This window comes from Pistacia vera, unplaced genomic scaffold, assembly GCF_008641045.1.
Source record: "Pistacia vera cultivar Batoury unplaced genomic scaffold, PisVer_v2 Contig188, whole genome shotgun sequence".
NCBI lineage: Eukaryota > Viridiplantae > Streptophyta > Magnoliopsida > Sapindales > Anacardiaceae > Pistacia > Pistacia vera.
This window is the reverse complement of record NW_022195981.1, coordinates 107,052-167,999: the sequence shown is the minus strand read 5'-3', so window position 1 is coordinate 167,999 and position 60,948 is coordinate 107,052. Positions and strand designations below refer to the sequence as shown.

At 38.4% G+C, this 60,948-nt stretch overlaps 7 protein-coding genes across 8 annotated transcripts; 2 read left to right on the top strand and 5 right to left on the bottom strand.

The window, feature by feature from the left end:
* Positions 1 to 11,453: 11,453 nt before the first annotated feature.
* On the top strand, positions 11,454 to 13,052 carry LOC116126954 (protein FAR1-RELATED SEQUENCE 5-like). The gene is made up of 2 exons (XM_031412625.1): positions 11,454 to 12,546; positions 12,634 to 13,052. Exons 1-2 carry the CDS (start codon positions 11,454 to 11,456, stop codon positions 13,050 to 13,052), a joined length of 1,512 nt encoding a protein of 503 aa, XP_031268485.1.
* Positions 13,053 to 14,522: 1,470 nt separating this feature from the next.
* LOC116127044 (zinc finger CCCH domain-containing protein 16-like) lies at positions 14,523 to 16,950 on the bottom strand. 2 transcript variants are annotated; one of them, XR_004127562.1, is made up of 5 exons: positions 16,639 to 16,950; positions 15,854 to 15,947; positions 15,287 to 15,507; positions 14,976 to 15,165; positions 14,523 to 14,878 (listed from the first exon to the last, which is right to left on the bottom strand). XR_004127562.1 is itself a non-coding variant. In XM_031412716.1 (4 exons), exons 1-4 carry the CDS (start codon positions 16,662 to 16,664, stop codon positions 14,818 to 14,820), a joined length of 402 nt encoding a protein of 133 aa, XP_031268576.1. In that variant the 5' UTR covers positions 16,665 to 16,950; the 3' UTR covers positions 14,523 to 14,817. The 2 variants fall into 2 exon arrangements, 1 of the variants encoding a protein (XP_031268576.1); XM_031412716.1 differs by lacking the exon at positions 14,976 to 15,165.
* A 586-nt stretch (positions 16,951 to 17,536) lies between these two features.
* On the bottom strand, positions 17,537 to 19,105 carry LOC116126953 (phenolic glucoside malonyltransferase 1-like). The gene has a single exon (XM_031412624.1). The coding sequence runs from the start codon at positions 19,103 to 19,105 to the stop codon at positions 17,711 to 17,713; it is 1,395 nt and encodes a 464-aa protein (XP_031268484.1). The 3' UTR covers positions 17,537 to 17,710.
* A 5,042-nt stretch (positions 19,106 to 24,147) lies between these two features.
* On the bottom strand, positions 24,148 to 25,589 carry LOC116127043 (phenolic glucoside malonyltransferase 1-like). Its single transcript, XM_031412715.1, has one exon. It carries the CDS (start codon positions 25,587 to 25,589, stop codon positions 24,171 to 24,173), a length of 1,419 nt encoding a protein of 472 aa, XP_031268575.1. The 3' UTR covers positions 24,148 to 24,170.
* Positions 25,590 to 29,749: 4,160 nt separating this feature from the next.
* Positions 29,750 to 31,120, bottom strand: LOC116126952 (malonyl-CoA:anthocyanidin 5-O-glucoside-6''-O-malonyltransferase-like). The gene has a single exon (XM_031412623.1). It carries the CDS (start codon positions 31,118 to 31,120, stop codon positions 29,750 to 29,752), a length of 1,371 nt encoding a protein of 456 aa, XP_031268483.1.
* An 8,582-nt stretch (positions 31,121 to 39,702) lies between these two features.
* LOC116126950 (DNA polymerase epsilon subunit 3-like) lies at positions 39,703 to 42,046 on the top strand. Its single transcript, XM_031412622.1, has 3 exons — positions 39,703 to 39,878; positions 40,199 to 40,317; positions 41,982 to 42,046. The coding sequence occupies exons 1-3, from the start codon at positions 39,703 to 39,705 to the stop codon at positions 42,044 to 42,046; spliced, it is 360 nt and encodes a 119-aa protein (XP_031268482.1).
* A 15,915-nt stretch (positions 42,047 to 57,961) lies between these two features.
* LOC116126949 (phenolic glucoside malonyltransferase 1-like) lies at positions 57,962 to 59,365 on the bottom strand. Its single transcript, XM_031412621.1, has 2 exons — positions 58,577 to 59,365; positions 57,962 to 58,540 (listed from the first exon to the last, which is right to left on the bottom strand). Exons 1-2 carry the CDS (start codon positions 59,363 to 59,365, stop codon positions 57,962 to 57,964), a joined length of 1,368 nt encoding a protein of 455 aa, XP_031268481.1.
* Positions 59,366 to 60,948: the final 1,583 nt, after the last annotated feature.

The window sequence follows — 60,948 nt, the reverse complement described above, 5'->3', positions numbered from 1 at the left end:
AGGTTTGAATAAATGGAAAATTTGTAACTGACCCAATCAGGTCGGATCCTAATCACCGCCCACAATACTCTCAAAAAGAAACCGTTGAATAGTTAAAGCTGAAGATAATTACTTATCACGACTCTTGGACATGATTTGTTTAATTTAATCTAATATATGCTCTGCCATTTATGAAATTGCTTGTTCTTTCTTGAATTAATTATTTATTGTATTTGTAATCGTTGAAACTTCCAAAGTCGATGCCCTACTGATTAAGATTGATCACCATTGTCTATATTTTAATATATGGCAGTTTGAATTGAGACTTCAGAATGTGATGGTAGTCCAATTAAAGGCAGCGTACAGATGCAGAAATATAAAATAAAGGAATTCCACCTTCACTTTGACTCATCTCCTTTATTAGTGACTATTGAATTGCAATTAATTGTAGAATGCCATCTAGAAATCAGCCCTATGATAAGCCAAATCTTTTTTTTAGTAATATGGAAAAACTTGTAGATTTTAGAAAAAAAGGTACTTTTTTTGTTTACCAACTATTTAAATAGGGTTTCTTGAACAATCTTATTTAATTTATTCTTAGCATCAATCTGGGTTCTTGCACTATACATTTGCTTACGGTACTTTGTTAATTATGCTCTTACCTGACTGTTTGCGTATATAAATTTATAAATGATCAGTCGAGGTTCAAATGAAAAGTGATTTAGGAGCTGGTAGCATCTTCTTAGTAATTGTAAGTCGAAAGATGATGATCTTGGAGATCATCTTTCTCCTGATACTTACTTTAAATTTAAATTCCGACTTGACTTTTGAGGAACAACAAGATTCTACTGTAGCTTTGCATGGAAAAAACGAATTTCACTGGTTTGAAATTCAAATGGCAAAGGGTATAAGTGCAATGTCTGTATGTAGGTAATTAGAGCAAAAGGTCCATGTACGTTAATAAGAGAAACTAAGGGGTATGATATATGTTATGACTGTTATCGTGTAATAACTAGGGGAGTTTCAATTCAGAATAATAGATTTTTAGTTCAGTTGAAGGCAGATGTAGTAATGTAATGTGACACAGTTGAATAAAATTTATTACCTTGTGAATTCACCATTGAATAAATTTATACTTTAGATGGAAGATTGTAGCTTGTTTTCTTTCTTTTTTTGTAACTAGAGTGTTAGAGTCAGTTTGCGCGTACATAAATTAATCTCCAAGATCTATTAAATATTCTACAAGTCCAAAGATTAGATAAATTATAATATTATTGTAGTAAGTGGACCCAATATTTGAATATAAAATCAAAGAAGGAAGCCTTGATCACTGGACCAATCCCTGGAGTGTGATTCTTTTATGATTTCATCGTGAGTTGAGTTTGTATCTCCTTGGGAAAACATATAAAATCATATACAACTTATATAAGGTATAATAGTATCTTGCATGTTTGGCTTAAATTTTTATCTCTATTCTGGATCCTATTCTCTAAATAATTGTTGGCACACTTTCAGAAATATTACTCTATTTTTTAATTACATTTTAACCCCATAAGGTATTAATTTCACTAAATACCCCCTGAAAAAAAGTTAAAAATTAACAAAAACACCCATCAACCCAACTTGTCAGATTCCGGCAACCACCGTCGGTGATAGCCGGAATCTGTACAAACGGCCTAACTTCTGACCAGAAATGGCCGGAAGTTCACTGCTGTGGCCTTTCGGCCAGATCCACCACGGATCTGGCCGTCAGCGATGGCCAAAGAAATGGCCATCGTTGACCGAAAACGGGGCCATCTGGCCGTCAGGAAAACGACGGCCACATCTTTGGCCATCATGGCCCTCGTTTGGCCTTTTCTGGCCGTCGACGGCCATAACAGACCGTAGATCTGGCCCTTCGGCCAGACCATGTGTGGTACGGCACAGATCCGACCGGTCTGTGCCGTAACGAAATTTTCAGGTCAGATTCCGGCGGTGGTGGCCGGAATCTGACACTGCAGGTGGTGGGGGTGTTTTTGTCATTTATATGTTAGGGTCTTTAGTTAAATTAGTAAACCTAAGGGCTTTTTCACAAATTTTTAAAATTTACCTCGTAATACTCCCCTATCCAATAACCCATACTATCCCTAAAATCTATCCAAAATACTAAACCAAACGCACCCATCATTTTTATGGGGATCACTGATCAGGAATATATTACTTATTTCCTATTGAAGACCTCTATAGGTCCCACGGCGGGACAAGAGACTATCCCTGAATTAAAAAAAAAAAAAAAAAAAACCCATAAGTTTCTATAAACGTACAACTACGCCCTAAATAGTTTAAAGGTTTTATAAATTACCCAATCCTATAATCATGTCCGAAAGCAAAATAAATAAATTGGCTAGATTATCAATAAATAAGGCTAATGTTACGGAAATTTAATTGAACTCATTACATGTAAAAAACTTGTAAAGTCAATATTTTTGCCTAAACTTAATAAATTGTTGTTTTGGTGTAGTGTAGGAGAAATCTCTTATTATCTTAGGATTTCTATTCTAAATGGTTTTTAATTTATTTTATATTTAGGAAATTCTGATTTTTTATATATATATTTTTTATGTTATAGTATTATTCATTTTATCTAATATGTATAGTAGTATTATCAGTTTAAAAATATTAAAACATGTCAAAGACAGTTGTAATTATATTGTATAAAAAATTGATCAATAATTCTTAAAGTTTTAATATTTATCATTATGTTAAAATTATAGATTATTATATAACTTTTTGAAAACTTTCCTTTCTCACTTTGAATTCAAAGCTCTGCCACTACGCTGCCCAAGCCTACTATAAGTATATGATGCTAAAAATAATGTTAGCTCATAGGAGATAGGAGAGAGAATTTGTGGAGGCGTCACAAATTTTGTTAAGATGTAAGGTGTTTTGGATAAACTTATTATGGGATAGCATTGGTTTTGGGGCTTTCATAGCTAGGGCTGTTTTCGAGCCGAGTTTTCGGCTAAACGAGCTTAGCTCGTTAAGGGAAGAGGCGAGTTCAAGTTCGAGCTGAGCCGGATGAGCAGTTGATTTCTTGGCTCGGCTCAAACTTGTTAAGGGAGAAGAGATTTCTGGTTTAACGAGCCAAGTTCAAGCCGGCTCGTGAGTCAGTACAAAAACAGGCAATTTTTTGAAGTTAACTCAAGTACATATACACAAGTGCAGTACATCCACTTCGCATTAGAAATATATAAAAAACTAAACAAAGTTATGTCTCGAAGCCATCAAAATTGACCCAGATTCATCAGTCACATGCTGCATCTTCCATCCTAATCATTTCATTCAGTGACTTTCATTTAGATAAAAAAAATTACTAAAAGTTGGAATCAAAAGGCGTCGGCAATGAGATTGATGACAAGAACAATGGGCAACACCAACACGAGCGTGACAGCGAGAATAAGGCGGTGACAACAATGACCAGACAATGATGACAACAATAAGAAGGTGACAACAGTGGGCAACAGTGATGACAACAGCATGGTGTTGGGCAACAACAACAACGTGGTGTTGGGCGATGGCGACAGCCTGGTGGTGGATTGGGTTTCAGTGTTTCATGGCGAGAGTTGAAGGGGTAGATGGAGTCTGCGATGCCAACAACTCTCCGACAAATCAGATGGTATTAATGGCGATGACGAAGCACACCGAAGACGGCTAGAAAATCAGTTGAAAATTGTATGGTTTTGGTTTTTCTCGACAAAGAGGTTATGTCAATGATTTTAGGGATTTTAAAATTGGGTGGTCTTTGTCATTTTTGAGAACTTTTTGTATTTGAAATTTTAGTTTAATCTCCTATACTTTAGAAAACCCTCAAAAAACCCCCACTTATTTGAGCCAGGCTCGGCTCGCGAGCCTAACGAGTCGAGCCGAGGCAAGCTCAAACTCAGCTCGTACTCTCACATGAACCGAGTCGAGTCGGCTCGAAACCATATGAACCGAGCAGTTAACGAGCCAGATTCGAGCCGAGTCAAGCCGGCTCGAGAGCGGCTCGGTTCGTTAACCAACCCTATTCATACCTATCATATTACGTAGCCTACTCTTAGGATAATTGGTATTTGGTACCAGGTTTTTTGTTTTTGTTTTTGTTTTTTTTGTGATTAGGAGTGTTTGGGTCAGCTTGCGTGCTCTTAACTAATTTCTTGAGACTTTGAAGTGAACGATCGAGTAAATTCTTTTAGTGACCACCCTTATTAGTGCCTGAGGAGGCTCGAACTTAGAAACCCAACCCATATTAAACATCTTTGCTCTTTTACCATTACGTCATCCCATAGTAGTTTTTTTTTTTTTTTTTGGTCTCTTTGATTATTAAATTATGTGTTTTGTACCAGTATATCTTGGTAATTGATACAAAAATTATTATGAATTAGTACTATTCAATTGCTAAAGAAACATTAAACTCAATGAAATTGAACATAATTAATAGCAATAATATCATATTATGTCTTCAAAATGACATTATATGTTATCAAAATATTGTTCTAAGAATGTAAAAGTTGCAGAAACTTTATTGATTTTTTAGTCCATCAACAAACAAAGAAGAAAAAACCTCTATTTCTTACTTCTCCAAAACCACACCAATCTCAACACCGCCACTTGCATCTCTATTCTTGGCCAAACCAATGGTTCCACTCCTATCAATCGACAAAATCTCCATTTTATTGCTATAGGGTTATGCCATTTGGCCTTAAGAATGCTGGGGCACCTACCAGTGCTTGGTGAACAAGATGTTCGCCGACCAAATCGGTAAGACCATAGAGGTGTACATTGATGACATGCTCGTCAAGTCAAAGGTCGCAGAAAGCCACGTTGAACATCTGGAGGAAATGTTTGACATCCTCAAAAAATACCAAATGAAGTTTAACCCCTTAAAGTATGCTTTCAGGGTAAACTCGGGGAAATTCCTAGGTTTCCTCGTGAACCAATGGGGTGTAGAAGCCAACCTAGAGAAGATTCAAGCTCTGCTCAATATGAAAAGTATGACCAGTGTAAAGCAAATACAAAGCTTGACAAGGCGTGTGGCCGCACTCAGCAGATTTGTTTCTCGAGCCATAAATAGATGTTTACCATTTTTTGAGACCTTGAAAGGAAAGAAAGACTTCAAGTGGACAGAGGAGTGTGAGAGAGCCTTCCAGGAGCTAAAGAAACATTTGGGACAATCACCTTTGTTGTCAAAGCCTATCCAGGGTAAGCCATTGTTATTATACTTATTGGTATCAAAGTCTACTGTCAGTGCGACATTGGTACGCGAGGAAGGAGGAGTGCAATGGCCGGTATACTATGTGAGCAAAAGATTGCTCGACACGGAGACGAGATACCCTGAGATGGAGAAGCTCGCCCTTGCCCTTGTCATCGCTGCCAGGAAGTTGCAGCCTTATTTTCAAGCACACTCTATTCACGTGCTGACCAATTTCCCCTTGAAAAAGATAATGTAAAAGCCCGAGGCATCAGGTAGGTTAATCCAGTGGACAATGGAGATGAGTCAGCACAACATCAAGTACATCCCGAGGACAGCGATCAAAGGTCAAGCCTTGGCAAATTTCATATCTGAATTCTCCTACCAGCCAGAAGGTGAGTCAAGCCTGCCAAGGGCAAGTACCTTGGGAGAAATAGAGCAACAGAAGTTGAAGCTCGATGACTTATGGCAATGGACTTTATATGTCGATGGCTCCTCGAATGAGAAAGGGGTAGGAATGGGGCTCTTGCTCGAAAGTCCAGAGGGAAACCTGATCAAAGCCACGATAAGATTTGGGTTCGCCGCTTCCAACAATGAGGCTGAGTACGAGGCATTGCTCGCAGGGGTCTACCTCGCCAAGGAAATAGGGGCAGAATCCATTAAGGTTTACAGCGACTCACAGCTCGTGGTCCACCAAATTACCGGGGAATACCAAGCGAAGGAAGATAGGATGTCATCCTACCTACAGCTAGTTGAAGCCGAGCTCAAACAATTTATGTCTTTCACAATTCACCAGATCCCAAGGGAGAAGAACACGCAAACAGACACATTAGCCCACTTAGCCTCTGCAATGAACCAAGAGAAGGTTGATTCTATCCCAGTTAAGTTCCTCCCAAAACTAAGCATCTCCACTCCACAAGGATCAGTTTTAACAACAAGTCAGAGATATAGTTGGATGGACGCAATCATTGCCTACCTGAGAGATGGTATAGTACCAAAGGAGAGAACTAAAGCTAGAACATTCCGCACAAAGACAGCTCGGTACACACTCATCAATGATAAATTGTACAAATGCGAGTTCAACGTACCGCTGCTACGATGTATTGATCATGAAGACACAGACTATGTTCTAAGGGAGATCCATGAGAGGATTTGTGGAAATCATGCAGGAGGTAAATCCTTAGCTTATGAAGTACTTCGCCAGGGGTATTATTGGCCAACGATTTTCGATGATGCGGCGGACTATGTGTACATATGTGATAGGTGCCAAAGGTTTGCAGATATTCCGTGAGCTCCACCTCAAGAATTGACTACTTTGACAAGCCCTTGGCTGTTTATGATTTGGGGCATTGACCTGATCGGCTCATTGCCTCAAGGAAAATAAGGCTTTAAGTTTGCAGTGATTGCTATTGATTACTTTACCAAGTGGGCAGAGGCTGAACCCTTGGCTACCGTCACGTCGAACAAGCTGAAGGATTTTGTCTACAAAAATATTATTTGTCGGTTTGGAATCCCCCACACTGTAATAATCGACAACATGAAATAGTTTGACAGTGAAGACTTCAGATCTTTCTACAGATAACTTATCATCAAGAAGAGCTTCATCGCAGTTTACCGGCCTTAAGCCAACGGTCAAGTGGAGGCTGTAAACAAGGTCATCAAACATACCATTAAAAAGAAGCTCGATGCCCTAAAGGAAAGATGGGCCAAAGAATTGCCCAAGGCCTTGTGGTCCTATAAAACGACAGCCAAGAGTTCGACAGGTGAAACCTCATTCTCTTTATCATACGGATGTGAAGCAATGGCCCCAATTGATGTGGGAATCAGTTCGTTCTGAAGGAAAGTTTTCAACGAGGAAGTAAATGAAGACCTTCTCCGCTTAAGGCTAGATTTAATTGAAGAGCACCAGGCCAAGTCTCAATTGAGGCTCACCTCATATCAGTAGCGAGCCAAACGATACTTCAACACTAAGCCAAATGATACTTCAACACCAAAGTCAAAAACAAAGACTTTGAAGTAGGCAACTTGGTTCTCAGAAAGGTCATCCAGGGGACCCAAAAACTGAACTTGGGGGCACTTGGACCTTGATGGGAAGGTCTTTTTCAAGATCTTAGAAAAGCTCACACCAGGGTCTTTTCACATAGAACACCTTAACGACGAACCAATATTGCGAGCCTGGAACGCCGAGCATTTGCGAAGGTATTATCAATAAGCAGCTCGGGTCCCACTTACGTTTCTCTTTTTTATTCGTTGTAAGGCCACTCACAGCCAAAGCACTTGATCAATAAAAGACGTATTATTCATGATTTCTCTTTGTTCACTGTTAATGTTTTTTTAGCATTTATTTATTGCCTCAAAGGTCGTGACCTACGCAATGGTATTCCAAAAAGAAAACTCAGAGTCAAGAGTCTGGAAAAGGTAACTTATCCCAAAAAGCCACGCCAAAATCCAACTCCTTGAGGATGAAACATCCTAAATCGACGAAGTTAAACATGAAAAAAAAAAATTCAAGAAAAAACATGTAGAAGGAAATCGGCCTTAAGCCAGCGACTAAAACTCGAAGCGAACAATTGATCCAGAATCGGAGTTGCTTGTCGCAAAAGATTTCCTTGCACACATCCAAAAAACTCTTCAAGAAGCGAGCTACACATAACTTAGAGTGAATTCGGATCTTCTATTACAAGTCCAACTAGGACGAATGAAATGACTTCGTAGAAATATAATAATCGTTGCTTGATAAGGGAATACTAAGAAATTTCTTTTTCATTAATAAAATTATGTTGCATTCTAAAAAAAAGAGAAGAAAAACAACAACCAAAGAAAAAAAAATGTATGATGCTTCAGACAGTTGGGGGAGCAAGGGGATCATCCTCAACTGATCCAGGGAGCTCGGTCCCAATGGGAAGAGATAGTTCTTCAATAGAAGGGACGACAATAGATTCTCCAAGGTTTGGAGCCTCGCTCGGGGCAAGTGTAGATAGGGGAGCCAGATCCTCGACTTCTAGCTTGAGCACGATCTCCTTTTCGCCCTCCTCACACTCTTCTTGGCCCTTACTATCATCCTTGGAGTCATCTAAGTACTGTAGGCCATTCCTTGGGCTTCAACCTTCATCCTCTCGACTTCATTCTGGTAAGCTCGCGGAAGGAAAGAGAAGTCGATCATGGGGTGAGCTTCCCATAGCTTGTACACGAGAAAAACCGACGTTTGCTATACTTGAGTAGTGATGGCCTCGTTCAGCTCCTTAATTTGAAGCCTGAGTTGCTCGGCCTCAGCTTCGACTTTCCGTCGACCTTCCACCTCCTGAGCAAGGTCAAGCAAGGATTGCTTAGATTTGGCCTCCCAGTCCGAGGTGGCCTTCTGAGTTGAGGAAAACTCAGAGTTTAGCTTGTTATTGGTACCTCGTTGCTGTACCAAATTCTTCCCGGCTTCCACTATCTTAGCTTCAGCCTTTGTTCGAATAGCCTTGCTCACGTTAAGCTTGTCAAAGAATTCCCTTTTCTTGACCCCAAAGGTTGCCATTTCCCCCCTAAGCCGTTCGAGCTCAGCTTCCTTGGTCGGCTTATCTTTCTTTGCAACCTCAACTCTAGCTAGAACATCCTCTTTCATCGTCTCCGCCAGTTTCCATCCCTTGTGATCGGATAACACTACTCTGCGACTCTTGGAGTCTTCGTAGGTATATGACTTTTTTGTTAATGTTATAAAATTTGTGTGAATGATCAAAGTGTCGGAATGAATTTATGCATATTTCAATTAATCTATTAGAACTCTGTAATTATCTAATCTTGAAACTGTTAACCAAATAAAAGTTCTAATGGTCACTTCTATTAAAAATGGTAGGAATTCGAACTCAAAAAACCATATTAGATCTTCTTCTTACTTTTTTACCCGAACTTGAATTTAAACTTGAAAATCCATATTAAATCTTTATTTACCCTCCTAATGTGAGACTACTCAACAGTAATTAAAGTTATAAAATTTTAATGTCTTAGTTTAGATGTGACAAACACTGAACATAGCACTTTAATTTATATTTTTATTCATTTCATTTCTCAAATTCATTTCAACTCTGTTTATTAGGTTGGACCGCAGCCGAATATGAAAAAGTAAAAGAAAAAGAAAAAAAACTTATTGAGTCGTTTACTTGTTTGGGGGGTGGGGTGTGGGGAAGCCAGTCAGTTTTCAAAGACAGCATATAGAATTATGAGAAACACTATGCATACTACTGGTTTTTACTAACCAGCCTACAACATGACGTGGCATCTGATGTGGAGATGCCAATTCATCTGCCACGTTAGATAGTTTTAAAAAAAAAAAATTTCCCCAAAAAATTTCGCGCAACTGGGTTTATAGAACAAAATTTTGCCTGCAAAAACTTTGCCTCTGTAATCTCAATCTTAATAACTTAAAATCTTCTCTCCCAAATCTCAATCTTAATAACCTAAATCTCCTCTCTCAAATCTCAATCTTAATAACCTAAATCTTCTCTCTCAAATCTCAATCTTACTCAAAACCCAAACTACCCATCCCGAATTTGACCATTTGAACTGTCAGCTGCGACATCCATTGTCGTTGTCGCATTTGTCTTTGTCGCTGACCAGTGAGAGTTCCTTTTGAGTGGTAAGAGCTTACTCACTCAATGGTCTCTCTTACTTACTTGCTGTTGTTGGGAGAAGTGGAACACAACACTTGCTTGGTGCTTTTGAGTTGAGAACCATGTATAAGTGTGTACAAATTTTATGATAAACAATATTATAGTAAAAAGGAGCTTTGTAAATCCAATAAATTGAAGAAATTTTGTGCAAATTAAAATGGTGAAAGGAACTGCACAATTTGGGGAAGAAAAGGTGAAAAAAATGGTTTGAAATGTTTTATATAAGGTGTCGTGGAGCTTGCAAAGCTTAATATTCATAGTGTTTCTCAAACCAGTAGTATCCCAATCTTTGCCTCCAAAAACTGCTGCTGCAAATGGCTATCATCAAAATGTCACATAATTCGTGAATCTTCAAAATTTGAACAATGCATTGTTGAAATCTTTTTTCCTTCTCTTATTAGTTGTGGCCATTTCATGTGCTGCGTTAGATGGGTATAAGAATGAAGTAAGAAATGAGTAGATACTTGTTCCTAAATCTTCAAAGTAGCTAATCGAATATACACCTTGAATTGAAAGACTTAGAGTTGTATATGGGTTTTACTTTGGTATTCCATAAGGACCAAGATAAATATACATATGTTGACTTGAGTCAATTTACAACTTAATTATGTGAACAATTTATTTTAACAAAATTCTGCATTTAGTATCAGAGCCAATTTGACTGACTTCAATGGCTGATTTCAAGTGCTTTTTGCTGTTGAAGGGCATGATCTCGATTGTAATGGAAGTGTGTCTAAATGGGACATCAATTCTTGTTATTTATGTTCCCCTTGCTTATCTTTTTGTTATATGTTCAGAAGCATGTATAACTAAATCATTCTCTAGTTAGGTACGTATATGGAGTTCTTGAATTCAGAAATCTTATCAGTTGTTATAACCATTTTTTGTTTCAGGGTTCTGGTTGGAAAAAGGTTGGCAATTTTTAAGGACTTTTCCAAACAGATTCAAGCAGCACCCTTCGGACAAACATTTCGAGATCAATACTGTCAAGAGGGTATGTTACTGCTGCTTATACCAATTCACTGCCTATGAATAAAGGTGTAATTCTTTCAGGATTTTCCGTTCTTTTTCAATCAAATTGTGTTAAGACATAGATGGTTATCTTCTTGATTTAACTGTAATTATTAATTGTTTTTTCTTAATTATTAATACACAAGTTTAGTTTAGTTCATTGCATCCAAAATGAATTTAAGTTGTTAAGGGTTTTGTAGAGGAGCAGAAACAAAGGTTGATAACATGCAAGAGCGGACAATGGAGGAGATAAATGAACAGTTAAAGGCTTCAGTTTCTAATATTGAAAGGGTAAGCATTGTAATGAAATGAAGTTATTATTATGTATCAATGAGTACCCATGTTTGTATGATAAATGATGAATTTTTGTATACGTACAAGTTAATGTAGTTTAAACAAAAATTTGGATGGTTTTGTTTCTATCATGTTTGTTATCTTATAATATTTTAATTCTGGGTATTATAATATAAATGAATCAGGATAATCAATTTGAAGAAGTTGAAGATAGAGGAAGTGTAGAGGAGGAATTGGAGCCGTAGCTTTGGATGGTTTTTGATTCACTTGATAATCTTCTCCAATACTACAGAAGCTATGGGAATAGAATGGGGTTTGAAGTTATTATAAGATCCTCAAGGAAAGGAGATGATGGAGAGGTGACAAATGCAACACTAGCTTGTTCTTGTACTAGGAAGTCGAGTAGTAACACCCGAAATGCTTTTAAATTGTACCCAGTGACAAAGACAGATTGTAAGGCTCGGGTTGGTGCAGCCGTACGTGGTAACGGAAAATGGAAAATATGTTCAGTGGGGTTGAATGATAACCATGAGCTCAGTAGCCCAACGAAAACTAGATATTTCAGGAGCAATCGTGGTATACAACCATATGTGAAAAGGAGACTTGAAGTAAATGATAGGGCCGGGATTAGGCCGAACAAAAATTTCAATTCCATGTTAGTTGAAGCAGGCGGTCCTGAGAATTTGACTTTCCTGCAAAAAGATTGTAGGAACTATATTGAAAAAGTTAGGAGGATGCGACTTGGTGTCGGGGATGCTTATGCAATCCAAAAATATTTTTTAAAGATGCAAAAAGATAATGCAAATTTCTTTTACATGATGGATTTAGATGATGAGGGTCGATTACATAATGTTATATGGGTGGATGCAAGAAGTAGGACTGCATTTAAGGAATTTGGCGACGTTGTCACATTTGACACTACATTCTTGACCAACAAGTATGATATGTCATTTGCGGCGTTTGTTGGTGTTGACCATCATGGGCATTCAACACTCTTAGGTTGTGGGTTAATCTCCCATGAGGACACGGAGACTTTTGTTTGGCTTTTTGAATCTTGGCTTGCATGTATGTGGAATTGTGCTCCAAATGCAATAATAACTTATCAAGACAAAGCGATGCAAAATGCAATCGAGATTGTGTTTTCGGGTACACGGCATAGATGGTGTTTGTGGCATATAATGAAGAAATTGCCGAAAAAGTTAAGGGGTTACAACGAATACGAACATATTAAGTTTGCTTTGCAAAATGTTGTATATGATTCTTTGACACGTGAGGAGTTCGAACAACGTTGGACTGGATTCATTGATAAATACAACCTTCACAACAATGAGTGGTTACTTGGACTGTATAATGAAAGACAACGTTGGGTGCCATCGTTTGTAAAAGACACCTTTTGGGCGGGTATGTCCACCACTCAACGGAGTGAAAGTATGCATGCATTCTTTGATGGGTATGTAAATTCTAAAACCACTTTGAAATAGTTTGTAGAACAATATGAGAATGCACTGTGTGATAAAGTAGAAAAAGAAAAGGAGGCTGATTTTAGATCATGGAAATCATCGATTCCTTGCATAACTGGTTATCCAATGGAGAAACAATTTCAAGAGGCATACACGACTGCAAAATTCAAAGAGTTTCAACAAGAGCTTACTGCTAAGTTGCATTGTGAGATATCTTCTTTCCGGGCCACTGAATCTGAAATAGAATATATTGTAAAGGAAGTTGTCGTGGTAGGGGAGACATGTCGTAGTGTGCCTTTTGTGGTTTGCTGTGATGACTGTGGTTGTGATGTTCGTTGCAATTGTCGATTGTTTGAATTTAGAGGGATTATTTGTCGACATGCAATAACGGTATTGCTTCATAAAGACATTTATCATATATCTGAAAAGTTCATTTTAAGAAGGTAGAGGAAAAATGTATATAGATGCCACACGAAGATTAGAGTCAGTTATAATAGCTGGAGCAAGACTGCTGAAGGAGAACGGTTTGATCAGTTGTCTAATTCATTCTCTGAGGTGGGCTGATTTAGCCTCAACCAATATTGATGATAGTAATATGGTGATGCATATGATTACTGGCATGAAGAAGAAATTATTGTCAAATGAACGTGCTGGCAGGATTGATAGCCATGATGACATGTCATGTCACAGTGGATCAAATTTTGATAGTGTTCACGCTAATTCCACAAAGGCAAGCAATAAAATTTTAACTCCCTGGGCTGTTCATTGCAAAGGTCGACCTCCATTCAAAAGGAAGCAATCAAAGCTCGAACAAAATGTACGTAAAGGTAAACAAAAGAAATTTCATGAAAAAGTGTGTGTTGCGACATCCCTAAATCGATTGTATGACGGGGGTTCCCAAGAAACCAAGCAAGCAAATGAACATTTTCAAGATGCGATTAACTTCCAAGGATGTGAAGAAGGAGTTCATATATTAAGCTAGGTATGATTCATTAATTTTCTGCCCTTTTCTTTTTGGTGTACAATTAATTTCTTAAGTCATTTTTTTTACATTTTCCAGAATTACAGTGAAAGGTCAGTCGCTTACAGGCCGTATCCAGCAGATTCAAACTTGTGAATAAAGAATAATAGGTGAAGACCATGGTGAAAAGAATAGACAATTTGAAGATGTTATATCGTAAATTTGTATTATATAATTTATTTTTGTTCGTTTATAATCCAAGTTAAAGATATCATGCTGTTCTTGGATAATATTTTGTTCTTGTACCATATATTGTGCATAGTTTCTTACCCTTGTATCATGAACAATATATTTTGTTCTTGTCTAATATTTTGTACATGCAAGGCATCAATTTAAAAGACGCAAGATTTACTATAAGCAAAAAAACACTTTATTAATACAATTGCTGGTATTAGCCATTTCTTGTACAATATTTTTACCAAACAATACATGACCCCACAACATAACATTGGGGAAAGAACATCTAAACCTTGAAGCATTTGAAAACCTAAATTAGAAGCAATAAATTACATCAATGAGTTGCAAAAATATGGTTCTCTTTAAAAAAGTTGAGTCCGATGAGCTGACTTCTTGATTCTGAACAATCAATTTATGTGATTTTGTTGATGGCTGCGAGTGGTTGCAGGGGTGCTGCGGGTGTTAGGTTGGTGAAATCTGGGTTGGGTAAGGCCAATAAAGGTGGTTGGGGCGCGGCAGCTGTGGTGGCGGGTGATGGCTGGGAAAAGACTGCAGTGAAGGGGGGCAATGTGTGGTGGTGGGTGATGGTTGGGAAGTGACTGCAGTGGACAAAAAAAGGGGTCAGTGTGCAGTGGGAATGGCTGCAATTGGTTGGAGGGGTGCTGGCGGTGTTAGGTTGGTGAAATGTAGGTTGGGCAAGGCCAAGAAAGGTGGTTTGGGGCGTTGGGAGGAGACGCACATGCACTGGGAGCTACTTGCGGCGCAACTGCTTGCTTGCTTATTCCTTGGTTTTGGTTTTGGCAAATGGTTGAGCAGGTGGTGAGCATAGAACATATTCAGGTGGATATGGTGACTGACTGGCTGGATGCATGGGGAAGGCTGGAAAACATTACAACTAATCAAACAACACAAACACTCCCAATATAATCAATCTCCCATCAAACAAACTCCAAAACAAATACGCCAATCAAGCTACTATTCCCACTATCCATTCCTCTCGTAAGCCAAACCACCTTACTGGGACCCTTTTTCAGACCATTCCAACACTATTTTCAAACAGGTCTCCACATTGAATCTGCAAAAGTATAAGCAAATAAAATAAGGATTCCAAAGTTTAAGCTCCTTTAAGATAAAATGGATATGCCATGAATATTTATAGTTAAAGAACCAACCTGGCATTCAGTCTCATCAGGCTGATTGTTGCAGGTCTAGAGGCAAGCAACATTAGCAGCACATGATGGGTTAGAAATGCACTTAGCAAGTTCCAGCATGGAAATGATATTCCATATGTTCAGATGACAGGAAGTGAGATGCTTAATTTTGTTAAAGATAAAAAGATCTTCCTATCAGCCATTAACTGTTCTGCAAATGCGTTGCCAAGAAATCCCATAAAGGCATGTAATTTGTTAAAGATAAAAAAATGTCATATACTATGGTTTCCATGAAGATGAGAACAAAGTCAGATTCTAGGAGTGATTCTTACCTCGTTCCAAACCCCATATTAACCAATGATACTAGTTGACTAAAACTGGAAACTGAAGGAGGGGCATTGTTTTGAGGGGTCGAAGAGTGTTCGCTTTGAGTGGCCACAAGAAATTGTCTTTGGCTGGCAAGACCAGGGTTGACGGGCCCTGTGTAGGGATTGCAAAGAAGATTGTCAAACTCAATTAACTTGGAATTGAGTAAATTCCTTTCTCTCTCAACCTGTAACAAGATTTGTTTAATCATGTTAGCAAAGAAAGAAATGTTTCTGCACATCTACATAACTAATTTCTAATAACAATACCAGAAGTTAGTCTTTAACAAATTATTTTCACTGAATGTTATTCTTTGGCAATGCCCACCAAGTATTTACTCAAATGCAATTCAAAATTACAGAACTATAAAGTAATATCTTAAGAAGGATGTACCAACATAAAATTTGAGAAAAAAATTCTATGCACTAATTGAATTTCAACAGCTGCACAAAATGAGATGTGAAAATGTATTATAAACAATTATGAACATGGAATTGTGTAAGCGAAAATTATGGTTTGCCAGATTTTCTTACTATAGACTGCAAGCCCAACCCACGCTTAGCATCATCATATGCTGTTGCCCGCAATTCTTCATAGCTAACATCACCAACAATGTCACATGGAGCACTGCAATCAAAAGACTAAAGTTTAGAATGCAAGGGGTCATCCCAATTTGTTTTCATGATTACCATAAAGAAGCAGAGCCTAGTATTCTTGGTGTACTCTGGATAGGGACAAAAGGATATTAGAGCAACAAATAATGCTCACTATATCATTTGTTTTCTTCAGAGGATGGGGTGGTGCTTGGATAGTTACTAACTATGCCAGACCATGATTTAGAGGATTTATTGGTATCACAAATTGACACATTCTGCTTCAAAGAATCACATATTATAAAGCCAGCATGTACAACAACCAGATTACTCAACAATATTGCAAATTATATATATCAATGAATATACTTCAGAACCCATATAAATTCATGAATAAATAGTAATCAAAACCGTGGCATATATGCAATTCACTATCACACAAAATACTGAAAAGCATCAATCTTTTACAAGTATCCATGAGCAGACAATCAATGCTCAAGTTCTGAAATGAACTTCTGGTTGCAGAAATTATTGCAGTCAAAAGCATTAATCAATAGTTCTACACAAATTGGTTTTACAAAGCATTGTTTTACAAAAGAAGTTCCAGCATTTGATGGAACCAAGGATCGATTTAATTGACGAACAGAACCGATCCATGGAGCTGTAAACCAAAAAGAAAAATGAAAAAAAAAAAAAAACTGCAGTTAATTGAAACAATCACAAACCCAGAAAACAAGTTCAAACATTGCATTAGAGGGTGATCTTCAGTGGGGATGATAGTGGTTTTTGTCAAGGGAGGCCGGTGAGGTGAAAGGTGGCGTCGGGATAGATTTGTGATGCCGAAATCGATCGAAAATTGGTTTGAAGAGTGCAAACCCTAGATGAGCGGCGACTGGCGATTGGTGGGTGATCTTCGGTAGGGATGATAGGGGTTTTGGTCAAGGGAGGCCGGTGAAGTGAAAGGTGGTGCCGAAGTTTATTTTCGATGCCGGAGTGGTGGCTGGAGATTTAGGGGAGAAGGAGATTCACAAATGGTTTTTGGGCAAAAAATTCGTAAGCGGGAATTTTTTGAGGAATTTTTTTTAAAAGTATCCGACATGACAGATGAATTGGCATCTCCACATCAAATGTCACGTCATATTGTAGACTGGTAAGTAAAGATCAGTAGTATGTATAGTGTTTCTCTAGAATTATTCACCTCTTTGTTGACATTTTTATTCGGTTCAACTTTTTCATCCAGTAGATTTTTTTGTTCAAATTCAACTGCGCAGACAAGAAAAATAATATTAAGCGTGATCAACTCGTAATGAGTTGACTAGTAAAAATTGGTCAAAAAGTAAGAAAGTAACCGAAAAATCTGGGAATTTTCTCGATAGAAATGTCATATTATAAGATGTAACAATAAGATCTTTAAAGAATAAAAAACCAATTAAATTTAAGATTTTTTATTAAAACATTAAATTATCACTTAAATAAATTTAGGATGATGTAATTGTAATTTTAAGATTTTAAGAGATTAGTTAGACAGTTTAATTAAAAAAAAAAAGATGATGTATTTGCTGACCTTAGTATAACGCTAAGTAAATATAATATAATTTATTTTTCTAATTAAAATACAGAAAACATGAGTACAACGGAGAGATGACAAATAGAAGAGGCCAATTACAATACAAACATCTTATTTTAGAAATATATAATTATTTTCTTGACGGGCAATTTATCGAGCAATCAAGAAAACAAATACAAATGCATATAGTAAAATTCAATAAAAAGATGCTGATTGTTTATTTGTCTTGGTCAATCTTTTAGCCCGTCAACAAACAGAGAAGCAAAATCTTCCATTTCTTGCTTCTTCAAAACGACACCGATCTCAACACCGCCGCTTTTGTCTCTACTCTTGGTCAAAGCAATAGCTCCACTCTTATCTATGGACACAATCTCTACCTTCTTCGGTCTCCCCCACCTGAAATCGGACCCGTAAACGTCAAACTGGGTCGACCCTGCTACCCCAAGGCCTTGCACTCCTTCAGACAGAGATTTTATCAATCTCAAGATTTCTGAAAGTGCATCTTTTTTCCCCTCAAATTCTCCCCTCTCTATTCCTTTTATCACATCACTTAACTTCTTTGCGACAAAGGCGACTCCGTTTTCTTCTGTGAAATCTCTTGCTTTTGCAGCGTAAAAATGTGACATAACGCAGTTGCCAACATAATTCAACGGAACTGGAGGCTCTAAACGGGTCCTTAAATCTGCTGTGAACCCGAAAACAACCCTTCCGTTATCGGCCCCTCTTCTAGCTTTTACCAAACAGACGAACACATATGCCAATGTAAGCACAAAAGTTGATGAATGAACTTGCCGTGGTTGTTTGTCTTCTTTTTCATTGTCCTTATTCAGTATAAGCAATACCCGATTCCTTATTTTCTGAATATCATCACGGGTCAACTCAAATGTGGCTCGAACCCAATCGGTGTTCTGCACTACGTTTGGCAAAACCTTCAAGCTTCGTGTGTTGGTATAAGCGAACCAGTTGTTCACATACTCCATGTCAATACCAGTGGGATCTTTGATGACAGTTCGGTCAAAATACGGGGTTAGTTCTGGTAACAAAGAAGGCTCTCCATCTTTACCTAATTGTTTGCATAAACAAGCCCAAGACTTGATAAACATGGTTGAGCTTTTCCCATCAAGTATGGCATGGTGACTTGTTATAGCGATGGAGAACCCTTGATTCGGAAACAAAGTTATTTGTATAGCGATCATCGCTGCTTTGTCATCAGATGTCACCAACTGAGGGATCAAAGGATGGAGCTCCACAGCCTCATGAACTCCGTTATCAGTAAGCGAATTGAAGTCGGCAGTAGATTCTGCAACAGTGAACGTAACGCCATCGTTTGGGGAGTAGTAGATGAAAGGCTTTGGGGCATCTAGGGGCCAGATAAGGTTACCGGCAAGAGGAAGATAATGGAGGAGAGTGAGAGAAAGAGAGTGCTTGAGGTCTGGGAGGATAAATGAGTAGAAGAAATGAGGGGTCAAGTCAGTGATCTGATAGAAGTAAAGGCGCTCAACAGGAGGAAAATTTAACCAAAACATATCGTATAATGTTAGCGGGAGAGAAAACTCGGTGGTTGAGTCGGAGAAAAGAGTAACTTGGGTAACCTCATGTATTTTAAGGGTGTTGGATAACGCCATTAAAAGCCGGAATTAATTAAGCAAGACGTAGTTAGTGCTTCTTAATGAGTTGCTAATTTATCTTTCAACGTTACCCACGACAACTCTCAGAAAAAAAGAACCAGAAGTCAATTGGTTTTACTTTTCTTACTTGTTGTTTTTATATTTGACGAAAGTTTCAAAGTCGATGCCACACTGATTATGGCTCATCACAAATCTTTATATTATAATTAGGGAGGTTGAATTATGAGAAGCGAAGCTAGTCCATTTTGAAGAAAAATTATGCATATTATTTCCTTGAGTAAACGACTTTTTCCTATCGAAATAATAGTTTAATGATATTTTTTTTACAAACAAACTTTTAAAATATTAGTTTATTACTTAAATTTATATTTCTATTCCGATTTCGACATCTTTGCGATCCACACCACCACCATTCTTTTTCCCTCACTAAAACCGCTTAAACCTTACTTATGCCGACTCCACCAGTAGCCGTCAATTGAGCAATTAGAGTTTGCCCCCCCATGGAAAGTTAACAAGAAATGAAGATAGCATGAAATGATAAAAGAAAAAAGGAGCGAACTACCGGTACCTTCGTCGCGTACCTGCACACCAAGGCCAGCATATCGGTTGGAGTAGCATCTCTGATGGCCGTGAAGGTTCGCAAAGTGATTTTGTCCCTGGCTGCTGTGACTTCAATGCTAATATGGTCAGGGAGTTGATCGATCAGAGCGTCGATTGAAGCTTGGGCTGCTTCATCTGTTTTCTTGCTCTTCGACCGGGACGAACTAGATTTACTCTCCTCGGTAGCGCTAGCCTCGCTCATAGGAGCATACTTCTTCTTGGCCAAGTCCTTGGCCGCTGTTTTCTTTAGGCCGCCAGCCTAGCGACCTCTTTGCCTAAGCCACCCTATTGCTCGGCCACTTTTTGTTTGCCCAAGCCCCCCAAAGGCCCAGTTGCTTTCTTCTTACCTGAGCTATCATGCTGCTCAGGTGCCTTCAATTTCCCCGAGCTTCCTATCAACTCGGGAGTTTTCTTCGCCAGCCCCTTTTGGGGCTCGAAGATACTCTTCCTGCTCACTGCCTTTGGAGCAATTATGGGCTTTTTTGCGCTTGAGCCCTCCCCAAGCTCGCCACCAGCATGTTTCACGCCAACGACATCAATGGGCTGCTTCATCGCCAAAGCAACCGGTATCTTCTTGGCAGCCGTCGGAGCTGTCGTTTTCTTCTTAAGGCCTTTGGGTTTCTCGGCCTACATCTCTACAAGAAAGTAACAAACAGTGACTTATCCGCTTGGAAAAAAGTGCAAGCAATCGATAACTTAACATTTTTCCAAGATCGTAGGAATCTTGCATCATCCCGACAGAAATTGTATGCTCGCAGGTGGGGGAGCATAATGATCTTGTTAACGTTACGTTGTCCGTTGGGAAGGTCGCTAAAACGTTAGAGCCTTTGCTTGTTCGCAGCAGGAAGATAGTTTTGTTCAACGTTAACTACAAAACAAAGCAACTCGGTTAGCTAGAACATAAAGTTCGAAAGGGATCCTCGCACGTATGGTAAGTCGAAATCTTACTCACTTTCGAGGTGAAGGCGTCGGTCTCCCAGGCTTCATAGAAGAAATACTGTGAGTCCTAGTACGGGACCTTCTTTGGGACATCGACCAGCCCGTTGAAACGTACCTTCCTCGCTTTGGAAAAGTAGTACGTCTGGTCTTTTCCTTTTTGAGCCTGTACAGATAGACAAGCTCCTCGACGAATAGCTCGCCCAACTCAACGATCATGTATGCTATGTACAGAACAATAATAATTACGTAGGAATTTGTGGAAAGTTGGAGAGGAACGATGTTGAACTGCTTCAGCACGTTGTCAATAAAACAATGAGGGGGAATGGATACCCCGCATCTTAAGAGGGTCTCAAAGGTTGCCACCCATCCAGGCGGGGGATTCTTTCGAGAAATGTCCCTCGGGGCCATCAAATTAAGTTGCGGCGCACAGATCGCTCTTATGAGTTCTAGATCTCCGACGGTAATCGAGGATTGTGGCTCTTTTCGCAGCCTATAGACTGGAGACCGCGCAGGTTGAGCCAATTGTATCTAGGCATGGTCGGAAGAGCCTGCCGCATTGGGGTCCGATCTTCGTGCGGTGATTTCCTCAGAAACCTCGAGAGTTGAATCCCCAAGGACTACCAAGCACGCAGGCGAATCAAACATGCGGTCGATTGTGTGACTACTAGAGGAAGACATGGTTATAGCTCGCTTTTGGGTACCTGAAACAGAAGCGAACATGTGTCAGAGCTCGACCATTTCACACTTGCTTTTAGTTCAGGCACCTAAGATAGCTCGCGCCATACAACAAACGCACACGACCTACCCTAGGTTCTGACGACCATCGTGTTAAACCCTTCTTAAACCCAGGACCGCCAGAGACATATTCAAAAACTCTACTAAAGCCCTAGAACATCCAAGTGCAGAAACTCACTGGAAAGAGCATCGTGACGATGACGAAACAATAGCAAAGTGGACAAAGATGTCGTAGAACTTTCGTGGACTGAATGAGCATTCTGACGACTTTGCCACCTTTTATAGTGGTTTGCATGGAAGATGGAAGGGCAGGGTTTAATCGTAGCCATCGATCTACAGTGAATCTTGACCCTTCATCCGTCGAACAATCTCGGCTCTTAAATGTGGCCACGCGTCATCCATTCGTGAAGGGCAACGAACCATCGGACTATTACACTGATAACCATCATCGCACGTCGCCTCACTTCGCGCGTGGACAACTGTAGTCGCCCACACTCAACAAAATGTGACTGACAAAGGCTACCGTATTTAATGTGACATGACCACTTGAAAATTACGTATTTGCCCTAACTTTTCATGTTCTGAGTTTGGCAGGTATCGCGGACCGAACATGAGGTCAACCCCAACAGCTCGATCGAACCTGCATCAGAAGACCTGTTGGTGATGTCGAGCTTGGCATCAAATCTAGCAATAGTCTTCGAAGCTCGAAACGAGCATCGAACACTAGGGGGCAATGTTCTGTACGATTTTCCACCAAGCTCGGGCTACTACAAGGATATAGCTCGACCCAGGATTAGTCCAACTCCACCGATTGTCTGACCTAACACAAGCTCGTCAACATATAGCTCGACCTAGCATAAGCTAGTCGCGAATAACCCGAATGACTAAATCAACATCAATCTTTGCGCAATCACATCGTCCAATCGTGAGAATATCAGAATTGCAATTCAAATCAATTGTAATCCCTTTATTTTCGCTATTTCTTTTGTACAAACCTTGTATATAAACCCCCTCAAATGATGAAAAAAGGGTTACAACTTTAACATAGAATTCTCATTGTAAGCTCTCACAACAAATACAAAAAATAGTGGACGTAGGCTCAAGAGTTTACCTCGCGCGAACCACTTTAAAAATTCTCATTGTCATTTATTTTATTGCACTTCTGGTCCCATCAAAGTCGATCAGAATTCTCTGGTTGGTGTAGATTTCTATATCAACAATAGGTGTTTTTTTTTTTTTTTTTTTTAATGTTATAGTATTATTCATTTTATCTAATATATAAAATAGTATCATCAGTGTAGATGTAAAAAATCTACGATAACGAAAATAGGGTCTGATCCCGTGAGGTTAAGGCTACTGACAATCCGCTGGACCTGCACAGATGAAAGGACAGGCGTGAAGCTTACGAAAAACAATAGGGTGGTGTTTGCCGTAAGCACTTCGACACTCAAGTCAACAAGGCTGAAAGAGATTATTTAATAAGAATTAAGGGAAAGAGGGATTACCAGGAGTCTTTTCGGAGGTCAGGACCACGGCGAAGGTGTAGAATTCTCAGGAGCAAGAATTCAAGAGTAAGGAGGTGCTTTTGAGTAGTTGAGATTGAATATTGGAGATTGATTGAATAATGAGAGGGCAGACCTTTGCTTTTATAGTAAACCCAAGGGGTTGGAATCCTAGTAAGACACTGAGTCCTATTTTGGGAGATAATCCCTATCAGGAAAGAAATATGATTTTTTGACTTTATCAGACTAAGTTTAATAGTTTGAGGATGATTCAGAATCTCAGTAGAAGAGAAAATAAAATATGATTCTGATTTCCTATTTATAGACTATTGTAGGCTAATAGGTCGAAACCCAATCCAGCTTAACTTTTAGGATAACCTAACTCATATAGTAGGTAGTTTATAATGTGACTTTAAGCGTAGGCCCAATTGAAATTAAGCTAAGACGTTGAGTCGTCACATGTTTATTTCGTTATTGAGTATGGTCAAACCTAAGATGATTTTTTGCTCCTAGAATCAGTTTAAAAATATTAAAACGTGTCAAAGGCAGTTGTAATTATATTGTATAACAAAATTATCAATAATTCTTAAAGTTTTAATATTTATCATTATGTTAAAATTATAAATTATTATATTACTTTCTTAAAATTGTCCTTTCTCACTTGAATTCATAGCTCCGCCACTGCGCTGCCTAAGCCTACTTTAAGTAGATGATGCTTAAAATAATGTTAGCTCATAGGGGATAGGAGAGAGATTTTGTGGAGGCGTCACAAATTTTGTTAAGATGTAAGGTGTTTTGGATAAACTTATTTTGGGATAGCATTGGTTTTGGGGCTTTCATACCTATCATATTAGGTAGCCTACTCTTAGAATAAATGGTATACAGTAGCTTTTTTTTTTTTAGTGTCTAAATCAGTTTATATTTACCTTAATTAATTTTTTAAAATTTTGAAGTAAATGATAGAATAAATTTCCTCCATGACCATTTTTATTAGTATGATTGAAACTCAAAAACTTATATAGAAACTTTTTACTCCTTTACTCTTACCATTAGTTCACTCCTAGCAGTTTTTTTTTTTGGTTGGTCTCTGTGATTATCAAATTATGTGTTTTGTACCGGTATATCTTGGTAATTGTTACAAAAATTATTATGAATAAGTACTAATCAATTGCTAAAGAAACATTAAAATTGAACATGATTAATAGCAATAATATCATATTATGTCTTCAAAATGACATTCTATGTTATCAGAATATTGTTCTAAGAATGTAAAAGTTGCAGAAACCTTATTGATTTTTTAGCCCATCAACATACAGAGAAGAAAAAACCTCCATTTCTTGCTTCTCCAAAACCACACCAATCTCAACACCGCCACTTGCATCTCTACTCCTGGCCAAACCAATGGCTCCACTCCTATCAATTGACACAATCTCCACCTTCTTCGGTCTCCCCCACCCGAAATCCGATCCGTATACGTCAAACTGGGTCGACCCGGCCACTCCAAGTAGTATTCCTCCTTCCACTGATTTCGCCAATTCTATTAACTTTTCTAGCGTCTCTTTTGTTCCCTCATGTTCTCCCCTCTCTATCCCTCTGATCAAATCACTTAACTTCTCTGCAACAAACGCAACCCCTTTTTCGTTCATGAGATCTCCTTTTGTTGCGACTATCGCATGCGACATAACGCAGTTGCCAACATAATTCGAAGGAACCGGAGGATCCAAACGGCTCCTGTAATCTGCCGTGAATCCGAACATAATACGTCTACTATCTTCTCCTCCTCGAGATTTAACAAGGCAATCGAACACATATGCACATGTAAGCACAAAGGTTGATAAATGAAGTTGTTTTAATGGCTTCTCTTTATTTTCTTCCAACAAAGACAATACTTTGTTCCTTAGTTTCTTAATATCCTCACGGGTGAACTCAAACGTGGCTCGATTCCAGTTGGGATTGCCTCCTACCGTTTGCAAAACCTTCAAGCTCCGTTTTTTGGGATCCGAATCCGGTCCGGCATAATTAAACCAGTTGTTCACGTACACCATGTCGATCCCGGTTGGATCTTTGATGACGGTTCGGTCAAAAGAAGGGATTAGTTCCGGCAACAAAGAAGGTTCTTCTTCTTCTTGATGTTTATCTAATTGTTTGCATAGATAAGCCCAAGACTTGAAAAACATAGTTGTACTTCGGCCATCAAGTATTGCATGGTGAGATGATATGCCGATGCAGAAACCTTGATTCGGAAACATAGTTATTTGTATAGAAATTATCGCTGCTTTTTCATCAGATGTCACCAATTCAGGAGTTAAAGGATGAAGCGCAATAGCGTCACGAACTCCATTTCCTGAGAGGTGAGTGAAGTCGGCGCTGGACTCAGCCACTGTGACAGAAACGCCATCGTTTAAGGAGTAGTAAATAAATGGTTTTGGGGCATCATGGGGCCAGATGAGATTACCAGCGAGAGGAAGATAATGGGTGAGAGTGAGAGAGAGAGATTGCTTGAGCTTGGGGAGGATCACTGAGTTGAAGAAATGAGGGGTTAAGTCAGTAATTTGATAAAAGAAAAGGCGTTCAACAGGAGGAAACTTGAACCAGATTGTGTCGTATAAGGTAAGCCGAAGAGAAAACTCGGCGGCGGAGGCGGAGGAAGGAGTGACTTTCGTCACTTCATGTATTTTAATGATAACTTTATTGGTTGATGCCATGAAATTAATGAAAGGGAGATGCAAATTAGCAAAGAGTTGCTTGTATTTTTATATGTATGATCGTTCTTATTTTAGTTTTTTTTCTTTTCTTTTTTTTTGGCTTTGAACATTAATGGTTTAAATATCGGCATTGGAGACATTAATTTCCGCAATTCTAGATGCAATCTTGAATCTTCATGATGATGTAATTTTATGGGGACTGGATCTTGGAAACTACGCTATCTCGAAGACAGAGAGACACTGAAACACAAACAAACAACAAGGCGTTAAATTGATCGGATAACACTACTCTACGACTCTTGGAGTCTTCGTACATGTGACTTATTTGTTAATGTTATAAAATTTGTTTGAATGATCAAACAGCCGAATACGAAAAAGTAAAAAGAAACAAAAAAAAAAACTTGATTGAGTCGTTTACCATTATTATAATATATAAAGGTAGGGTGGGGAGAAAGCCAGTAAATTTTCAAAGACAGCATATAGAATTAATATTATTCACCTCTTTGTTGACATTTTTATTCGGTTCAACTTTTTCATCCAGTAGATTTTTTTGTTCAAATTCAACTGCGCAGACAAGAAAAATATTAGCGGGATCAACCGAATGATTGACTAGTAAAATTGATCAAAAGTAAGAAAGTAACCGAAAAATCTGGGAATTTTCTTATTAGAAATGTCATATTATAAGATGCACCAATAGATCTTTAAAGATAAAAAACTATTAAATTTAGAATTTTTATTAAATATTAAATTATCACTTAAATAAATTTACAATGATGTAATTGTATTTTAAGATTTTAAGAGATTAGTTAAAAAGTTTAATTAAAAAAAAAAGATGATGTATGCTGATCTTAGTGTAGCGCTAGTAATATAGGAAGTATAATTTAATTTTCTAATTAAACTACAGAAAACATGAGTACAACGGAGAGATGACAAATAGAAGAGGCCATTACATACAAACATCTTATTTTAGAAATATAAATTATTTTCATGACGGGCAATTTATCGAGCAATCAAGAAAACAAATACAAATGCTATATAAAATTCAATAAAATGCTGATTTTTTATTTGTCTTGGTCAATCTTTTAGGCCGTCAACAACAGAGAAGCAAAATCTTCCATTTCTTGCTTCTTCAAAACGACACCGATCTCACACACGCCGCTTTTGTCTCTACTCTTGGTCAAAGCAATAGCTCCACTCTTATCTATACACAATCTCAACCTTCTTCGGTCTCCCCCACCTGAAATCGGACCCGTAAACGTCAAACTGGGTCGACCCTGCTACCCCAAGGCCTTGCACTCCTTCAGACAGAGATTTTATCATCTCAAGATTTCTGAAGTGCTCTTTTTTCCCCTCAAATTCTCCCCTCTCTATTCCTTTTATCACACACTTAACTTCTTGGCGACAAAGGCGACTCCGTTTTCTTCTGTGAATCTCTTGCTTTTGCAGCGTAAAAAGTGACATAACGCGTTGCCAACATAATTCAACGGAACTGGAGCTCTAAACGGTCCTTAAATCTGCTGTAACCCGAAAACAACCCTTCCGTTATCGGCCCCTCTTCTAGCTTTTACCAACAGACGAACACTATGCCAATGTAAGCACAAAAGTTGATGAATGAACTTGCCGTGGTTGTTTGTCTTCTTTTTCATTGTCCTTATTCAGTATAAGCAATACCCGATTCCTTATTTTCTGAATATCATCACGGGTCAACTCAATGTGGCTCGAACCCAATCGGTGTTCGCACTACGTTTGGCAAAACCTTCAAGCTTCGTGTGTTGGTATAAGCGAACCAGTTGTTCACATACTCCTATGTCAATACCAGTGGGATCTTTGATGACAGTTCGGTCAAAATACGGGTTAGTTCGGTAACAAAGAAGGCTCTCCATCTTTACCTAATTGTTTCAAAACAAGCCCAAGACTGATAACATGGTTGAGCTTTTCCCATCAAGTATGGCATGGTGACTTGTTATAGCGATGGAGAACCCTTGATTCGGAAACAAGTTATTTGTATAGCGATCATCGCTGCTTTGTCATCAATGTCACCAACTGAGGGATCAAAGGATGGAGCTCCACAGCCTCATGAACTCCGTTATCAGTAAGCGAATTGAAGTCGGCAGTAGATTCTGCAACATGAACGTAACGCCATCGTTTGGGGATTATAGAGAAAGCTTGGGGCATCTAGGGCCAGATAAGGTTACCGGCAAGAGGAAGATAATGGAGGAGAGTGAAGAAAGAGAGTGCTTGAGGTCTGGGACGATAAATGAGTGGAAGAAATGAGGGGTTCAAGTCAGTGATCTGATAGAAGTAAAGGCGCTCAACAGGAGGAAAATTGAACCAAAACGTATCGTATAATGTTAGCGGGAGAGAAAACTCGGTGGTTGAGTCGGAGAAAGGACTAACTCGGGTAACCTCATGTATTTTAAGGGTGTTAAATAATGCCATGAAAGCCGGAATTAATTAAGCAAGATGTAGTTCGTGCTTCTTAATGAGTTGCTAATATATCTTTAAACCCACAACAACTCCCAAAAAAGGATCCATAAGTCGATTGGTTTTACTTTTCTTATTTGTTGTTTTTATATTGGACGAAACTTTCAAAGTCGATGCCGTACTGGTTATGGCTCACCACAAATCTTTATATTATAATTAGGGAGAAGCGAAGCTAGTCCATATTGAAGAAAAATTATGTACATTATTTTCATGGGTAAACCACTTTTTTCCACCCAAATAAAAGTTTGATGACAATTTTTTATTCATAAACTTTTAAATATCAGTTTATTATTTAAATTTATATTTCAGTTTTGATTCTAGCACCTTTACGATTCACATCATCACCATTCTTTTCCCCTCACCAAAATCTCTTAAACTTTATTTTCGTTGACCCCCTCCAATAACTTATAATTGAGCGATTAGGATTTACATAACTGTCGCTCTCAAGTCAAATTTCGATCAATCTTAACTATCAAAATCTAATATTTCATCACCAAAAGATTTATTGATCTCTTCTCTTAAAAAACTTCAATAATTTAGACTAAATTTACTCTATTTGTCATTTAAATATAAATTTGAATAATAAAATAATTTTTTAAAATTTGGTAAGTGAAAAAATTGTCATTAACCCATTGCTTAGTTGGGAAAAAGTCGTTAACTCTTATTTTCATCGGTCTATTTTGTCATGACGTGCACACTCACACATGAAGATGAAGATAATATAATAATATCAGGCTTGACGTATAGTATATAGGATAATATAATTAATTAATTTAGAGGTTCATTAAAATATAGTTGCATGATGAGCAAGATAGACAAACTGACAAAGTATTATTGTATATATTGACGGTCCAATATAGTTGCATGATGAGCAAGATAGACAAAGTATTATTGTATATATTGACGGTCCAATTCCCAGCTACCGAGTAGCAAAACAGAAAAAAGAGAGCAGACTGGAAAAAATAAACAGATTCATCCCAAGTAGAATTGGCTAATTGAGCTTGTTTTCTTGACAATGTAAAGAGTTAATGACGTTTTTTCCACCCAAATAATTGTTTAATGATACTTTTTCACTTAAGGACTTTTAAAATATCATTTTATTATCCAAATTTATATTTTAATAGCAAACAGAGAATAAATTCGGTTCAAACTATTGGGGTTTTTTAAGAGGAGAGACCGATGTATCTTTTGGCGATAGAAGGTTAGATTTTAGTAGTTGTGATCGATCGAATTTGACTTGGGAATGACGGTTATGCCAACCATAATCGCTCGATTGCCGACGATTAGCAGAGTCAACAAGAGTATGGTTTGAGGAATTTTAGTGAATGATAATTGGGAAAGAAAATGGTGGTGGTATGAGATCGCAACAATGCCAAAATCGAAAACGAAACATAAATTTGGATTATAATTAAAGTAGTATTTTAAAAATCTGTTGATGAAAAAGTGTCATTAAGTCATTATTTGGGTGAGAAAAAGTCGTTTACTCTGCATAATAGACAAACATAAATGCCAAGGAGCCTACCAAGAGGATTGCCGACTATTATTTCAATTTACATACTTAAAAGAAGCAATTCCTTTCATTTATTGAATTATTGCTATATCAATACAATTCTTGAACGTAATATCAACATTTAAAATAAATAGAAAGCCGGCTGATGTAAGTATTTTAGCATTATTTATTTAAAATGTCTTAGCCCATCAACAAATAGGGAAGCAAAAACCTCCATTTCTTTCTTCTCCAAAACTACTCCAACCTCAACACCACCGCTTCCATCTCTACTCTCCGCCAGACAAATAGACCCATTTTTATCTATTGACACAACCTCCACCTTCTTTGGCCTGCCCCACCCGAAATCCGACCCATAAATTTCAAACCCGGGCGACCCGGCAATCCCAATTCCTTTTCCCCCCTGTTTCATAAATGGAATCATATATGCAAGATTCTTCCCTGTTTCTTCAAGAACTGATCCCTTCTTTAACTCTTTCATCGACTCACTTAACTTCTCTGCAACAACTGAAACCCCATCTCCCTTTATTATATCGTTGGCTTCTACTATCCCTCCATGTGGACCAACACAATTACCGAAGTAGTTGACTGGAATTGGAGGCTCTAAACGGGTCCTGTAATCAGCTGTGAATCCAAATATAACCTTTGAATTAGGATTTTTACCTTCTTCTTCTCCTTTGGCTCTCGTTATGCAAACGATTACATAAGCGTATGTTAACACAAAAGTTGATAAATGAAGTTGTTCTGACTGCTTTACTTCTTGTACCTCAACCCTTAGCTTCTTGATATCTTCTCGGCTCAACTCAAACGTGGCTCGAACTAAATTGGAATCCACTCCTTCCCTTGGTAAAAGCTTCAAGCTTCGGGAGTTGGAATCTAACCAGCTATTCAAGAACAACATGTCAATTCCTGTTGGGTATTGGATGACACTCCTGTCGATTAATGGAGTTAGTTCTGGTGACAATGAAGGGTCTTGTTTACCTTGTTTGCAAACATAAGCCCAAGACTTCATAAACATGGTTGAACTTCTCCCATCAAGTATTGCATGATGAGCGGAGGTGCCGATGGAGAACCCTTCATTGGGAAACAACGTTATTTGGATAGCGATGACTGCTGCTTTATCATCAGATATTGACAAGTCGGGTATCAAAGAATGAAATTCAACAACTTCACGAGTTCCATGGCCTGAGAGGTAATTGAAGTCGGCGTTAGACTCTGCAACAGTGAGTGAAACACCGTCATTTCGGAAGTAGTAGATGACTGGTTTTGGGGTTTCTTGAGGCCACACGAGGTTACCAGCAAGAGGGAGATAATGGAGAAGAGTTATAGAGAGAGATTGCTTGAGCTGGGGGAGGATAACTGAGTTGAAAAACTGAGGCGTTAAGTGAGTTATTTGATAGAAGAAGAGACGCTCCACAGGATGGAACTTGAACCAAAATATGTCAAAGAAGGTGAGTGGGAGAGAGAACTCGGTGGTTGAGTCGGGGTGTGGAGTGACTTTAGTCACTTCTTGGATTTTCACTGAGTTTGTTGATGCCATGAAATCAAAAGAGATATATTTAGACGAAGATAATATATGTACTTTGGGTTTAAATAGCCTCTATTCGTATCATAATTAATTAATGTATTAAAATAATAATTAAGGCCCGCGTTGTCCTTCAAATTCGTCAATTATGAGGTGGTGGCCTTAACTATTTATCATCTATGCTTACTGGGGATCCTCCAAGATGATGGATGACCGAGAATTCCAATAATTATAATGAATTATTTTAATATAAATCAATGCAACTTAGGAAGAATCAATGAAAAGAAACTTTCTCGATTTTATTATCATGTTATATCCATGGGTTATTCAGATGGTTAAGGCGCATTGAAGAGAATAGATAAACACACTATCTTAGATTCAATTCTCCATTTAAGCATCCACAATTAAAATTGGGGGCTGCGGCAGTGGGTACAATATAGTTCAAAGAAGTTTTATTTGGAAAAATACTTCACCAAAATGCTATTGGTGTTTATAGGCGGCCTTTAAATCAATTAAAACTTTAGGAGATTTGCATGAACTTACTGCAATATTAATATCTAGCACCGGCCGTCCTACAATTTGTGATTACAATGATATTCATTTATTAATCACATGCTAACTTACATCGTTACTGCACCGTCCTTTAATCTTTGTCAAAATTTGGGAGATGCCATATGAAATTGGCTTCACAATATTCAACACTACATATGCATATCCATATGTATATGTTGCTTTGAATAACAACAAAAAGAAAACTCGCAACAAGTATAGTATAGCCTTAGCAATGATCCAGACTTAGATTCATATTGTGTTTGTCTCAATCTCTTTAAGTTTTCTCTTCTGTTTCTTTACTATATCTATATGCATTCTTGACTGCGTCTACCCTCTTGTTTAATTTATTGAAGGTAGGTATCCAATTTCCTATAAGTTTTATTTTTATTCTAACTTAATCATCATGTTATTGTTATAATTTTTTCTGAGTAAACGACTTTTTCTCACCCAAGGTTTGCCTTAATGATACTTTTCCATCCAAAAAGTTTCAAAATATTACTTTCTCACCCACAATTTATATTCTGTTAATACCCAAAATACACTTCATTTTCTCAGCTGACATTTGACAAGTTATCAGAAGCTAGGGTAAGAGGGGTTTTGTAAAATGGAGGCCGGTGGATCGAATGGTGGTGACCGATTGAATATTCACCTTCGGAATCAATCGAAAATCAACTAAGAATAGGAAACCCTAGCTTTGCCATGACTGACGATCGGGGAGAAAAAATCAGGTGTCGTAGTGAGAGGGGTTTTGTAGAAAAGAGACCAGAGGTTCAAATGGTGGTGACGAAGAGAAATTTTGTGACCGGAATTCGACTTTGAGTAGTAACGTACACTATAAGAAAAACTATATTCTGCAACCAATTTTTTACCAACTAACCAGAATTAGTTGCAAAAAGGCTACATTTACCAACTAAATTGCCATTGGTCGGGCAAAGAGTAACTCAATTTCGGGGTCCACATGTTCTAACTTTTGGCGTCTAAAGTTAATGTTCTGCGACTATTTTGTTAGTTGCAGAACAAGTTGCTTTAGTGACTGTTAGGAAGTAATGAAATCTGACTGTTGATTGTAGATGATGTGTCAGGGAGTTAGTTTTATTTCTGTTACAGTGCACATGCAAAATACATGCAGTGCGCATGTATATATAAAACACTTTACGCATGAATCATTTGTAATCATCATCAATAATACAGATCTGAATTTTCTATCTCTTTTGCTCTGTTTTTCCTGCGTTTTCTGTTAGTGTTCTAAGTTGGTATTAGAGCCATTGACAAACATCAAGAATGGCTGATATCTCTCAAAATCCTTCACCTCTTCACAAAACAGATAATAGTTCGAGCTCCAAACACACCTTTGATTCAAGTAATCCTATCAATACTGCTACGGTGTCATCTTCAACATTGCCTGTAATTTCACCGAAACTAACAAGAGACAACCACCGCTTTTGGAAATCGCAGATTCTTTTTGCAGTAGGAGCTCACAACCTTGAAGAACATCTAACTGGTTTAATATCGTGTCCAGCTCCTTTTGTGAAAGCTTTATTAGACGGTACACAATCAGAGGTAATAAAAAAGCCTAATCCAGAATACTTACTTTGGAAGAAAACTGACAAAATGTTAGTTAGCTGGCTGTTATCATCAATTTCAGAATCTATGTTTGTCGTGATCTCTAAGTGTCAATTTGCTACTGATATTTGGCTGACATTAGAAAAAGAATTCTTGACTGAGTCTAGAGCTAAGACACTTCATGTTAAAAACCTCTTACAAACCACAAAGAAAGATGATATGAGTATACATGATTACTTCTTAAAGATGAAGAACTATGCAGAAAACTTGTCATCGAGTGAAGTTGTTATTATTGATGAAGAGCTATTAGACTATCTTCTGGATGGTTTGGATTCAGAGTATGATGCTGCCGTGGTTAATATAACAACTAGACTAGAATCTAAGGTTGATCCAATATCTGTTCAGGAAGCTCAAATTGTTTTACAAAAACTTGAACTTAGGTTGGAGAAATCACATGCTGTAATGAACACAATGATTCATAATGAGTTTCATAGTAGTTCAGCTAATGTTGCTAGTGTTTCAGTGGCAAATGAGAACAAGAAAATTGAGCCTGATCAATCACCACATCTTTCTAGAAATCAGTATAACACAGTGACCTCAGCTATACCACAATTTACTAGATTTAATTCCTCCTACTTACCTACTGGTCAGAATTTACCTGTCGTTGGTACATCTTAGCCTCAACCTTATTTTAGTAATCAATTTTCTGGAGGATATGGTGGTGGCCGAGGTAGAGGTCGTACAGGAGGTAGAAACAGATTTTTTTGTCAAGTTTGTGGAAAAGCTGGACATCTTGCCTTACACTGCTATCATCGGTTTGATGTAATTTTACTGGACATAATTCTTATGTCAGAGGCAACTTTAATCCACCTGGTTTTATGAGATCATCTACATCTTTAACGGAAGGACAATACACTTCTCCTCCTTCTCCTCCTCCTCATTACACACAAGACAATGTCTCTGGACCATTATCGTCATATCAACTTGGATACCACACTCAATTCTTGCCAAATGCTGGTCCATTTTCTACACCTACTGCAAATCAGCCAACAGCTCATAATGCCAGCCAATTCAATCAAGTGTTCATGGCACAATCTCAATCTTCTAATCAAACATCTGCTGCTATCAATTATGTTGCTTCACCAACCTCTATTCAAGATACAGCCTGGTATATGGATTCAGGAGCCACGGATCATGTTACTTCAGACTTTTCACAGCTTACAACAAGCTCTCCCTACACAGGAAATGAACAACTCCAGGTTGGCAATGGTGAGTTGTTATCAATCTCTCATACTGGTTCTGGTACATTACTCTGCCCTGTTAAAACTTTGCACCTCAAACATATTTTATTTGTTCCTCATATCACAAAGAATTTACTTAGTGTATCCAAGCTCACTAGAGATAATGATGTTCTTGTGGAATTCTTTACTGATCACTGTGTGGTTAGGGACAAAATGTCTCAGGTCATTCTTCTTCACGGGGTACTTAGAGCTGGACTTTATCGCATTCAAGTCCCAGTTCATTCATCGTGTTCTTCATCTCGTGCAGTTTTGGATCCCTCAGTCTCCTTAAAGTCTATCAGCAGCAGTCTTGGTCCTCCTGTCAGAGTCTCTAATAAGAATGTTGATATCTTGTCTACAACTCAAAAATTGTATTCCACTTTCAATAAGTGTACACCTTTGAATGTTTCTGTCAATAATCAGTCTTGTATTGGTCATATTAATCCATCTGCTTCAACTTCAGTTGTAACTGACACATCTATTGGCAATAAATTGAATGCTTTTCCAACCTGCAAAACTGATTTTATGCTATGGCATAAACGTCTTAGTCATCCTAACATTTCAATACTCACAAACATTCTTAAAACTCTAAAATTACCTCATCCTGCAAAACCAGACATCAAATTTTGCCAAGCCTGTCAATATGGCAAACGACACCAGTCTACCTACCCTAAGTCTGGTTCTTATGCATCCAAACCACTTGAACTTATTCATTCAGATCTTTGGGGACCCTCACCAATCACCTCCCCTGAAGGCTTCAAATATTACATACAATTTTTGGATGACCACACTAGATTTACTTGGATCTTTCCTCTAAAGAACAAATCTGACACTTACACCATTTTTACTCAGTTCCACAAACTAGTAGAAAAACAATTTAATGCCTCTGTCAAATGTGTCCAAACTGATTGGGGAGGGGAGTATAGGAGTTTGGTCTTTTATTTTAAGGATCATGGCATACTCTTTAGGCATGTCCCATCAACAAAATGGGAGAGTAGAGAGGAAGCATTGTCAGATTGTGGAACAAGGTTTAACTCTTCTTGCACAAGCTGGTATGCCACTGAAGTATTGGTGGTTTGCGTTTCAAACCTTAGTTTATCTTACAAATAGACTTTCGTCCCCTATCCGTGATAATCTCTGTCCTTTCCAGAAACTCTTTCATACTATTCCAAACTATTCTGCTTTCAAGATTTTTGGTTCTGCAGTCTATCCATTTCTTCGACCCTACAGTGCTAATAAGTTTAATTTCCATACTGTTAAATGTACGTTAGTTGGGTATAGTCTTCAACATAAAGGTTATCTATGTTTAGATCCTTCTGGTCGAGTTTATACATGTCAGAGTGTTCGTTTTGATGAGTCTAACTTCCCATTTCATACTTCCTCCAACTCTGCTTCAACATCTACAACCGCGTCGTTTGAATCCTTGCCAGTTGTTCCTGTCTTTTTTTCTTGGTCTATTCCCACTTCAGTACCTTTAACCAATGTGTCTAGTAATGTTAGTCCTATTACATGTGATCAGTCAGAATTTCTAGCAAGATCTTCTGTTTGTCCCACTACACGTGCTCATTCCAACTCTCTAGGCTTATCTCCAAGTAACCCGTTTTTGTCATCTTCACAACTGTCTCCTACTCTAACTTCTTCCAAACAAATTAGTACTTCTTCTACAGATCCTTTTCCGCATTCAGACTCTATTCTGTCTCCTATAACACTTTCTTCTAATGAGTCATATGATACCTTTCCTCTGGAAGTCAGCTTACCTATACCTGCTCCTACAACTCATCATGCACAAGATAAGCCCTTAAACACTCATCCCATGCAAACCAGATCCAAGACAAAATCTCTCCAAACTGCTGTTGTGTCCACTTCATCTTGTAATGTTATAGAGCCAGTTACTAATGTTACAGAACCAGTTACTGTATCCGAGGCTCTCTCTCATTCTTCATGGAAGGCAGCCATGCAGGCTAAATTTGATGCACCGCAATCTAATCAAACTTGGGAGTTAGGTCTCGTTATTTCTGATATGCATCCAATGGGTTGTAAGTGGGTGTTCAAAGTTAAAACCAATCCTGATGGTTCCATTCAACGGCTTAAAGCAAGGTTAGTGGTGAAAGGATTTCAGCAGACTCTTGGGATTGATTATCTAGAGACTTTTAGTCCTGTGGTAAAATCTCCAACAATTAGAGTTATCTTGAGCCTTGCAGTAGCTATGGGTTGGACATTCAACAAGTGGTTATTAATAATGCATTTTTGAATGGGGAGCTCACTAAGACAGTTCACATGGTGCAACCGGAAGGTTTTGTCAGTTCACAATATCCCCATCATGTTTGGAAATTAACCAAAATACTTTATGGTCTCAAGCAGGCACCAAGGGCCTGGTTTGATAAGCTCAAGAAGGCCTTTCTATCATGGGGTTTCTCACATTCTTTAGCTGATCCCAGCCTCTTTATCTATCGACACCAAGAAGTGCAAGTCTATATTCTGGTTTATGTCGATGATATTCTCCTCACTGGCAATGATTCAAGTCTGGTTCATAAGATTGTTGCTAACCTCAACACTCAGTTTGCTCTGAAAACTCTAGGTTCACTACACTACTTTCTCGGGTTTGAAATTACAAGAGATAAGTCTCATCTGCACATAAACTAGGCAAAGTACGCAAAAGACTTACTGCTTAAAACCAAAATGCTGGATTGTAATCCCTGCACTACTCCCATGGCTGTTGGCACTAAATTAGCTCTTGAAGACAGTGAACCATTTGAGAATATAGCTCTGTATCGGAGTACCGTTGGTGCACTTTAGTATCTCACGTTGTCCAGGCCTGATATCTCCTTTTCAGTCAACAAATTGAGTCAGTTTTTGAAGGCTCCAACACAGTTGCACTGGCAAGCCTGTAAAAGACTTCTTTAGTATATCAAAGGAACCTTAAACTATGAAGTATTATACAGTTCTAATAACAGATTTAATCTAATCTGCTATACATATGCTGACTGGGCTTGCAATCCTTCAGACAGACGTTCTACCAGTGGGTGCTGTGTGTATCTTGGATCTAATCTGATTCAATGGAATTCCAGGAAGCAAAAGGTGGTAGCATTATCCTCCACTAAAGCAGAATATAGAGCCTTAGCTCAATGTTCCACTGAGTTAGCATGGTTTTGTAGTCTATTTTCTGAAATTGGGCTGCCACTACCAGAGGTTCCTATCATCTGGTGTGATAATCAAAGTGTCGGATCGCTGGCTTCAAACACTGTCTTTTACGGTAGAACAAAACATATTGAGCTAGATGCTCATTATGTTCGGGAGCAGGTTACCTCCAGCAAGCTCAAAGTGCAGTTTGTTACTACTGAACATCAAACTGCCGATATATTTACTAAAGCCTTATCAGCTTCCAGATTTGAACTACTTCGTGAAAAGCTCAATGTTAAACCACCTCTTGCTGTGCATGGAACTTATGGTTCAGTGACTTCTACGTCTTGAGCAGTTCGTGAAGTGCAGTGAACAGTGTGTTCATGAAATGCAGCGAACAACGAGCAATAAGTGTTTGTGTGTTTGTAGCGAGAAGCGAGTTTTCGTGTGTTCGTGAAATGAGTGAGTTTTCATGTGTTCGTGAAGTGCAGCGAACAGTGAGCAATAAGTGTTCGTGTGTTCGTAGCGAGCAGCGAGTTTTTGTATGTTCGTGAAATGGAGCGAGTTTTCATGTGTTCGTAAAGTTCAACGAGTTTTTCAAGTGTTCGTGAAGTGTAGCGAACAGCGAGCAATAATTGTTCAGGTGTTCTGTTACTTGTTAATCAGTTGAGAAGGTTTTGTTGAAGAAAGGATGTTAGAATGTACTGAAAGAACATAATGAAGAAGTAAAGAAGTGTGAGGTAAAGAAGTGTGGACATTTTGTTGATGAAGGGATGTTAGGAAGTAATGAAATCTGACCGTTGATTGTAGATGACGTGTCAGGGAGTTAGTTTTATTTCTGTTACAGTGCACATGCAAAATACATGCAGTGCGCATGTATATATAAAACACTTTACGCATGTATCATTTGTAATCATCATCAATAATATAGATTTGAATTTTCTCTCTCTTTTGCTCTGTTTTTCCTGCGTTTTCTGTTAGTGTTCTAAGTGTGACTAATAAATTTACTTGCAATTTTTGGTAGGCCATTTTTCCCTCCATAATTTGACAATTTGCATCTAAAATATTTTATTTTGCATCTACATTATTGGTTACAAAAAACATTTTTTTGCAACTACCTGTTAGTAGCTAAATTAATTGCAATTAATTAAGAATGCATTAGTAACTATTATGATTAGTTACAGAAAAATTAAATTATCAAAATATCCCATATTTGGACAATAATTACAAGGGCCCAAGGCATTTTTAACAACAAATGTTTGTCTTTATATTAACAATAGTTGCAAAAAATTATATACAATAATTAAATTCGGTTTAGTTGCCAATTTAAGGTGAAAAATTCATCTTCCCCCCAAATTATTTGTTCCCGCCAGACTTGCAACTATAATTAATTCTTTCTTGACTAAAAATTTAGTTGCAAATTGATTTGTTTGTAAAATATAATTATATTTAAAAATTAAACAACTAATTACAAGCCCTACTTTTTAAAGTTATTTACAGAAAACCCTAACCTATATAATGCAAGCATTTCCCCAATTTCCCAATCTTCTCCACACAAATCCCTACCTATTTCCCGAATTCCCAATCTCATAACCTAACTCTTCTCTTCTCCACGCAAATCCCTACCTATTTCCCCAAATTCCCAATCTCATATCCTAACTCTTCTCTTCTTTACGCAAATCCCTACCTATTTCCCCAAATTCCCAATCTCATAACCTTACCTACCTCTTCTCTTCTCCACGCAAATCCCTCCTTGTTTCCCCAAATTCCCAATTTCTTCTCCACGCAAATCCCTGGCGATTACCCCAATAGAAGAAGTTTCAGTTGGTGCTCATTTGATGGATTGATGGACCACGTCAGACTTGGTATGCATTGTGTTAGGAAACTGGTAATGTACAATATTTATAGGTGATTTTGAGAAAGATCATGTTTCTCCTCATACCGTTTTCTTGTTTACAGTACTTTGTGTTGTTGATTAGTAAATTACGTTTTTATATTTGATGGAATAGATTTGATTTCTGATGGAAAACCCACCCTGTTTTGACATAATATTTGAACGAAAAATCAAAGGTTTCTTCAAAGATGGAAACGGAGAAAGTGGTATCAGAGATGGAAGAGCTGCCTAAGACTATCGTGCGCAGAGTGTTTAAGGATAAGCTCAACGAGTGTTCACCCGATACCGACATCACCGTCAACAAAGACTCTCTTCTCGCTTTCTCCGAAAGTGCCCGTATCTTTATCCACTACCTCTCCGCCACGTAAGCAATAACCAACCATCTCATTGTTTCAACTCACCCATTTAGAGTTTTTATATTTACTTCTTAGGTGAATCTTGGATGTTTTGAAATTTTAGCGCAAAAGTTCAATTTTTTTCTTCGAAAGTTTGATGATTGGAAGGTTTGTCAAGTGGGTATTGGTTAAATTAAGTTAACAGCTTGGGATTTGATGACTATATGGAAGCTCTTATGTGGTTTTTGTAGCATGACGTTGGTGATTTTAGTACAAAGTTTTTGTTAAGAGAATTTGGGTATGAATTTTTGTTGTGAGCTAGTGTTTATGGGGTGAAAATTACTTGCAGGGCCAATGATATATGCAAGGAGTCAAAGAGGCAAACTATTAATGCTGATGATGTATTAAAAGCAATTGAAGAAATTGACTTTCCTGAGTTCGTTGGCCCTCTTAAAGCTTCCCTTGATGGTTAATCAATATTTGAGTTTTAATTTTCATCCATGCCTTTCCATGCTAGTCATTTTGTATGTCTGAAAAGAGAAGGAAATATTAGGATTTCTGGCCTATTTCAGTCCATGTTTATTTTGTGGTCGGATTTACTCATATATGATTTACTCTAGTTTATCAGGTTTAATAAGAATGGTCAATGAGAACTTGTAGGAAATGAAACAATGTTCAATCAAAAGAATTGATTCTAGAGAATTCTCTGGAAGAAACTGTGCTCAGACTTTTGTTGAAGTTATAAGTGTTATGACTATTTATTCTTCATTACGGCATTTATGGATAACAAATTTAAGAAAAGCCTTCATAGTATTTGAAGAAAGTTTCTCCTATTGGCAATCATATTGATTCTTACATGTTGATGTCTATACTTTATTCTTCTCATATGTAAATGTTTGAATAAAAGAATGTTATACACATAACAATTACTTGACATGTACATAGAACTATAGCTCTTACAATTCCCCCTTATTAACCCTTGTCTTAGGCAGGAAATTATCAACTGGTAATACAATACACATGACAAATTGATGCTTATCTTTACTATACCTTCTCAATATGGTTTGCGAAGGTTTCCTTTTCTTCGGTTGGAAAGCATCCTGAGTTGGAAAAGAGGAAATGTTAGTTAAGAATAAACTTCAATTACCTATTTCCTATTTCTACTTTAGGTGGTCTTTTCTTCAAACACTATTCTACATCTTTATCTTTTGATTTTCTTCTATTCTTTGTCCTGCATTCTTGTTATAGATTAAGATTGTAGATATATTATGATTTAGAAAGGTATCAAGTGCCTTCTCTAGTAGCATTATCAAATTATCCAAGAGAATCAAGTTCAAGTGTTATCATCAGAAGGAAGAGATTCACAACGGCTTTCATTTGGAAAATGGTTAACCTGTTTCCTTGATGCAGCGCTCTTAGCCGCCAGATTTTTTACATCATCTTGTTATTCATAGTTTTCTCTATGGATCACCATTTCCTAGCAATCCATTACCTTAATGGCTATAGATTATTTCTCCTCTTCCTTTTGGAAAGATCAATCCTTTAATGAAGCCAAAGTGTTTTTCTTTTCAGGAGGGGTAAGATTGAATCATTCCATCTGTATCCTATTTTCCTAGAGTTTAGATTCATACAAATATCTGTACTTATCCATGTTGATCAGAAGTACCATTGCTACCAACCTTACAGTATTGGGATTCACTTGCATTGGGGCCGTGTTTGTATTTATGGGGAAATAATGAATAATGATGAAAAGAAAATCAAGCACCTGAAGTAACGTGGAGAAAATAAGTTTACTATCTTCTAAATCAGAACCCTATGAAATACACTATCTGAAGAATGATTTTCCCAACCCATGAGAAGAAGCCATATGTACCTTCTCCTAGCCAAATAGATTTTTCAGTATGTAACTACATAGGGAAAGAATTGAAGTAAATTGAGAGATCAAGAAGAAGAAAATGTGTTTGAAGAAAAGATTTTATTAATCAATAAAAAGGAACATGCATTTGAAGGTTCTTTTGAACAAGACTTTTTATTTTCTGGCTATTAGGATTATGATCTTTTGAGATAATAAATCAGATGACTGCATATATGACTTATAAATGAATAGTCTTCTCCATATATTTATGAAACAGATATTGTAGGCAACAAAGCTATTTGTGAATATCGGCGTAAAATTTGCTACAGAAGAGAAATATAATCAATACCAGTTGTACAAAGAAGGCATTGCAAAAGAACAATAAGGGGGGACAGGTTATGTTGGAGTTAAAATTTTGTGTATATGACAAGTAGTTGGTATCTGTATGTAGTTCTTTTTCTAATGAAATGATGAGTAGTAAGCGGAATAAATTGTCCATGTCAACAAGTCACTAAAACGTATAACGTGTAAAAGTCAATATGTTAGCTATAAGAGGGCTTCCATCCAAATTGGTATCTATAAAATATCCCTTAGCTGGAAAAATAAAGCATATGACTGTTTCCAATTTTTTTGCAAATTTAAGTATTGGTTTCTTCCACAAATTTTTGTAAAACTAATTTTTTTTTTTTTTTGGCTAAATTTTTTTAAGCTTTCCTTCACTTTCTCTCTAGGCCATACTTATTAAATCTAATAAAATAACAAAGATCTGTCATATAGAATTTTGGCCATTAGAGTGCTTTTGAGTTTATCTTAGAGCCCTACAAATTTTTAATCTCTCAAAAGATATCATTGAAGAAAGTAATTGATCTTCGATTTCACTCGGCCATGGTCCATACTTATTATGTGGTTTAAGCACTTAAGGTGTGAAAATCAATTATTATGATTTATTTTACGAAATTGAAGAAGTATCTGGCCTTTTTTCTGTCTTTTATAGTAATTGAATATTGTAGGCTACCTGTTATCCTTCTTGTTTACGTGCTTGCACCACTTGCCACAATGGTTTTGAATTAGATATGATAAGATATCTACCATTTGATCACATTATTTCGGGAAATCAAGTAGTTTCCAAAGTATACCTTTGGTCTCTGATCTATGTCATAATCATTAATGGAGTTGTCAATAAGAAGTTTATATTGAAAACAATTCTGTTTGCGCTAGCCTTTGGTCATTTTTAAAAGGACAGGAACTTGCTTTCTATGTTTTTATATTTGAAAAACTTATTCTGAGAACCGGTCGAAGATGAGGTGTAACCACCGCAGTGGTTCCAAGAACTTTATCCAGCACAAAAAGGAAGAGGTATTTAATATGATTCACCTATACAAATATACTACTTTGTTTTCCTGTTTACTAATTTTATTTCAATTTATGGTCAATGACGATATGAACTGTTAAGGCGCACCAACTTGGGGAATCTGTCGGTCCTATACAATTATTTCATGACACTCGTTGGAGCACCGAGAAAGGGTGGATTAATGAACAAGGAAGAGAGCTATATGTAAGTTGATCATCTTTCAATTATTGATATATGAAATGTCTTACCATTCAATTGGGTATAAATGTATTGTTTTTCCGTAACTGTTCCATACTGCCATGCTTTTATTGTTTTAATTTGAGTCTCATTGCATTTCTCTGTCATCTTTTGACCTGTAATTATGTTGGTGCTTGTGCATTTGTTTGATATTGGCATTTAGTTTTCCTGAGTGTTACCAAACTTTTATAACTTTGTTGTGGTTTGCTATTGATATGTTACAAACATTGCAGGATAAGGCTGAAATTTAACTTGTGTTATATTGTTTCTCTTGATTGAACTTAACAGTTTGTATTTTTTAAAGCAGAAAGTTGGAGTTTCTTCTAGTAGGAAAAACCTGTTTCATGGTTTATGTAGATATTTCAAAGTTTCTTCTAAGCATTTTTGCGTCAGTTGTCATCCATCCTAGGGACATGCTATAACTAAAAGTGCAATTTTAGGAGCCTTTAAGAGCATTTTTATTTTCATGGATTGATTTTATTTATGTTAGCATGTTGTTAATTGATTAGTAAATATGTAACTTTAAAATATCACCTAATGGAGGTCTAGATTCTACTGAGGATTTTATGATCTAGATATTATTATTGTCTGAATTTATAATCTGAATGTCGTATCGCTGAACTTGGACGGATGAGATTAGATTTTTTTTTTTTTTTTTTTATTTGTGTGTGTGTGTGAAGTCTTCCTCCATGGAATTCAGATTCAGCTTGACTGAAACCACCTAAATCAGAATGATTTAAAATTGTGCACATCATCTTCTGAAATGAATTTTTTCACTACACTAGATCTTATGCTGGCATTAGTGTGCACTGATCAATGATCAATATATAATTTAAATGAGATGTAGTTTTCATTCTTCTCTTTGGGCACCTTTCCTGATTTGTACACTTGGAATGAATCTGTTATTTTCAAACAATTCAGCTTCATGATTGCTGAAGATCATGTAAGTTAGTGGAGTTTTTACAGCGTGTTAGTGTATGTCCTTGGGTTTAGGCTAGCAATGGCAGAGAACCACGGCTTTGTTTTGCCTCTTGGAGAATTAAAACACTTTGAAAATGGGAAATGCATATGTACAGATTTATACTTCTTGATGAGTAATACTGAACTAATCAACTTCCATTCTGTATCTTCAAAGCATATGCCACATCACTTTTATGATATTTACAAAATCCAACAGCCTTATCTTTCCAATTAATTAGCATGTTTATGCATGGATATGTGACTGTAAATCTGTTACTTATATGTTTGTTTAGTATTAGATTGATAATGTTTTAGATACTTGCTTCTCTACTCCATCAAATTTATTTTTGTTTGGTGCTGCAGTATTCTTTTATGTTGCTATATAGTTTGTTGGTTGACTTATTGATTATGCATTGAATTAATGGTAGGAAAAAATGATAGAGCTGCAAGATGAAACACAAGCAGGGGAAAGTGAAAAAACAGAAGCTGAAATATGTGAGGAAGTTATGGGTAAAGCTTCCGGATTTAACCAAAATTTTGCATTTTCACAGACTAAGCATCAATCCACTGCAGCAGAAGCAGAGTTAAGGTGCATTGTGCAACAACAAGAAAATAAAATTAAAGAGTTGAAGGAGCAGCTCATCTTATTTGATCATCAAAAAGAGAAAATAAAAAGGCTTGAACACCAACAATTTGTCCTGTTGGACATGATGAAGCAGCTAACTATAGCCCTTGAACTACAGCAACCTCATAGAGCTCCAACTGGACAGCCATTTCCATCTCCAACTGATGAAGATTCGTCCTCATCAGCTACAGCTATTTCAAAAACCGCAACTGGTGACACTTGACATGTTAACGGTATTGATGGTTATTTTTTTGTTGTATGGGCAGTAGATATTTTGAAATGGGGTAAAACCATCTTTTTAGGATTGTTTGCATATATATGTTAGATGGTGTACATTGGGTGGGCATTTTTTTGTTAGTTATGCACAGATAGATAGGTAGTGGGCTGAAAATGTGGGTGCATGCTGTTTTTTTTGGTTATGCACATGTGATAGTGCATTTTGGATTTTTATTGCTCATCATGCATAAAAATCCATGTATGGTATATATATATATGTATGAAAATATGATATTTGATTTAGTGATCAGATTTTTATATTGTGTCAATTATTTTGTTGATGTTGAATGCATAATGTAGGTCAATACAAAATGCTCTAAAAAAAACACATTCTGCAACTAATTTTTTAGTACCAAAAAGTAATTTAGCATAATTGCATTCCGCTGAAGGTCAATACGAAATGCTCTAAAAAAACACATTCTGCAACTAATGTTTTAGTAGCAAAAAGTGATTTAGTATAATTGCTTCCACATTCAACTTCTAAAAAATAGTCACGAAAACCTTTTGGATTTCATATTCAGCATCTAAAATGATTACAATTAACCACTAGATTTTGGTCATCAAACGATATATTCGTCCATTAATAAAATAGTCGCGAAAACTTATTGGATTCTACATTCAGCGTCTAAAATGACTATAATTAACCACTAAATTTTGGTCGCCAAAAGATACATTCGGCCATTAATAAAATAGTCACGAAAACCTATTGGATTCCACATTCAGCGTCTAAAATGACCATAATTAACTATTAAATTTTGGTCACCAAAAGATACATTCGGCCACTAATAAAATAGTCGCGAAAACCGTTTAGATTCTATATTCAGCGTCTAAAAGTATTATAATTAACCACTAAATTTTGATCACCAAAAGATACATTTGTCGACTAATAAAATAGTTGCGAAAACCTTTTACGAAATTACCCTTACACCTTTGGCGTCTAATTTTTATGGCATTCGCGACAAATTATTAGACACTAAAAGGTACATTTTGCAACTAATTGATTAGTCGCTATGCAATTTTACCAAATTACCCTTGAACTATTAGTGTCTAAGCTGGGGGACTATTTTGACCAGCATTTAGCAACTAATTTGCTAGTTGCTAAAAAAAAATTTCCGCGTCTAAACAAAAATTTAGACGCGCAAACAATCTACGACAGCGATACTGCAACTAAAGTGCGACTACGAAATTTAGACCAAAAAATGACTTAACGTCTAAATTTTACTTTCTGCGTCTAATTTCGCTAGACGTCGAAAGACATTTTTCTTGTAGTGGTAATATAAACTTTGGGTGGGAAAGTGGTAGTTTGAAACTTTTTGGGTGGTAAAGTGTTAAGGCAAATCTTGGCTGGGAAAAAGTCGCTTAATTTTTTTATTTCTTTCTTCTAAGCTTAGGCCATAAACATGATGCCGCCCCACATATATGTAGGTAATAACAACCCCAATATGAGAAAAACAACACCCTTTATAGGAGACTTTGATTCAGATTTTACAAAATAGTTAGCAATTTTTTTTTTTTTTTTTTTTTTTTTAAGAGAAAGTTTATATATATGTGTGTGTGTGTGTGTGTGTGTGTGTGTGTGTGTGTGTGTGTTGATATAAAATTTGCACCAACTTGAGCAATCTGATCGACATTGTCGGGATCAGAACCAGCAGTGTATAAATGGAAAATGTAGTAAAGTAAATGGGACAATGAGTTTTTAAAGTGGCTCGGCGAGTTAAACTCTTGAGCCTACAACCACTATTTTTGTATTTGCTGTGGAGTTTACAATAATGGTCCTAGAACAATTTGCTAACCCCTTTCTCATCATTGGAAGGGGTTTATATACAAATTATGTACAAAGGAAAGAGCGAAATAAAGGGATTACAATTAAGATTGAAATGCAACTCCGATATTCTCGCGATTGAGTGCTGAGATTGCACCAAAATTGTTGTCGATCTAATCCCTTCCAAGATTTATGGGATTTGAAGTTATTTATGAGTTGATTGAACAACTGTAAGGATTGGTCATGACTAGCTTGTGCTAGGTCAAGCTATAACTCGACGAGCTAATACTGGGTCAAACAACCGATTGAGTCGAATTGTTTCTGGATCGAGCTATAACCCCACAACTCTCTGAGTTTGATGGAAAAATCACACACAACATCTGCCCCCTAGTGTTCGATGCTAATTTCGAGTTTCAAAGACTATCACTCGATTTGATATCAAGCTTGGATTCCATCGGTTATGCACTGAATGCGGATTTGATCGAGCTTCATGAGTCGGACTGATCTCCAGTCGACATACTCAACACTTGGCTTTTCCTCTGCTGAGGTATTCTTGACGGATTTTGAATGAAGGGTATTTGTGTAAATTCCACGTAGTCATGTCGCATTAAATGTGCCAGCCTTTGGTAATTACATTTCGTCGCGCGTGGGCGACTACAGTTGTAAATGCATGAAGTTGAGGTGACAGTTATGATTATGATAGTTTGATGGTTGATCGCCCCTCGTGGAAGATTGACACATGGCCACGTCTAAGGGCCAAGATCGCTTGACAAATGCAGGGCTGAGATTCACTGTAGATTGACGGCTACGATCGAACCCCACATTTTCGTCTCCCATGTAGACCACTATAAAAGTGGGCAATCATCGTTAGAAATCCTTCACGCTTTGCAAAAGTTTAGAGTTTTCTTTGCTTACTTTGTCGCTGCTATTTCACTTTCATGGTGCTCTTCCGGCAAGTTTCTTCCATCTGTTTACCCCGGTAAGGTTTCTTTCCCTTTCTTTACTTGTTTTCACAACTTTTTGTGGTTGAGGGTGGCCATTATCGTGGCCACATTGAGCTTTTTAGGGCTTTGTTATGGTTTTTGAGTGAGTTTTCGACGGTTCTGAGCTTAAGAAAGGTTTATGGTGGCGATCGCGAAATCTTGATAGGTTGCTTGCATCTGTTGTACGACGCGAGCTACCATGGGTGCCTGAATTGAAAGCAAAGTATGGATAGGTCATTGAATTTTTGAGCTTTGACACATGTTTGCTTGTGTTTCAGGTACCTAGAGGCGAGCTATTCTCATGTCTTCATCAAGCAGCCATATCATTGATCGTATGTTCGATTCCCCAGTAGGTTCAGCAGTTTTTAGGGGCGTAGTCCCAAAGGCCTCCAAGGAGGTCGTTGCATGGAGCTTGGACTTCGATACTGCAGGCTCTTTCGACCATGCTTTCACAGAGGTCGCTCAGCCAAGGAAACCCCAGTTCATAGACTGCGCAAGGAACCATAATCCTAGATTGGGGCTGAGGATCTCAGGCGCATAACTAAAACTTATGAGCCTCAACTTTTCTTGAGGGTTCCAAGAGGCTTCTCCTGGAAGAACCCCGCACAAGTTGTGTGGTGATCTTTGAATCCCTTTTGAGGTGCGGGATGTCCATTCCCCCAATTACTTCATCGACAGTGTTTTGAGACGATTCGACATCGTCCCTCTTCGATTGTCGGCAAACTCATATATTATAATCTTAGGCTTGTACATAACATACCAAATAGCTGAGTTGGGTGACCCATCTGTAGAGGAGCTCATCCACTTGTATAGGTTAAAAAAGTGTCAAGACCAAACGTACTATCTCTCCAAGGTGAAGGAAAGTACATTTTAACTATTTGGTTAACGTTTCAAAGAAGGTCTCACATTGGGATTCTCAATTTTTCTTTTATGAGACTGGGAAGACCGACATTTTTGCTTCAAAAGCTAGTAAGACTTCGATCCTTGTGTGTGCAAAGAGTGTCTCCAAGCTCGATCGTCGAACTAACCAAACTTTTTTTCTTTGTAGTAAACATCAAGCAAAACTTTCTCCTCGCAACGAGCTTAGAGCAGCTTTAACACTTCAACAATCTCTCCGATAAAGAGCGCAACGTTAATGAGATTATCTCGCTTTCTTGGTTGAGGACGTATGGCTTTTGTAGGGACAGAGCCACTTTCAACACTATTCTCAAGAAAGTTAAAGTGCTTACTTGCTCGGTTTTTTTTTAGGTCGCTGATCGTTTGCTTCTCTTTTCATAGATATGTGGGCCGAGAAACCAAAGGACTTGAAGAAGAAGACGGCAGCATCTAGGGCTGCCAAGAAACCATCGATCGCTCTGATGAAGAAATAGCCTACTGATGCTACTAGAACGGTGGGGCAGGGTGCCTCGTCCTCGGTCCTCAAATGCTGGGGTGGCGAGCTTAGGGAAGGCCCAAGTGCAAAGAAGCTTATGACTGCCTCCAAGGCAGTCAAGGAGAAAGGTGTCCCGGAGTCCCAAAAGGGCCTGGCAAAGAAAATCTCTAAGCCAACTAGAGGCTCGGGGAAGTAGAGGTGCCCGAGCAACATGATGGCTCAGGAAAGAAGAAAGGGTTGGTGCAACATGAGGGCTCTGGCAAGAAAAATTTGATCAAGCCATAAGGGGCTCAGGAAAACAGAAAGTCGCCGAGCAACAAGGTGGCTCGGGTAGCCAAGAAAAAAATCATTCCCACCGACGAAACTATCATTCCTGTGGGAAGTAAATCATGCTCGCTTCAGCAAGGAGGCAAAGTGACGGATGAGGTAGCTTGAGTTGTGCTTGATGCAATAATTGATGAGCTCCTTAAGCACATCGGTGTCGGGCCTCGATGGTCAGGGATGTTGTTACTTTATGAACCTACACGGGTATTAGAGATTCGCCTTCTCATGCAGCTACGTGACAAACATACTAGTAGTTCGCCCCCTTTTCTTTTTTTCTTTTATACGCTTCCCTTTCTTCTTCGCTGACTTTCATTTTTTTTTTTTTTAAGGCTAGCATGGCGATCAAACTCCTTTATGATGAGAGTTACCTCACTCTGATGGGTACTCATCAAGGGTGGCAGAAAGCGAAGGCGCTCAAGGAGGATGTCCTAGCTAGGCCTGAGGTGACTGAGAAAGAGAAAGACTCGAAGTAGGTCGAGCTTGAATGGCTTAAGGAAGAGATGGAGGCCCTTGGGGTCAAGGAAAGGAATTCCTTGACAAGATTAAGGCAAGTGAGACCGAGCGTAAGCGATCGAGGCTGAGAAGAGTTTGGCACAACAGTGGGGTGCCAACAATAAGCTAAACTCCGAGCTCGCCTCAGCTCAGAAAGCTGCCTTAGATTGGGAGGCTAAGTTTAAAAAGGTCTCACTCGATCTCGCCAAGAAGGTGGAAGGTTGCCAAAGGGCCGAGGCTGAGAGTGAACAGCTCAGGCTCAAAGTCGGGGAGCTAAACTCGGCCATCACGAACCGAGCTTGGGAAACGTCGGTCTTCCTGGGTCAGAAACTACGGGAAGCTCATCCTTCGATTGACTTTTCCTTCCTTTCGAGGGCTTACTAGAATGATGTTGACAGGATAGAGACCGAGGCCTAAGGCATGGCTTATGTTTACTTGAATGACTCATAAAAAATTCGAATTTGCTCCAAGTTAGGCGTAGCTCGCTTCTTGAGGAAATTTTTGAATACATGTAAGAAAATCTTGTGCGACAACTCTGAGTTTGGACTAATCGTCTGTCTCGAGTTTTGGTTGCCGGCTTGTGACCGATTTTCTTTCGCTGTATTTTACTTGAATTTTTTCAAGTTTAACTTCGTAGATTCGGGATATTTCTCCCTTAATGAGTTGAATTCTAGTGTGGCTTATCAAGTTAAGCTGCCTTTTTCTAAACTCTTGACTCTGAGTTTTGGATGTGATTGCGTACGCAATTTTGAAACCATAGATGATAAATGATGAACAAAATACTAATAAATAGAAAGTGATGAACAAAGTAAAGTTCATGAATAATACCTCTTTTTATTGACAGAATTTTGGCCATAAACAACCTTACAATGAATATAAGAGAAAAACAAAACATGATTGAAACCCAAGCTATTTATTGGTAATACCTTCGTAAATGCTCGGTGTTCCATGCTTGTAGTACGACTTCACCATTGAGGTGTTCCAAGTGAAAAGTTCCTGGTGCGAGCTTTTCGGAAATCCTGAATGGACCTTCCCATTTGGGCCTAAGTGCCCCTAAATTTAGGTTTTATGTACCCTGGACAACCTTTCTGAGGACTAGGTTGCCCACTTCAAAGTGCATGTTCTTGACTTTAGAGTTGAAATATTGTTTGGCTTGCTGCTGGTATGAGGCGAGCCTTAGCTGAGACTTGACTCAATGTTCTTCGATTAGGTCTAACCTCAAACAGAAAAGATCTTCGTTTGTTTTTTCATTAAAGACTTCCCTTTGGAACGAACTAATCCCCACTTCAACTAGGGCCATTGCTTCATACTCGTATGAAAGTGAGAATAACGTTTCTTCTGTAAAGAGTTTGGCTGTCGTTCTGTAAGACCATAAGGTCTCAAGCAATTCCTCAGCCCATCTTCCCTTTAGGGCGTCGAGCTTCTTCTTAATAGTGCGTTTGATCACTTTGTTCACAACCTCCACTTGACCGTTAGCTTGAGGCTGATAAACGGCGGCAATGCCCTATTTGATACCGAGTCTTTCGCAAAAAGACTTAAAGTCCTCACAATCAAACCGTTTCAAATTGTCGGTTATTATTGTATGGGAAATTCTGAATCTGCAAATGATATTTTTATAGATAAAATCCTTCACCTTGTTTGATGTGATGGCAGCTAAAGCCTCGACTTTTGCCCACTTAGTGAAGTCGTCTATTGCAACTACTATGAACTTGAGACCTCCTTTTCCTTAGGGGAAAGGCCTTATTAGATCGATCCCCTATATTATAAACGACCAAGGACTTGTCAAGGTAGTTAAATCTTGGAGTGGAGCTCACGGAACATCTGCAAATCTCGTGCATTTGTTGCACTTGCACACATAGTCTGCTACATCATCAAAAACTGTCAACCGGTAGTAGCCCTGACAAAGTACCTTATATGCTAGAGATCTGCCCCCTTCATGGTTCCTACAGATGCCTTCATGGATTTCTCTCAAAACATAGTCCGCATCTTCATGATCAACACACTGCAAGAGCGGTGAATTGTACCCATGCTTATACAGTTTGTCATTGATGAGCATGTATCAACTGACTTTGCTCGAAGTGTCTTGGCTTCACTTCTTCCTTCGAACACTGTTCCATCTCTTAGATAAGCAATTATTGCAGCCATCCAATTGTATCTTTGCCCTATTATTAAGACTGATTCTTATGGAGCAAGGATGCTTGGACTTGGGAGGAATTTGATAAGTATCGAATAAGTCTTTTCTTGACTCATTGCCGAAGCTAGGCGAGCTAGAGCATCGGCCACGGAATTTTTCTCTCTCAGGATTTGAAGAGTAGTGAAAGACTTGAACTGCTTGAGCTAAGATTTCACCTGCTGGAGATAGGATGTCATCATGTCCTCATTCGCTTGATATTCCCTAGAAATTTGATAGACTATGAGTTGAGAGTCGTTGTAGATCTTGATGGACTTTGCTCCCATTTCCTTTGTGAGGCAGATCCCTACGAGCATTGCTTTGTACTCTGCCTCGTTGTTGGAGGCAGCAAACCCAAATTTGACTGCGGCTCTGATCAGGTTCCCTTTGAGACTTTCGAGCAAGAGCCCAACTCCTACCCTCTTCTCATTTAAGGACCTATCTATATACATATTCCACTTCTATAGCTCGTTAAGCTTTAGTTCTTGTGGTTTGCTTGCTTTTGAGGTGCTCGCCTCTGGTGGGCTTCTTTCTCCCTTGGTTTAATAGGAAAATTCTAAAATGAAATCTACCAAAATCTGACCTTTTATTGCTATTTTGGGGATGTACTTGATATCATGCTAACTCATCTCCATTGTCTACTAAATCAATCTACCTGATGCCTCGAGCTTCTGCATTATTTTTCTCAGCGAAAAGTTCATCAGCACATGTATGAAGTGTGCTTGAAAATATGGCCGCAGCTTCTGAGCGGCAATGACAAGTGCATAGGCAAGCTTTTCCATCTCTGGGTATCTTGTCTTAGAATCGAGCACCCTCTTGCTCAAGTAGTACACCGACCATTGCACTCCCGCTTCTTCGTGTACCAAAGTCGTGCTAATCGTGGACTTAGATAACGATAAGTATAGCAGCAAAGGCTTGCTTTGGATAGGCTTTGACAGCAAAGGAGGCTACCCCAAATGCTTCTTTAATTCCTGGAATGCTTTCTCACACTCTTATGTCCATTTGAAACCCTTGTTCCCCTTCAGGGTTTCAAAGAATGGTAGGCACCTGTTTGTGGCTTGGGAGACAAACCTACTAAGTATGACCACACGCCCTATCAAGCTCTAAACCTACCGTACACTAGTCAGGCTTTTCATGTTTAGGAGAGCTTGAATCTTTTTTGAGTTGGCTTCGACACCTCGCTGATTGAACAGGAAACCCAGAAACTTTCCTAAGCTTACTCTGAAAGAACACTTTAGAGGATTGAGTTTTATTCTTTATTTTTTGAGGATGTCAAACATTTCCCCCAGGTGCTCAATATGGCTTTCAGCAACCTTAGATTTGACGAGCATATCAACGATGTACACCTCTATTGTCTTGCTGATTTGCTCGATGAACATCTTGTTCACCAAATGCTGGTAAGTCGCTCTAGTATTCGTCAAGCCAAATGGCATTAACCTATAATAGTAAATACCCCGGTTAGTAATAAATGAGGTGTGTTCTTCATCAGGCTAATACATCGAGATCTGGTTGTATCTTTAGTATGCATCCATGAAGCTAAGTAGAGCATTCCCGACCGTTACATCAACTAATTGGTCAATTCGGGGTAGCAAAAAGTTGTCTTTCGGACAAGCTTTGTTCAAATCTGTGAGGTAGACGCAACTCTGCCACTTGCCATTCGAATTTTTCACCAAGACTGGGTTAGCGAGGCAGTTCGGGTATTTCACTTCCTTGATGAAATTAATATTCAAGAGTTTGTCAACTTTATCTTTGAGCGATTTGGAGAGCTCTGCATCTATAGATCTCTTTTTCTGTCTGATTGGTTGAGCTTCTGGGTTGACATTTAATTTGTGGCACATTACCTCGGGGTTGATCCCCACCATATTCGCATGTACCTAGGCGAACACGTCGAGATTTTTCATTAGGAATCTCACCAGATTATTCGCTAGCTCGTCGCTCAGACAACTACCAATTTTCAACATGCAAGTCGAGTCTTGCTCGTTGACAAATATTTCTTGTAGCTTGCCTGTTGGCCTTGCTGCGGGCTCTTCTTTATGGATGCGAGGATTTATGGTATCCCTCCAAAGGTCTAGGGTTTAGCTCGGTCTCTGCGATGACCATGGTTCTCGGGAGCAGCCATTTCAATGTAACATGAATATCATAATTATAGCACTCCCAAGATTCTTTCCTATAACTCCTAATCATTGCAACCCCACCTAGAGTCGGGAACCTCATTGCTTGGTAGTGCACCAGGGTGAGTACACTCAGATCATCAAGGATTTGTCTTCTAAGGATGACATTGTAAGTGGTCAGGCAATCCATTACTAAGAATTCTTCCATCACCATTCTAATTTTGGGTTTTGCCTCTAGGGTCATGCGCAGGTCAATTGTTTCCTTGGGGACTAGGTTGTCCCTAGTAAATCCATAAAGCAGTGATGGGCACACCCTTAAATCTCTCTCTGTTAACCTTATTTCTCGGAAAGCTCCCAAGAAGATGATGTTCGCTGCATTGCCATTATCGACCATCACCTGTAGTACTCTGACGTGGTCGATTCTCGTTGCGATTACAATCATATCATGATTATGGCGAGGAGATTCTTCACACTCTTCTACTGTGAACCCTATCACCTCGCTCTCTTGTCTAGGCCGTTTCGGCGACTTCTATTCATAACTCATTATTCGAGGGATCGACTCTGTTCTGGCCTCTTGAGCATATTGCCCACCAGAACACCTTGAGCTCCCTACAATGTCGGGCCCTCCCTAGATCATGCCTACCAGAACATCATTGTTGGCATTGCTGGGGCATTTTGGATCTGATTATTCTACTCGCCAATACTTTTGCAAGTTAGCGCCTCCTTAACAAATTCTTTTAGGTGGCCCCTTCAAATCAGATCTTCAATGGTGTCCTTTAAAACTCGACACTTATTGGTGTTGTGCCCGATGTCCTAGTGATATCGATAATATTTTTGCCGATCTCTTCTGCTTAGAGCCCCCCCAACATTGTTTTTGGAGCTGGCAATCTCTTAGCCTCATGGGAGACCTTATATAGATGAGCTATGTCTTGAGTGAGGGGGGTGTATTCTGCATATCGCGGGAAAGGTTATCTTTTCCCGCAGTTTTTTGTTTTTTTCCTCTTTTGGAAACTGTTTCGGTCCTTGTCATTGCGGTCTTGGCCCCTCATTTGTCTACTGGGCAATCTTGTCACCTGTCTGGGGCTCTTTGCAGCGAGCTTCTGGTGAGGGTAGCTAGCGAGCTTTCCACCCGTTTATGCTTAGCAGCCATTTGATAAAACTTTGCCAAGCTCACATGGTCTTCACTTTGGAGCTCTTTCCACAGCCCCGTTTGCGGCCTGATGCCCACAGTTAAAAAAGTTCAGATTGATTCTTCGGGTGCATCCGCGACCTTCGCTTGCTCATTATGGAACCTCATAAGATACGAGATCAGTGTTTTGTCTCTCTCTTGATGAATATTGCTCAGGTAGTTGAGCAGCATTGTGAAGGGTCTCCTCATTTGGAGTTATTGTAGTTACAACGAGGAGAACTACTGGCAAGAGTTCATTGAGTTCGCCTTGAGCCTTTTGTACCATCTTTTGGCATCTCCTACCAATGTGACCACGAAGCAACGATACTTTGCTTAGTCACAGACTTGGTGCAGCTCCATCGGGTCGTTGAAAGTGTTAAACTGGTCTCTGGGATCTTCTTTCCCATTGAATTTACTTTTTGGCGCCCTGAATCCCTAGGGAAGTGGGGCTTGGAAAAATTCCTCTATGAAGGGAAAGCTCACTATCTCTTTCGTCGCAATGTTCTAGTGGGTTCTTAGATAGTCAAGCATTTTCTACACCCGATCTAGGTCTTCGTTCTAAGGATTGCCCTAGCTGGCTTTGTTCAGCCTTACCTCAGTAAGTGAGTTCGCAAATCTGTTGCTTGTGAGCCCCGTCCATTATGCGCATTGATGCATGGGGTTGAATCATGATGGTTGGGATGGTAGATGTCATCATGCTTATCAGTGCGTTGCTCGCAACGTTTGTTATAATCGAAACATCGGTTATTGCTAGATTGGCACACATGACTCGTCTCGCGAGCTTGCAAAGACTGAGCCTGCCTTGGGTGTGGGTTAAAACTGGCACGTTGACACTGGGGATACTACCTAGCAGGTCGGGTATCCCTGTGCTGACCATTATCTTCGTCTTCTCCTATGGGCTGTTTGCTCGGTCGCCTCCCGAAGTTAGTTTGTTTGCGGGACACTCGTTCTTGTGCAGAATGTTTTCAACGATGTCAGGATCGTTGACCGTGCCTCGGTACTGATGAACTAGATTGGTTGTCGATCGATTTTTGACCTGTTGGGGTGACGTCGGTGAAGCGCAACCAGTCAAGGTCTTGGGGGGCTGGTTGTTGATTTCTTATCTCAACCACATTTTGTTGCATAGTCTGTGCGACCATCGTTCTGATCATCTCCACCAATTGGCCATTCTCGGGATTTGATGTCCTTGCCCCCAACTGGTTTGTGGCCTGCTGCACTGGTGATACTGGTGGTCGACGCCTGGTGCCGTCGTGGTGCACCTCCTAGTGGATGGTTTCCACGTTTTTCATGGTTTCCAGTAGTGGTCTTTGATCTAGTTCAAACCATCATGGGCCTTGAGTGATCGTGTCATTGAAGTTTGTTTACTAGAAATTTTGAAATTTGGCAAAGGCCCTCTTTCTAGCACCAATTGTTGTTATCCAATCTCCAGTCACATGATAAGTGGGTTCCTAGAGGTATTGTCTGTTTTGGGCCATAGGTTGGACTGTTGGTAGGCCCGCACAGTTTTGCCCTTAAAATGTGCCTTTAGGTGGTGAAAGTGTCCTTGTGCTATATAAGCGACCAAAGCCTTCGTCTCTTAGTCGATGTGGGAGTTTGGCATCAACACAGCCCCCCAGATGAGGGGCTTGGGAGGTTTGGCGTGGGTACAAATTGGCACGCTTATCCTAGGTAAACCTGGGCCCTCATTCTAGCGCCAACTGTTGTTACAAAATTTGCATCAACTTGAGCAATCGATTGACCCTGTCGGGATCAGAACTAATGTGTGCATGATTACAGGTAACTAATAATGTATAAACAGAAAATGCAGTACAATGAGTTTTTAAAGTTGTTCGGCGAGTTAACCTCTTGAGCCTATGTCCACCATTTTTGTATTTGCTATGAGAACTTATAATAATGGTCATAGAACAATTTACTAACCCCTTTCTCATCGTTTGAGGGGGTTTATATACAAATTACGTACAAAGGAAAGAGCAAAAATAAAGGGATTACAATTAAGATTGAAATGCAACTCCAATATTATTGCGATTAAGCATTAAGATTGCGCCAAGATTGCTATCGATTTGATCCCTTTCGAGATTTATGGGATTTGAAGTTATCTGTGTGTTGGTTGAACAGCTGTAAGGATTGGTCGCGACTAGCTTGTGCTAGGTCGAGCTACAACTCGACGAGCTTATGTTGGGTCGGACAACCGATTGAGTCGAACTATTTCTGGATCGAGCTATAATGCCGCAACTCTTCGACCTTGATGGAAAAATCACACACAACAATATATATAATGAGTACAACAAAAAGATGACAAATGGGGGAGATCCATCATAAATAAAAGGGAAAATGAAAATCCAAAACATATTATAGATTTGATTATCGGGAAATTAGAACAATTAATCATAAAATAAATAAATAAATGTAAAAATGTTGACTACCATTCAATCTTTTAGCCCATCAACAAATAGAGAAGAAAAAACTTCCATTTCTTGCTTCTTCAAAACGACACCAACCTCAACACCACCGCTTTTATCTCTACTCTTGGCCAAAGCAATAGCTCCAATCCTATCTATGGACACAATCTCTACCTTCCTGGGTCTCCCCCACCTGAAATCAGACCCGTAAACGTCAAACTGGGTCGACCCGGATACTCCAAGGCATTGTACTCCTTCAGACAGAGTTTCCATCAACGTCAGCATCCTTGAAAGTGTGTCTTGTCTTCCCTCAAGTTCTCCCCTTTCTATTTCTTTTATCACATCGCTTAACTTCTCTGCGACAAAGGCAACCCCGTTTTCTTCTGTGAAATCTCTTGCTATCGCAATGCGAAAATGTGGCATAACGCAGTTGCCAACATAATTCAATGGAACTGGAGGATCTAAACGGCTCCTGTAATCTGCTGTGAATCCAAATATAATCTCTCTATTATCTTCTCCTCCTCTGGCTTTAACTAAGCAGACAAATACATATGCTAACGTTAGCACAAAAGTTGATAAATGAAATCGTTGTTGTTGTTTCTCGGCCTCCTCTCCATTATCCTTATTCAATATAAGCAATACCTGATTCCTTATTTTCTGAATATCCTCACGGGTCAACTCAAATGTGGCTCGAACCCCATCGGTATTCGGCGTTAAGTGTGGCAAAACCTTCAAACTTCGTGTTCTGGTATAAGCGAACCAGTTGTTCACGTACTCCATGTCGATACCAGTCGGATCTTCGATGATGGTTCGGTCAAAAGATGGGATTAGTTCTGGTAAAAAAGAAGGCTCTTCTTTTGGATCTTTACCTAATTGTTTGCATAAATAAGCCCAATACTTGATAAACATGGTTGAACTTCTCCCATCAAGTATGGCATGGTGACTTGTTATGCCGATGCAGAACCCTTGATTCGGAAACAAAGTTATTTGTATAGCGATCATCGCTGCTTGGTCATCAGATGTCACCAACTGAAGGATCAAAGGATGGAGCTCCACAGCCTCATGAACTCCGTTATCAGTAATCGAATTGAAGTCTTCGGTAGACTCTGCAACAATGAATGGAACGCCATCGTTTGGGGAATAGTAGATGTATGGTTTCGGGGCATCTGTGGGCCAGATTAGATTACCAGCAAGAGGAAGATTTTGGAGTAGAGTGATAGAAAGAGAGTGCTTGAGGTCCGGGAGGATAAACGAGTTGAAGAAACGAGGGGTTAAGTCAGTGATTTGATAGAAGTAAAGGCGTTCAACAAGAGGGAAATTAAACCAAAACGTGTCGTATAATGTTAGAGGAAGAGAAAATTCAGTGGTTGAGTCGGAGAAAGGAGTAACTTGGGTCACTTCCTGTATTTTAACGGTGTTGGATGACGCCATGTAAGCCATGATACAAATGCTCTCTTAATGATGCTAACATACAGTATCTTTAAACCCACAATAACTCTCAAAAACAAACTCTTGGAATATGATTCGCCTTACTTTTCATAAATAATTATAACATTGCGAGTTTTTTCTCGAAACGGTTGTTCTTATCTTAATTATTGGCCGTCCTTATCTTGAATTATTTGACATTTGTTGTCTCAAGTGAAAAAAACTAGCCATACCGGCTCATCACAAATCTCCCTAGTTAGTAAATATGGGTACGATAAAAAAAGATACGAAAATTTTACGGGTATAATACGATAAATGGTAAAACATATATTTATAAAAATTCGATCATAAAATTTAGATACAAAAAAAAATACGATACAGGTATATACGAGTTTAATATGAGACATTGTCAATAATACGTTTTGAAAAATACGGTAATATCAATCCTAGTTTTATCACTTTTCATGAGCCACTTGGTTAAAATCTATATAATATTTCAAATATATGGGTATGGCCAAAAAAGGATACGGGAATTTTACGGGTATGATACAGAAAATGGTAAAAAATACGTTTATAAAAATTCGACAAAAATTCGGATACGGGAATAATTCGCGAATAATGCGGTTGTGCTTATAAAATACGGTTGTTCGCGAATAATACACGAATTATACGGATGGGCGTATAATTCGCGAATTTACTAACTAGGCAAATCTCTATGGCTACATTTGTTTTTCTATCTTATTATCCTACTGAAAATACGTATTTGTTTCCCTATTCTCAAAATCCAATCCTATTCTATTCAACTTTTTTAAGCCCCTTAGGTTTGTTAATTTAGCTAAACACCCCTTATAATAAAACATTAAAATTTAACAAAAACACCATCTAGCCACCCTCCGGCGGTGGTGGCCGACTGCCGGCATTTAATGGGTGGGTGGGGGTGTTTTTGTTAATTTTTAATGTTTTATTATAGGGGGTGTTTAGCTAAATTAACAAACCTAAGAGATATTTTTATTAATTTTCAAATCATATCCTCGTAATAGTAACCCAACTCTACCTTTTTCAAAAATACTACTTAAAATAATAAAACAAACAAACCATATGCTATTTATATTAAATGACACTGAAATAAAGTGATACGAATCATATAAAATAATGTTATTCAATCAGTCCAGTTTGTACTGACATGACCACCCCATGAAAAATTGTAAGAAAATAGTAAGAAGGATTAAAGTTTGGAGATACAATTAATTAAATTTAGATTAAGGTTTATTAAATAGAGTTTCCAATTTGAAGTTAGATACAATAAAATAGAGATACGTGTAGGGGTGAGCAGTTCTGGATACCCTACATTTTTCGAGGGAACCAAAACTGCACGATGCAGGTTCCCAAAAAAAGGAACAATAACCTAAAATGCAGGTTCTGGTTCCTTACCCTAGTACCTTGTAAAAAATTTATTACTCCTCTATTAGTTTAAAAAATGACAAAAATACCTTAAAAGTTTACAAATATACCGCTAACAAATTAAGAAAACCTACATTTAGTAGTTTTCAAATTTTGATTACTCATTCATTTATGTCCAATGTGACTCA

What these genes read in the sequence shown, in the direction of transcription:
- LOC116126953 (XM_031412624.1), bottom strand. Translation starts at nt 19,105, where the DNA reads ATGGCGTTATCCAACACCCTTAAAATACATGAGGTTACCCAAGTTACT.
- LOC116126949 (XM_031412621.1), bottom strand. Translation starts at nt 59,365, where the DNA reads ATGGCGTCATCCAACACCGTTAAAATACAGGAAGTGACCCAAGTTACT. An exon ending in TTCAGAAAATAAGGAATCAG is followed by an intron (nt 58,541 to 58,576) that starts GTATTGCTTATA and finishes AATGGAGAGGAG; the next exon opens with GCCGAGAAACAACAACAACG.
- LOC116126950 (XM_031412622.1), top strand. Translation starts at nt 39,703, where the DNA reads ATGGAAACGGAGAAAGTGGTATCAGAGATGGAAGAGCTGCCTAAGACT. An exon ending in ATCCACTACCTCTCCGCCAC is followed by an intron (nt 39,879 to 40,198) that starts GTAAGCAATAAC and finishes AATTACTTGCAG; the next exon opens with GGCCAATGATATATGCAAGG. An exon ending in TCTTAAAGCTTCCCTTGATG is followed by an intron (nt 40,318 to 41,981) that starts GTTAATCAATAT and finishes TTTATGAAACAG; the next exon opens with ATATTGTAGGCAACAAAGCT.
- LOC116127043 (XM_031412715.1), bottom strand. Translation starts at nt 25,589, where the DNA reads ATGGCATCAACCAATAAAGTTATCATTAAAATACATGAAGTGACGAAA.
- LOC116127044 (XM_031412716.1), bottom strand. Translation starts at nt 16,664, where the DNA reads ATGCAATGTTTGAACTTGTTTTCTGG. An exon ending in TGTTTGAACTTGTTTTCTGG is followed by an intron (nt 15,948 to 16,638) that starts GTTTGTGATTGT and finishes TTTTGATTGCAG; the next exon opens with TGCTCCATGTGACATTGTTG. An exon ending in GGTTGGGCTTGCAGTCTATA is followed by an intron (nt 15,508 to 15,853) that starts GTAAGAAAATCT and finishes ATCTTGTTACAG; the next exon opens with GTTGAGAGAGAAAGGAATTT.
- LOC116126952 (XM_031412623.1), bottom strand. Translation starts at nt 31,120, where the DNA reads ATGGCATCAACAAACTCAGTGAAAATCCAAGAAGTGACTAAAGTCACT.
- LOC116126954 (XM_031412625.1), top strand. Translation starts at nt 11,454, where the DNA reads ATGGGGTTTGAAGTTATTATAAGATCCTCAAGGAAAGGAGATGATGGA. An exon ending in AAAAGACACCTTTTGGGCGG is followed by an intron (nt 12,547 to 12,633) that starts GTATGTCCACCA and finishes AATAGTTTGTAG; the next exon opens with AACAATATGAGAATGCACTG.